This window comes from Arachis hypogaea, unplaced genomic scaffold (genome assembly GCF_003086295.3).
Source record: "Arachis hypogaea cultivar Tifrunner unplaced genomic scaffold, arahy.Tifrunner.gnm2.J5K5 arahy.Tifrunner.gnm2.scaffold_66, whole genome shotgun sequence".
Taxonomy (NCBI): domain Eukaryota; kingdom Viridiplantae; phylum Streptophyta; class Magnoliopsida; order Fabales; family Fabaceae; genus Arachis; species Arachis hypogaea.
In genome coordinates, this window is record NW_027255488.1 from 1 (window position 1) to 56,091 (window position 56,091).

Sequence of the window (56,091 nt, forward strand, 5' to 3'; positions counted from 1 at the left end):
TGCTGTAGAACCGGTTTGCTTCTGGTGGGAGCATCGTTTTTCTTACACGCCAAATGAGAGGTCGCAAGAAAAACAGTAACGAGTAGTAGAACGACGATCAGTGGGATCACAGCCCACCATCGAGAAGCCTGAAGAGACAAAGAGGAATGGGCAAAAAATAAAGGCCATAAAGAGAGTGCCTTTGATGAGCGAAGATGCGTAGAATTGCCGCATAGTGATAGTACGAGAGCTGACAAAACTGGCTAAGTTACCGAACGATGTCTGGTCTACGTCAAGTGACGAGAGCCAACTAATGTCGAGAGAGCGATATCAAAAGTGAATAGGGAAATGAAAAGCTAGAGGAGAGACTCATGCATATGTAATCCAGCGAGCAAGAAGATCTGAAGCATACTTAGCCTGAGAGAGATAGATGCCATCATCGTGGAGATGACCTCGAGACAAGAAAATAGCTTAGAGAATCAAGATCTTCATCTCAAAGGTATGGTGAAGTGAGGCCTTGAGATCAGAGATACCATCAACATCATCCCCAATAATTATCATGTCATCAACATACAAAAGTAGAAGAACAACTCCACGTTCGCTTTTACGAATGAAGAGCGCATTCTCATGAGGGCTAGAAGTAAACCAAGACTGCATATGGTAGTGCTGAACTTGTCAAACCATTCACGAGGAGCTTGCTTAAGTCATAAAGTGCCTTGCGAAGAAGATAAACCTTATTAGAAGGATAAGGATATCCCGGAGGTGGTTTCATATAGACTGTCTTTTCAAATCCCCATTAAGAAATGCATTCTTCACATCCATTGGACTGAGAGACCATTTTTTAACCGCGGCAATGGCAAGAAGAGCTCTAACAGACGTAAGACGAGCGACAGGGCAAAAGTATCTTCATAATCAATACCATACTCTTGCGTACAACCTTGAGCAACCAAGCGGGCCTTATAACGGTCAATAGAGCCATCAGAGCGAGTCTTGATCTTGTATACCCATCTACTGCCACAACTTCCTGATCAGAAGGAGGATCAACCAGATCCAAGTGTGTGCTTTTTCAAGTGCCTGTAATTCTTCTTACATTGCTTGTTGCCAATTTGGGTTTGAGGAGGCTTCTCTGAATGTCTTAGGTTCATGTTGATGAAGAATAGTAGAAAAGCAATGGTAATCAAGAAGATGAGGAGGTAGAATCCTTACCTAGAAGAACGAGCGGGAGGAGGAGGCATGACGGTAGGAGCAGGATCATCGTCCGGTCTAGAATCATCAGGAGATGGAGAAGCGGAGGAACAGGAGGCTGTGGAGGGTCACTGGAGATAGAACATGTAGAATCATCACTAGAAAAAGATCAACATTGGGGTTAGTAACAAAGGTGACTGAGTAGTAGGAATCGACTCAAAGGATGAGAATCGAGAAAACATGTGGTGCTCCCAGAAGACAACATGACGAGATATACGAATACGTTTAGAGAGAGGATCCCAACAACGATAACCCTTGTGTTCAGTGTCATAACCAAGAAAACAACACATACGAGCCCGATGTTCAAGTTTACTATGTTCATGAGGCTGAAGAACGACAAAACATACACAACCGAAAACTCGAAGAGAACTATAATCTGGAGAGGTATGATAAAGACGCTCAAAGGAAGTAACATTACCAAGAACAGAAGAAGGGAGTCTATTGAGAACATGAACAGCAGTAAGAACAGGTTCACCCCAAGTACGCTCAGGACACGAAGAAAGGAGCATTGCACGGACGGAGTCAAGAATGTGACAGTGTTTGCGTTCAGCTCTACCATTTTGTTGAGATATACTAGGACAAGAAACTCAGACAAAGTACCCTGTCTGCAAGAAAGGCTAAGAGTTTGGAATCACGGTATTCCATAGCATTATCACGTCGAAAAACCTTAATGACCTTGGAAACCGAGTTTTAATCATAGTAGCAAAGTTGATATAGATCTGAGGTAACTCATGGCGATTAGTCATCAATAAACCCAAGTAAAACAGGAATAATCATCAATGAAAACGACAAAGTATCGAGTTCCGCCCATAGAGGCAGTGGGAGCGGGGCCCAAACATCAGAGTGAATGAGATCAAAAGGAGAGCAAGCAAGAGATGAATTATTGTGAAAAGATAAAGCGGGTTGTTTGGCAGTTTGTCAAGAAATGCAATCAAAAGATTCATTTGGAACCTGACCTAAAACACCCTGAGAGACAAGAGGACGCAGTTTTCCTAGGGAGGTGTGGGCAAGACGCTGATGCCATAAGTGGAGGGTAGAGGAGAAGAAGCAGCACAGAGATTTGGTACAGGAGGAATATGAAGATTCTCGAGTTCAAACAACCTTCCGACTTACGTCCAGTCCCGATGATTTGTTCCGTCCGAGGATCCTGTACACGACAACCAGAAACAGAAAAAGTGACTTCAAAATTCAGATCAACAATTTGACCAACAGAAATAAGATTGAATTTTAATTTGGGAATATAATAAGTATCAGGAAGATTAAGAGTCGACTGGAATATAGAACCCTTGTGTGTTGCGTGCAAGAGGAGCCATTTGCAGTACTAACAGACGGTCCATTTGTAGTGGTAGACATGGACGAGAAAATATTACGCAACGAAGACATGTGATTAAAACAACCCGAGTCAAAGTACCATTTAGAATTACCTGGAGAGGTGGAAAAAGCAGCAGGAGTATTACCAGAAACAGAGAGAAGATGCTGAAGAAGAGATGCAATATCAGAAAGAGAGACATGAGACGAGTTGAGTGGACTAGGACGTGGTGGGCAAGTAGGACAGGCAGTAATTAAATGTCCGAGAGCTTGCAGTAACGGCAGAACAGCTGTGAACAATGGTAGCTAAGATGACCTTTCTGGTGGTATGTGCGACATTCAACAGAAGGACAGTCGGGGAAGAGATGCCCAGAACGGTTACAGTTTCGACAGAATTTACCCTTTCTGTCGGTGGCAGCAAAAACATCTGACTTTTTCATGGTAGCAGTCACAAAGATCAAAGAGAGGAGAGAAAACGGAAATTTCGGAGCAGAAAATGAGAAATCGGAGTGCAGAATCGGAAAGAGCTCACCAAAAACCTTAGGGAGGGACCCACTTGTCCGCCACGTCAGTGCCACGTTAGTAGTGACGTCAGCGCCACGTCAGAGAAGTGAAGACACGTGGCAGCACCGGAGAGGAGCAGGAGAGACACGCTGGCAGGAGCTGGACGCGGGTCAAAGTCAAGTCGGTCCGGGTCGCGCGGGTCAAACAAGAAGCTTCGGCCGACACGTGGCAGTGGGAGGAATGTCCGATCAGCGCTGAGATCTAACGGCTGCTGAAGCTTCTGGAGGAGGAACAATGGAGGTGGACAGCGAACTTCCAGCGGCGAGTGGCGGCGCGTCCGGGGGCTTCTGGCGGCGATCTTGGTGGCGTTGGAAAGTTGACGGAGAGAAGAACACGATGATGCCGGAGGTAACGAACCAAAGCATCGGAAACAAATCGAAATTTGCGAGCAAAGAGGCACGGGTGGAATCTGGAATGAAGATCAACCTGGTCGTAGCAGCGTCTTTCGGCGGCGCGTGGAGGCGCGTCTGGCGGCGGATGGCGGCGGTTCTCGTTGCGTTGGAATCACGGCGATAAGACGAACAAGATGGTTACGGGGTGACGAACCAAAGCGTCGAAAAGAGAACGAAAAAAGAGGCCAAAGAACACTGCCAAAAAGGAAAAACAAAGGGGCTATGAACTAATATTCATTAAAAAAAAAGACCTAAGCTCTTGATACCATGTTAGAAACAAGAGACTGAGAGAATAATATGAAAAGTGTATTATTGAGTTGTGTGCAAAGGTACAATATACAAGGGGTATTTATAGGTGCTAAATGAATCAAAGTAATAAAGACATAGAATCCTACAATTAATGTACATATATACTATGTAAATATAGACGATACTAATTGATCTAAATTGATTCTAATAATTCTCAAACAATCCTCTTCATCTTTCTCTGAATACAATTATTCAATTAAGCTAAGCAAACGAAGCACCCATCTTTATATAGAAGAGAGAGAACAAAAACAGCATAGAGATAGAAGACATGTCTGCCTTTGATACCTTCAGTGTCGACTCCAATCACCACCAAAACCAAACCGACGAAGACAACTTCTCCGGCTACGGCGGCTACTCCAGCTTCTCCGGTGGAGATGTACCTACCGTCGACCACACTCCTCCAGCTGCATCGCCGAACATCTTCGGGTTCCGATCCAGATCCAAGCTACTCCCAGTTTTCCTTCGAACCGGTGCATGTAGCAGAAAACGGTAACGGCAATGGCTACCACGACGATGGCATTTTTATCTCAGACAGACCAATGCTTCCAGCACCCGCAGAGATGGGACCAGAGGAAGGTTGGGGAATTTGAAAGATTCAAAAAACCCTAATAAGGATGGGGTTGTTGATGTTGACGATGATGAGGAGAGCGAGGCTGATGAGGAAGAGGCGGAAACATCGAGAAGGGAGAATGGTGGGTCGAATCGCTAGGCCAAGGGATGATGCTGAGGAATAGAGGGCAGTTGGGAATTTAGTAAAAATCTATCTTTTTATGGGTACAAAGCCACTTTCATTTTTTGTGAGTATATTTGTCAGCGTTCTAAATTCTAATGAATACAAATGGTAATTTATTTAATATTTAAAAACCCACTTTAGATGAATCCTGAGTCTAAATAGATGAGTTCTCTATATATGAATGTTAAGTTTACCGTTCCTTTTTCAATTTTATAAACAGCATGCCGGCAAAAAGAAAGAACTTACCACGCAACTATTAACAAGGGGTCCAGAACTCAGAAACCCAACCGAGAACAACAGCAACTAAGAGGCAGTCAGCACACTCAAGGGGTCCACAATTCACAACTGCTAAAACTATTCAATCGAAGGGCTGACAATAGAAAAAACCTTCCCGGTGCTTTTTCAATAAAGTCTTGTCATATCCAAGTGGATGACATCACTACAGCAGAATACTGATCTAAAGTTTCTGCATGAGTACCGACCTGCTATTCCCACAGCAGCAATCAAAGGGGTAGACAACCCCCTCATCAATAAAAAGGGCAACACCAAATATCACTGGTAACCCTAGCCCAGTTTTACAAGAGTTGACTCAGAAGTAGATTCCGAAAATAGTTCTCCTTTCCTCTTGTAAGAAGCCATTCTAATGAGATATATACATCCTTACCGTATTTTCTGATTACTAAAGAAAGTGAAAATGGTAAGACATAACACACCTAGAGACTTGCTACATCAACAGAAGAAATGAATTAATATTAATAGACTCTAATATTAATAGACTTGCCATGAAAGTATTTAACTTGATGGTCACTAGGGGCTATTTACCTGACATTGTAACTTACACTTAACTTATACATGGATAGTGTGTGATTAAAAACATAAATAAGGTTATGCATCTTTTGAATGAAATGGTCAATGCTGGATTCGTTCCTGATGTTGTCACTTGGACCACTCTTATCGGTGGGTTTTGTCGAGTTGGTCGACCATTGGCTGCAAAAGAACTCTTTTTTAGTACAAACATGGCCAGATGCCCAATCTCCAGACTTGTGCTGTTATATTGGATGGTCTATGTAAATGCCAGCTTCTTTTCGAGGCAACATCGTTGTTTGAATTAATGGAGAAGAGTGGTTTGGATCTTAACATTGTGATTTATAATATTATGCTTGATGGAATGTGGGCCACTGGAGAAGTAAATGGGGCGTGAAAACTTTTTTCTTCTTTGCGTGCTAAAGGTCTGTAAATTCATTTGTATACTTATAACATTATGGTTAAAGGTCTCTGTAAACAAGGTTTAATAGATGAAGCTGAAGACTTACTTACGAACATGGAAGAGAATGGCTGCCCGCCAAACTACTCCACTTACAATGTCTTTGTCCAAGGGTTACTAATTAAAAATGATTCTTTAAGGTCCATGAAATACCTTCAAATAATGATAGACAAAGGCTTTTCAGTAGATGCTACCATCATAGAATTGATTATCAATTACTTATCCACTAATCAAGGAGACAGTGCATTTCGAGAATTTTTGTTCCCAAAAAGATAACATCTTACAGGATTTTCATTAGAAGTACATTGAGTCTGGCCTCTTGATTCATCCATGTAAATAATACTAGAAAAAATTAATACCATTCAAGAGCTTCCAGCTGACAACTTGTGCAATTATGAAGTTGATCCTTGACTTAGATCCTCTTAAAATACTCAAGAATTTGGTTTTTTCCGCCACTTGTTGGGGATGTTTGTTAATATAATAATTCTTTAGCTACCCAACAGTTAAAGTAGGAGTTGGTCATTGACTCTTCTAATGGCAAGTATTTTGGCCCCCTACTTGCACTTTTTTGTACAATAGATCAACAGTAGCTTAGATCAGAATATATAGGAGTTGGGCATTTAGAAAAGTATTTTCATTGTATTCCTATATCTATGTTGTCTTACTTAAATATAAAGATTTATGATAAAGCAAGTTACATTGGTTTGTATATGCTTTCTTTTCATTGTACTTTTTACATGAATGTATTAAAAATGAAAGTGACAATATTCATTCCTTTATAAAAGATAAGCAAAGTTATATTGTTGTTAAGTAATCATTGACACTTTGACAGAGATTCTGCCTAGGTAAATGTTATGTATAGTTTAGTTGAATGGATTCCATTAATTTAGAAGAATTATATGATATAAGCAGGCCTTAGGACTTGCCCTTTCCCTTGCAATCAGTAATGAAGGAGATAAATTTTAAGTGAGTATTAACTCATGAAATTTAGCAAAAATTAACATGAATTTTAAAAAAGCAAGAGAACCAATAGCGCGCACAAAGAATAAATCCATTTTTACACATGAAATTATGTCTAGTAGATTTCCATCTCATATCATACTGTAATAGTCATCTTCATCACTCATCCCCATGAAACACAATATGGCTAATACAAACACGAAGAAAGATGAAAGCTCCATTGCAAAGGCTCCCCAACCAATAACACCAGAATGCTTTAGAATGCTTGGAATGGTAATGCTTTCAATAGTTGAGAATCTAGTCAAGAACTTGGCTAAATTCACCCGGCTGCTCCATCATTCATCAGACCACAAAACAAAAAGTTGAATGATTAATAACCTTGGCTCGGTATACAATCTTATCTTTTTTCTTATTAAATTATTTTTCAATTAATGCTTGAATAATAACAGTTTACCTGCTATGAGATTCAGAAAATATAGAAGAACCATTAGACCCCGCAAAGAACCGCAGAGGCATTGGGAGAAGCACATATGTTATAGTTGCAAGAAAACAAAACACCAAATGTAATAACAAACCAGGAATGTTCGGTCACATTAACATCTCATTCCCTTAAATCTTCAAGAAATAAATACAGAGATGCTTTATCTCACCACTTAGCATCGGCCACCAATTATTATACAAAGCACATGCCTGTCACATAACACAGATGCAACTAGGTAAGCAACAATTACTTCGTTACCAATAAGATGTGATGCATTTATTAACAATGAGAAGAACACAGACCAAAATTTGCAAGACAATTCCCCCAGAGACTAAGATTGCCAAAAAGGCAAGTTATCCCGTGCTCAGGCAAGAACGCAAATATCCTGGTAAGTCTGCCATCTCCAACTCACCTCATGTTACACGGAAAAAGGGCTGGAGCAAGAAATCTCATTACCATAATACTATATGGATATTAAATCAGAAGAAAATACTAAATCAAAACCAATTCTAATTTCTAACAAAGCTGTCATAGATAAGATGAAGGTGTAAACCAACCACACTGATATTCAAAAGTTTGGTTTTATTCTATCACAGTGCCTGCTGCATAAGCACAGGGAAAGAAAATCTAGTGATTTGAGATCAGCATCAGGTAAGTCTAATGCAATATTAAAACAACAAAAACAGCAGCAGCAGCTATGTAAATTAATGACATAACGAAGAAAACAAAGGCCATATTTTTTATGAGATAGCTAATATGCAATATAATTTCAAACCTAATTCACCTAATAGACATTACATTATTTCAATCACAATTTGCCATACAAGATATCACTTCTCTTTATTATTGAACAAGTGAATGACATTTCCACACCTTTTCACAAACAAGCCTTTGCATATCTGAAATGGTTTAAACATATAATAGTACCTAAAAATCAAAAACCCAATCCCACATATTTTTTACCCTAAAATCAACAAGATCAAAGTTGCACTAGCCAAATGATTGATTGATACCCAAAATCCATACAACAATCTGGTCTAGATGACAGTATGTTCAAATATAACTAAATTCACGGATACGAAAACCCAAAGCTAAAAGCGAAGGCCATGGAAACAAATCCTATGAACAAGCACAGGAGTAACGGCAATTTTGTTCTCTCAGATAAAAGAGAGCAAGAAACTAACAATCAGCAAAGTTTAATCAGAAAAGATGATACACTATAATCCCTAAAATTGAAAGGAGAGGGTTCAGCCTGCAAATAAGTGCATGCGATTGGGAACTACATAAGCAAAGCGGAATCCAATCTGGGAGAACAATAAACTCCGATAAAACCACAAATTGATAAGAGATGTGGAAAAAGGTTGCAGAATAACACAAATTGGGGGGGGGGATTAAGAAACTCGTACCTGAAGAGTGAAGTGCTTAGAACGAAGTAGAATTTTTTGTTGTAATTGAAAGGAGATATACGGATCGCTGAGGTTGATGTGTACCGAAGGTTGAATAGCATTCAGGGTTCAGCAGCAACGGCAATGACCTGCCACTCAGACTTAGCTACCAGCTAGCACATGGGTCCAAAATCCCAACAAACCCTTCCGTAGATTATAGAATCCGCCACGATACTCGAGAAACCTAGCAGATTAACGCGATAGCGAAGAACAAGAACACAGATCGAATTGAAAGTGTAGTGCGGCGGGAGGGTAGTAGCTGACATGAGGACATCAAAGGAAAGATTTTTTGGCAGAGCCAATTGTGATGATGCTTAGTGTAGGAGGAACCCTAGCAGAGATTCTCTTCTTCAAAAGAATGGTTAAAAGAGAAGGGAGAATTTTAAAAAACTAAAAATATGAAGGGGTAGTCAAAAATAAAAAAATGGGGTTCTATTTGTAAATATTTTTTTATAGTTAATGATATTTTTATAGTCCCATATAGAGGTGGGAGTAAAGAATTCGTTGCCTAAAAATTAATTTTTAAAAGTAACTTATAAAAATTAACTTTTAAAAGATAACTTTTTAAAAGGGTCACGGATTTGTTACTCCCACTGAATTATATAACTAAATTTATTTATCCGTTAGTGCTTTCTTATTTTGAATTCATTTATCTAGTGAATGAGCTAAATATTACTTTACTATATTGGACTTCATTTTATCCTCTTTGTTTGTTCTTTTTTTTGCAGTAAAGAAATTTTACATCTGATTATTGAACCAACAATAGATAATTTTAGATAATTATATTCTAAATATAAAGCTCTAGAATATTCAAGTAAACTGGTCTTGAAAAATAAGTTTATTCATAATTGTTTTATGAATTTGAAACTAACACAGGATGACTTTTACTATGTTGGTTGTCTAAAATTGAAAGTGATCAGAAAATACTCTAGGCATTGAAGTAGTAGGAGAAGGTGCATATTGGTTTTCAAAAATTGGAGTAATATCTTAGTGTAATAATTGTTTTACTTTATTTTATGATTGATGTGTACTTTGTAACTTTATATGATTACATGTATTTAACTTTGATCGAATTATCTTAAAAAAAAAAAAAGATTAACTATATTAAAATAGTTCATATTCTAGAGATGTAATATAAGACTTCTTTTTTTTAACTAACATCCATGAAGTTTATCCACAGGTATGAGAGTGATAATTTTGAGAAAATAAGAGTGCACTTGAGAACAACATGTTAGCAGTTTTCAATACATAATCAGTTACTTAAAAAAAAAAAGAGAAAATATATTTATATCCTTGATGGTTCATTTTAAATCAGTGTGCAACTAAATTTTAAATTTTTTTATCATAGGTGACAAATTTTCAATAAATCATGTTTGGGTCTAATTTATTAAGCCTTAAAATAACATAAGAATTAAGAGACAAAAGAATAATTATTAAAAAAATAAGATAAGCAAGAGGGAAGGATACTCTTAAGAAATTTATATCATTTACAGGTCAAAATTAGCAAGTATAAAATAGTGGCTACCATATCAACCTTAATGTTATCATTATTTATAGGTTTTCTCAATTCTGTTTGTTAAATTCTGAACAAAATTACCCTGGGCAGCCGACAATATGCAAGAGTTGTTGTCTTTAGTAAAGCACCTCTGCCAAATTACCGCCCTGATTTGGATGATAAGCGTCCACAAAGAGAGGTATCACATTGCATTGATGTTTTCTGTTCATTTCCTTTTGTTTCTGCACTAAGAGTTATTAACAAACACCAGCCTTATTAATTGTTTGAACACTTTAAAAATTGTGATGTTTGGTAAATCCTTTATCCTCTTGCATGTTCATGCTCTGATTGACTGATTTTTCTGTGCTCTTGCAGGTAATCTTACCTTTTGGTGTTCATAGAGAAGTAGATACTCATCTCCGCGCCCATCTTTCACAAAAGCCTACAAAAAGGCTAGGTTTTTTTTTTATGATTCTTTGCATAGATCAAGTGATTCTGGAAGTATTCGCACCAATGACGGGATTTATGAGAAGCCAGTGCCTAGGATCCATAATTCTGTTGTCAAGGAGAAAATCCTTCAGCGGAGAAGTTTGGAACTGCGTATTAAGCAAGAAGATTGGCAGGTTTATTAACCCTATCTAAATTGCATCTTATTTTCCATTATATTCTTAGTTGGCATTTAAAGAGTGTTGTGCATTCTTTTTTGAATATCAACCAGTATTTAATTTGTGGTTTTTGGGTTCCGGCAATAAAAACATTTTTATTGCTGGTTCAATTCAAGTCTCATTCGTATTGTGAGTGGAACTTTATGAAATCTAGGTACAATTAACGACCTTATTGGTCTAGCCCTGATCGTTATTGTAATAGTTATATCTGTTATGTTTGAATACACTTTTAATGAGTAATAGTTCGTATATTAACAAATTTAAAAAGTTGTTTGTTTCATTGTAGTTCTTTTGACTGGAGTGTCATGAGCAATAGTTGAATATTCTAGATGTTTGTGAGTTTTGATTCATGTTATGTGGTTTCTGAGCTTGTTGACTTATAATTTGAGATGTTTGTTGATCTTCTCTATCTGTGAAAATTTGTGTGTATAAATGTCCTTGTACAAATTTAGCTTTTAGAAATTTATAACAGATGCTGGTTTATCCGTAGGGGTCTCCTGAAGGGCAAAGGATGCTCGAATTTCGTAGAAGTCTTCCTGCATTCAAAGAGAAAGATGCATTTTTGAAAGTCATTTCAGATAATCAGGTGAAAAGGGAAAAATGTGTCCCATGTGTTATGTAATGCTGTCACTGTCATATTACAATTCTTTCTGAGATTCATGCTTTGTTAGCACTGGAACCACAGTTACAAATTTAGTTAAGGGATGTGAAGTGAGTAATGACTTGTAAGAATGCAGCTATCCGTGATCGATTGTATGACTGTGACACGTTTGGAGAGGCATAGACACTGGAACATACATTTCTGGACAACATACATAATAGAGACTAATTTAGTTGTATAAGGTGCTATCAATCAGATCATGAATGGATGATATTCAATCTGATCAGCAAAATTTACCACAATAAAATACTCTGAATAATGTTTTTTTTTTAAATGTTATAGAGGTTAGTTATCAAATTGGCACAAGTTATAATTTCTTAGCAAGCTATAATTCAGAATTCGTGACATATGTTGCAAATTTTTTTTCTTATGTAGGACCATTTATTGCTGAGACTATGAATCCTGATATGCTTTTATTGAATGATAGTTTATATTAATTGGTGTTATTAATGAAAATTTGCAGGTCATTGTTGTCTCAGGTGAAACTGGTTGTGGTAAGACCACACAACTTCCCCAGTACATACTAGAATCTGAGACTGAAGCTGGACGTGGTGCTGGATGTAACATAATTTGTACTCAGCCTAGAAGAATATCTGCTATGTCTGTTTCTGAAAGAGTTGCAGCAGAACGTGGGGAGAAATTGGGAGAATCTGTTAGTTTGTGAAACTTTTGGGCTTTCTGGTTCTTGAAGTATCTGTTATACTTATGACTACTTATTAGCTTATATTATCTAATTTGTCCTTCTGAAGGTTGGCTACAAAGTTCGGTTGGAGGGTATGAAAGGAAGGGATACTCCTCTTCTTTTTTGTACCACAGGTGTATTATTGAGGAGACTACTAGTGGATAGGACTTTAAATGGTGTAACTCATGTTGTTGTTGATGAAATTCATGAACGTGGAATGAATGAAGGTAGTCATATATAACGTGTATTCCAGTGTTGTTGATTGCGATACAAGTTTACTTACCACTGGTTTTCACTTTTGTCAGATTTTTTTTTGATTGTCCTGAAGGAGCTTCTTCCTCGCCGTCCTGATTTGAGATTAATTTTGATGAGTGCAACCTTAAATGCTGAGCTTTTCTCTTCCTACTTTGATGGTGCTCCAACTATGCACATTCCTGTAAGCTCTAGACACAAACAGCTTATACCATATTCACTTTCTCTAAAAAATTTCTTTTATAAAATAAAGACAGCTCTTTTTTCAGTCAGGTCTCAGTAGTAGTTGCTTGTTAAATATTTCACGAAGTGTCATGCATAGATTTCTCATTTTGCTTATAGTTGTCTTTAAAAATACCCTTCTCCTTTTGATCTTATGGCCTGTGAAATTATAGGGTTTTACATATCCAGTCCGAGCAAGTTTTCTGGAGGATATTCTGGAAGTGACTGGATATCGGTTGAATCGTTATAATCAAATTGATGACTATGGTCAAGAAAAAACATGGAAAATGCAGAAACAAGCTTTAGCTTTCCGGAAAAGAAAGAGCCAAATTGCTTCTGCTGTTGAGGTGCGTAACTTGCCGTAACATTGTTGCTTTTATAGCTATTCTTTTTGGGTCTAATTCTGTTCATTTCTCTATGAGTTTGTATAGGATGCGCTAGAAGTTGCAGACTTCCACAGATATAGTCTACGCACTCGGGAGTCATTGTCCTGCTGGTGCCCTGACTCACTTGGTTTTAACCTTATTGAACATGTGCTTTCTCACATTGTCAAGAATGAAAGGCCAGGTGCTGTTTTGGTTTTTATGACTGGGTGGGATGACATAAACTCCTTGAAGGATAAGCTCCAAACTCATCCTTTGTTAGGAGATCCCAGCCGTGTCTTGCTTCTTGCATGTCATGGATCCATGGCCAGCACTGAGCAGGTAATGTTCATAGTAATAGGCTGGAAAGAAGCCAGCAAAAACAGTTGCCACATTCTAGTTTGCGATTTAATTCAAGATATCAAAGTGCTATATAGTTCCCCTCTTAAGCTTATTGAGGGTAAATATGGTATTAAAAATGGGTTTTTTTTACTGGCTTCGGGGAACAATTTTTTTTTTCAAGATTATTTGATTGTAGAAGGGGAGATATTTTAAAATGCAACTTGGAATCAAGAGTCTTGTAGAGCATGAATTTAATCTCATCCATTTACTGCTGCAGTTGCGTATCTAAGGGACTTACTTTGTTACGCTTGCATTTATTTTGCTGCGGAAGATGGGGGAGTGTTGGATTTCTTGTCATATTGAAGCGATTAACTGAATAACATCTGTGTCTCACCTTATATTTCTAGTCATATTTACGCATAGCAATGTATTTTCTTATAAATTTTGTTTGCTTTCCTGTTTTTTCTTTTCTTCTGCAGAGGTTGATATTTGAAAACCCTGAAGGTGGGGTGAGGAAAATTGTTCTGGCAACTAACATGGCTGAGACTAGTATTACCATCGATGATGTTGTCTTTGTGGTTGATTGTGGTAAAGCTAAAGAGACATCATATGATGCACTAAACAACACTCCTTGTTTACTTCCATCTTGGATATCAAAAGCTGCTGCCCGGCAGGTATTTTTTTTTTATTGTTTATTTAATTTTGTGGATATTGATTATTTACCCCTTTGAGGTTGAACATTGTCAAATTAAACTGGTTAAGGATGACCTAGAAAAATTGAGAACAATGTTAGAAAAACCGTTGATCCGTAGTTTTTTCCTGAAATTTTGGTTTTTCATCAGGTAATGGGATCAGGATCAGCTGTATTTTCTTTACAACAAAAATCTAATAATTTTAGATTGTAAATAATGTGTCAATTGGAACAGATGGAATTGTTGCTGTCACATGCACAGACATTCTTGTATAGTTTAGCTAGTATACAGATGTATATAGATTCACAATGTTTGATACTTTCCAAACTACTACTTATTATGAAGTATATGGATTTGATTATTTTGGTTTCTTAAAAGGTTTCAATTTCTTTTCTTTAGAGGAGAGGAAGGGCTGGTCGTGTTCAACCTGGTGAATGCTACCATCTATATCCCAGATGTGTTTATGATGCTTTTGCTGATTATCAATTGCCAGAACTTTTGAGAACACCTTTGCAGTCCTTATGTTTGCAAATCAAAAGTTTACAACTTGGAAGCATATCTGAATTCTTAGCTAGAGCTCTCCAGCCACCAGAGCCGCTATCGGTAAAATTTCATTGTGCATATTTTTGGAACTTGTGCTGAAATACGATGGTTGTTAATTAACTTCGTTACCAGTGACTTGTATACACTAAATTTTAATACATGTTCAACTTATATAAGTTTTATTTTATTTAATTAATTGTATTATCAATTCATTTGATTCTGCAGGTTCAAAATGCTGTTTAGTATCTGAAGAACCAGGTAGAAGAACTAGTACTTTATTGTTTCTTGCTCTCAACTTCCCTTCCCATTTATTCTTCCAACAAAGTTTCTCCTGTCATGGGTTTATCCAAGCTCTTCTTCCAACTGCTGATATTGTCATATTGATTTGTTACTTTCCAGGGCGCTAGTTGTCAATTCTTCCTGTGGAGCCCAAACTCAGCAAAATGCTCATTCTGGGCGCTATCTTCAACTGTTTGGATCCCATAATGACTGTTGTTGCTGGTCTTAGTGTAAGGGATCCATTTCTGATGCCGGCTGACAAGAAGGATGTAAGTCACCATGACTATCGTTTTCCCTTGACATTGGATGTAAATCTTGCTAGAAAAATAGTGGATTTATCATTTTTTATGTTATCATGTGATGACATCACTTGTTTTTTGGAATATTAATATTGGAACTAAAGTTTAACAATATCATCTGATTAAGTATGTTGGACCTATCAAGTATCAAGCATGCTCTCTGGTAGAGCATATTAATGTTGAGAAAAATGGCTTCTATTGATTCCTTTTTAGCGCTCAAATATTATCACTAATTTATCAAGTAGGATTAAAATAATCAATATGCTATGTGTGAGGCAGAAAAGGCTTAACTTTGTATTTAGTTGTTTTATATGCATGTTTCATACAGCTTGCAGAGTCTGCTAAGGCCCAGTTTTCTGCTCGTGACTATAGTGATCATCTTGCACTTGTCCGAGCTTATGAGGGTTGGAAAGAGGCTGAAGCTCAGCAAGCTGGCTACGAGTACTGTTGGCAAAATTTTCTTTCTTCTCAAACACTTAGGGCCATTGACTCCCTTCGAAAGCAATTCTGTTACTTGCTTAAAGATATTGGGTTGGTTGATCACAATTCTGAGACCTACAGTAGATGGAGTCATGAGGAGCATCTTGTCCGAGCAGTCATTCATTCCGTTCTCACAACAAAAGGAAAGGGAAAAAGAGATCGAATGATCGATTCACCATTGCGAGCATTAACCCCAAAAGGACGAATATTGTGGTGTTAGCGGCAGATCAAACAATTGATGAGCGAAAACGTGACGAAAAAAAAAAGAAGTTTCGGGTTTGTTTCCTGGAGTATCATCTGTTGTGGTAATCTCTTGTTTATGCTAATTCTACTTCCGTTTCCAATTTTCACTCTTCTTTTTCCCCCTCTTTTCATGTGTGTCAGTGTTTACTTTGGTACATCCATATGCGTCAGTGTATGTATTGTACTGCTCCAACATCTGCAGAATCCATTTTCTAATTCTACTAATGGTATTTTCATTAAAAAAACATGCCTGAGTGACACACACATACACAAGCAGGAGGCGTATGTGCTTCCTTACAATTGTGCTCCCTTTAGTTTGTACTCAGTTTTCCTGTTGATATGGGCAATTTGTGGTGAGCATATGATTCTTTTGACAGGATGGTCACCTAAAAATGTTGGGAGGTTATTTGGAATTTTTCATGAAACCTGAATTAGCTAACACTTACTTGCGGTTGAAGGGGGAGCTGGAGGAACTGATACAGAAAAAAGTATGTTCAATCCATTTGATCATAGTTTTTATTTTATTCCCGTACATCTCAAATTCTTCCAGCCATTATTCATTTGTGTAAAGACTTATTCTTCATTCAATTTTCAGTCTCTCCAAGTCCATGACATACTTATAATTTACTTTATGCTTTGCATGTTTTGCCAGCTTCTGAATCGCATGACGAGCTTCTTTCAGCTGTTAGATTGGTGATATCTGAGGACCACTGTGATGGCAGATTCATATTTGGTCGCCGGGCCACACCTGCACCCAAAGTAAAAGAGGCAACAAACTCCAAAAGTAGTGCTGGAGTAGAGGCTGAGAATTTTAAAAACCAGCTTCAGACATTACTTAACAGGGCTGGACATGAAGTGCCAACTTACAAAACAAGGCAACTGAAGAACAACCAATTCCGTTCCACCATCAATTTTTAATGGCTTGGATTTTGTTGGCCAGCCTTGCAGCAACAAGAAACAATCAGAAAAATCTGCTGCCGCTGAGGCTCTTCTATGGCTGAAAGGTGATATGCATTCTTCACACGATGTTGCCAGCCATATGTCTGTGCTTTTGAAAAAGAGCAACAAGAAAGATAAGAAAACTTCATCAAAACGTGCTAAATGGAGCTGACTCGAATCTACAAGATCTCTATCTTGGATAGATCATTTTTACGTGGTTTTTCACCGAGGAAGAACATGTTCATTTTCAAGGCACTGGTTTCATCTTTCCAGTCACAATTTCGACAGTAAGTGTATGGAGCTACTAATGGTGAGGGAACTAGAATCTAAATGTTACAAATCTGAGCCCTTGTGCCCTTTTTTAAGATCTGGGAGTCCTTGTTCTTGTAAAGGGTGATTCCATCCAGAATCTACCGAGTTTCAAAGCAAAACGGAAAACAGCTCTAGATTGGGAGGCTGAGCAGTTACCGTTCAGACTAAGGACACTAATCTATGCTGATCATGCATTCTTCCAATTCATTGTTTTTGATGTGGAAGTTGGAAGGCATATGTATCCACTATTCTTTAAAGTATATTGTAGCTGCTTAGGAAACAGGTTTACATTAATCAAGTTAGCCGATCATCCATTTGAATGAAATGTAGTATATGTATTAAGGGACTTGGTACACCTACAAACGATCTTTTACTTATAATTCCTTTCGTCTTTATATTGAAAGTAGCAGTGAAGTGAGAAATGTAAAGGGAAAATGCAATTCTTATACCATATTATTAATATAATGACTAATGAGGTGGCATTGGTGTTTACTTTTGGATGAAGAACAAATAAAGAAAAAGGTAATCTCAGAGAGTATTATTATACATTAATTATTTTTAAACCATTCCATAAATAAAGAAAAATAGATTAATAAGCAATTAGTCTATAGTTTCTTAAACCAAAGCTTAGTATCATCGCAGAAGCAGACTAACATTACGTTGAACTAATATGAATTTTTAATCGTATATTATGAGCACTAATGTTAAAATAATTACGTCATTATGTCCACATTTTAGTTCAAAGCTGGTGTTGCTATCCTTGTGGTGCACAAAATAAATGTGTAAATAAATGTGCACAAACCTATTGAGATCTAGCATTGTTCCAAATACAGAGACTTGAATCTTTCCCATCCAAGTTTCCCAATAGATGGGGGGTGCTTTATGATCATGTGATCTTGTGGATATTGCTGAATAAGAGTGCTTTCTTCCACACTTATCTTGTAATCCAAGTACTTTAGTCCCATATCCTTTGAGGGCAATTCAAAGTCATATTTAGCAAGCCATTCGAAACCAAACTACTTGTATCAAAACTGCATTCTCAGGAAGGAAAACAATGTTAGTGAGGCCAGCTCCATGAACTCCCAATAGCACATCACAAGAATTCACCACATTTGCAAAGCTTGACATGCTTCCACCAGCTTCCATTACGATCGCCTCGAATCCCATGCTTCTAGCCATCTTTGCTATTTCAGCTGTGTTAGTGAATGATCTTGTTCTTCTTCTTGAAAGAATCAAAAGCCTTGGCTGCTGCTTCTTATTCTTATTATTCTCATCTTCACCCTCCTCTCTCAATTAGATTGCATTAACTCTCTTCACTGAACAAGAGTCTCTCAGAAAACTCCTGAAGTCTTTCATGGAATAGGAGTACTTTTGAGGGTCAATGCTTAGTTCTTTTGGATACCTTTTGAGACCAACATTCACACCTGTGAAGCAGTGAACTTGGTCAACTTTGTCAATGTTCAAGACCTCATAATTGGACAGCTTACTGAGAATTGCTTGGTACTTAGAAATCCACCAAGGACGCATTTCGGACACAACAAATTTAACTTGTCCATTGAATTGTCTAGAAGTCAGAAACAGTGGGATGATGATGTCTGTGAATTCATGGAAGTGTTTGCCAATATAGCCTGAAGTAGAGAATATCACAGCTGGAATGCTGTGATGTTGTGTGCACTATGGGAATTTCATGCCATCTTTCACTGCCTTTATTGACCATTCTCTTACACACTTACACACCTCGTTGCTTCTGCATCGTCCTTTCGCGCATAAGGCCTTATGGTCCATGAGGAGTTTTCTGTCAAGATTGTTGTTTCAGGTCTCACAATGTAAACAGAGGGAGGATTTTCTGCGGTTCAATTGCAAGAATGATTAGCAGAGTAACCCGGACCGATTTAGCTTCCGATTTACCAATTTTACGGTAGAACCGGCCAGACCGATCCAGATTTGATAACCATGCGTAAAAGTTGTTTCTCACCTTCCCTTTATTCATGCGTGAAAGTTGCTTCCCACCTTCCCTATAACTCATGCGTGTAACATGATTCTACCATCTCTTCTTTCTTTTTATTTTCTCTCTTCAACAATAAAACCCAAAACGAAAGGATATCTTTTTTAATTTCCCATAAATTTCTCACAAACTTCTTGTCTCTAAATCTAGTGTAAAAATTAATCCATGGAGGGAGAACAGGATAATAATACCGGTATCTCTGGTGAACCTCGCGTGTCCCATGAAAACAAGTTAAGAACAATACTTAAAGAAATAAAAAAACAACTATATTTGGCAGCACCTTTAATTATGGTGCATTTTCTTAATTTTGCCATCGAACTTATTTCAATAATGTTCGTTGGTCATGTAAGCGTGTTGACTCTCTCCGGCGTTTCCATGGCCATTTCCTTTACTTCTGTCACTGGCATTGGTTTAGTGGTTAGTTCTTTTTACTTTCATCTCTTAATACTCTTTTTACGATTTCAACAATCGAATTTTTCTCTTCTTTTTTCGTTTATAATTTGGATTTGATAAAGAATTTGTTAAAAAATATTTAACACCAATCAGATCTGGTTACACCCCTCCATGGCATGAAAACTAGAAGCAAATTAATTCATTGCCAACTGTTCCTATTAAATCAACTAACTTTGTGTTCAACTCCTTGTTGGTTTCATATAATGACAGATGGGAATTGCAAGTACGTTGGAAACTTTGTGTGGCCAATCATATGGAGCCGGACAGCATCAGATGTTAGGCATACACACTCAAAGAGCCATGCTTGTTCTTACCATTCTTTGCGTACCCATCTCTATTGTTTGGGCAAATACAAAATCCATTTTGATTTTATTTGGCCAGGATCACGAAATCTCCACAGAAGCAGGAAGATATGCTAAGTTAATCATTCCATACCTTTTTGCTTCTAGTGTTCTTCAGTGTCAGACTAGATTTCTACAGACACAGAACATTGGAGTTCCAATGATGCTCAGCTCTGGAGTAGCTACTACACTGCATGCTGCTTTGTGTTGGGCGTTAGTGTTCAAAGCTGGCTTAGGGAGTACTGGAGCTGCCTTATCAAATTGTATATCGTATTGGGTGAATGTGTTGATACTTGCCTTATACATAAAATTTTCTTCAAGATGTTCAGAAACTTGGACTGGATTTTCATTAGAGGCATTCCATAACATTCCTTCTTTTTTGAAACTTGCTATTCTTTCTTCTATTATGGTTTGGTAAGTTTCTACTAACTGTTGCTTTCCCCACCGTTACATTGTTCGAGATCCTCTACTAATGAGCTTTTGTTTGGTTCTCATTGTGCTGAACAGCTTGGAAATGTGGTCGTTTGAATTGATGGTTCTCCTAGGTGGTCGTCTTCCAAATCCAAAGTTGCAAACATCAGTGCTTTCTATTTGGTTAGTTCTCACAATTCTTAGCTACCAGCACTTTACATGTTATAGTGGATATTATTATTTGCACCGATCTAATAATAATTATTGTTGGAAATTTCAGTGTGAACACAGCATCAACTATTTGGATGATCCCGTTGGGATTAAGTGGAGCTATAAGGTAATTTAATTACTACTGTATGCTTATGAACATTTAGAATTTTGTGACAAATGTCGAAATCAAGTAAACGGTTGCAATTGCATAATTGTTTGTTTGTGTTGCAGCACTCGTGTATCAAACGAACTTGGGGCTGGTAATCCTTGGCCTGCACGTTTGGCAGTACGTGTAGTGTTAGTAGCAACCATTATTGAGGGTATCCTAGTTGCAACACTGATGATACTGTTACGCAATGTTTGGGGCCATGTTTATAGTAATGACGTACAAGTGGTTAGACACGTGGGACTCATGCTGCCAATTCTTGCAGCATCCAATTTCTTGGACGGACTGCAGGGTGTTCTTTCAGGAATTGTTAGAGGATGTAAAAAGCAGAAAATGGGTGCTTTTATTAACTTAGGTTCATATTACGTAGTTGGAGTTCCGTCCGCTATTGTATTGGCTTTCGTTTTGCATCTTGAAACAAAGGTATGTAAAATACCAAACTGAAATCTATTATTATTTGCGGAGTGTCTTAATTATTTAGGTACTGTGCAGGGACTCTGGTTTGGAATCATATGTGCCTTTGTTGTTCAAGTACTTAGTCTGATGATCATAACTCTTCGTATTGATTGGGAGAAAGAGGTGTCTACATTTTTTTTTCTTTTTGCTTTTTCTTTGAACTTTTAATTTTGCTTAGTTACTGATACGATTAAATTTGTTTTTTTTAGGCAAACATAACTACGGGAAGAGTTAATAATTCAGGACAGACAAGTACTGAAAGAGTTAATAATTTTTTTTTGGTGACTGAAAGAGTTAATAATTTAGTGACATCTAATGTATCCTAGCTGAATCAAAACTTAACTTAATTGATTCAATTTAAATAGAGTTATTTTAGGATATATATGTAAGATAATTTATTTTAGAATATTTATATAATATTAATTTTTATTTGATTTGCTTATATGATTTATCCTTTAATTTTTTATTATATAAAATATTAAAATTTAAAAATAATAAAAATATAAAAAAAACTTAAAATAATTGTAATTATTTTAAGTTTTAAAATTTAAAATTAATTTTTATAATCTTCATCTTATTGATAGCTATGCTATAGAAAGTTTAGTACCGTTTTTTTTTAATAACAATCTTTTCAGCAACTTTTATATTATTAGGTATTTTCTATGGTGGTCAAAATTTATTGGTGGCCAAGGTGGCTAATGTTGTTAGACCAATAAGGAATAGACATTTGATGGGGATAATATTTGTTAACTCTGGTTATAACATTCTTAATGAGTGGCAATTGAGTAAAGTCCGTTAGGAATACACGTAACGTAAGCATATGGAGAGGGTTTCTTACTTAGGATCTCATCTTTCCAGTTTACTTTCAGGGACGAAGTCGTTTTTTTTTTTAAATAAATAAAAAATAGGTATAAACCGCATTCGATCATTTCAATTTGGGATTTTTTATTTAAATAAATAAAATAATATAATATTTATATATATAGATATGTTTATAAGAATAATATTTTTTATTATTTATTTTGTTTGCGTAAAAAATGTGATATTTATTAATATATTTTAACCTATAAATTATAAAAATCTTTACATGTATTTCGTTTACTCACGATTATGCTTTCTATCAATTTAATTTTTTTTTCATTCTAATTATTCGGCTAAAATTATTATAATATGAATTAGATCGGTTTATATTATTCTAACATTTTTTAATTTAATTTTTTCGTGTACATAGGAATAAAAAAGAAAGAACAACGAAAAAACATGACACGTGGAGTAATTCACATTGAATAATTTACCTTTAATAGTTATTAATATAGATTACAAAACATTGAGTAGTTATTGATTACGCGAATAAATTCACATTTTTTAAATTTGAATGAGTTATTATTTAAATTCAAAAATTTAGATTTTATCTCGTTTATATTTTATCATTGATTAACATTTTGGAATACTATTTAAATACATGTATTAAAATTTGGGCGAGATATTTAAAATATTTTGAAATGTAAAATTTAAAATTGGATTAAATTTAAAAATAAAAATTAAATCAATATAATTTAAATAATAATAAATTATAAATTTAGCTAATACGCGTTTTTATGACATAAGTTAAGATTATTATTAGTATAATTTTTTAAATATTCTATTTTAATTGAAGCACATCAATTGTATTGAAAATCAAACTTAATTTAAATCAGTAAATTACACAACACAATTTTTGTCATCAGTCAATTATAGAACAAAGAATAAGTTCCATTTTAATTTTAGTATATAAAAAACATTTTTCAATTGAAGTCCTTCGTTAAGAACTACAGTTCTTTGTTTGCAAGCTACTAATGGTGAGGGAACTACTATATAAATGACAGTAAGTGTATGGAGCTACTAATGGTGAGGGAACTAGAATTTAAATGTTACAAATCTGAGCCCTTGTGCCCTTTTTTAAGATCTGGGAGTCCTTGTTCTTGTAAAGGGTGATTCCATCCAGAATCTACCGAGTTTCAAAGCAAAACGGAAAACAGCTCTAGATTGGGAGGCTGAGCAGTTACCGTTCAGACTAAGGACACTAATCTATGCTGATCATGCATTCTTCCAATTCATTGTTTTTGATGTGGAAGTTGGAAGGCATATCTATCCACTATTCTTTAAAGTATATTGTAGCTGCTTAGGAAACAGGTTTACATTAATCAAGTTAGCCGATCATCCATTTGAATGAAATGTAGTATATGTATTAAGGGACTTGGTACACCTACAAACGATCTTTTACTTATAATTCCTTTCGTCTTTATATTGAAAGATGTAGTAGTGAAGTGAGAAATGTAAAGGGAAAATACAATTCTTATATCATATAACTAGTGCATCGACCCGTGCCATGTACGGGGATGGTACAAAAATAATAAAAAAATATTAGATATATCATATATGTTAATTAAAATTGAAAGGCATAAAATTAGTATTTAATTATTTTAAATAATGAAAAACTATTAACTAATATATATATAATTAATTTTTACAATATATAAATTATTTTTTTATAATAATTTAATTAAAATAATTTTATAATGGTAAATAAACTATTAAAAATAAAAAAATACTAAAATCTTAAACGTATCTTATATTGTCCTCAGCTAATTTATTTTTGTTTTAAGTTCCAAGATTTAGTTTCAAAATTTGTATAACCTAAATTCTATTATTAAATACAAAAAGAATAAATTTTATAGTGATGTAAATTATTCCTTCATTTTTAAAATTTTTAACAATAGAATGATCAATCTGTATATAAAATATACATTAAAAAAATAAGTCTTCTAACTATTATTTAAGATATAGTATTCAAATCAACTAAAAAAAATTCAACATCATCACTCAACTTTTAGAACTGACCATTTTGTCTCTAAAATCGTTAATATTAAGCGCCCTGTTTTGCTCGACATTATGTCATTTTCCTTACTAAATCACGTTCTCGTAACATTCAACTCATTGATTTTCCTTTCAAAACTGGTTTAATCTCAATCTTTTTTAATTTGGCTCTGACTTTTCTATCACGTTTGACCACAACAAATAGATCCTGAAATATATGCCTAAGGCTAATTATTTTGTGCTTCAAAAACTGCAGTTTACATGTTTTTTGGCTTTTATCCATTCAATTATATTCTTATTATCTAACACCAACTTCAAATAGTCAATTCTGACATGTACAACATTTACCAATAAATTTGCAGTATATTTTTATTAATTTTTTTTGTACCATATTTTCCATCATGTACACTACTTTCAATTTTATTTTAGACTATTTATCTTTATTAACATGATCCTTTTAACACCTAATAGTGCAAAATATCCAAATCCAAACATGAAGCAACATACTATTTCATTGAAATCATCCATAATAATTATTGTTGGGAGGCAAAAATAAAAAGTGTAGTGAAAAAAAAAAGTAAAATAAAGAGGAAAATTTTATTTTATATGCCAAAAAAAATACTAAATAATGGAAAGAAAAAGAAATCAAAATTGAATAACAATAATTAATAATAATAAAGAAATTAAGTTTTTAAGCTTAAATCAGTTGTAAAATTTTAATGACCCTATTATCTTCTAAAACTCTCTTTCATCTATAGGAATCACTACATACTTTAAATCCACTGGTGCTCCCTTAATTGAACAAAGTATAAAATCAATCATTGCATTAACACAAAAAATTAAAATAAAACAAAATAATTATTATAAGATAAAGATACATTACTCGAAATTAATCCTATTTTTTATTTTCTGAGTACAATTCAAAATATACCTAATCCCAAATTAACAAAACTAAACTCAAACTCAACTACATCCATAGTTTAAATTCGAGGGCTAAACAATCTTAAATGTTTTAGCCAATAAATCAAATATTAATAAAAAAATCTGAAAATAGAAAAAATAAATAAAAATAAGGGGTGATGGCTTAAAAGATTCTACAATAGTTTTCTGAAAGGAGAAAAAGAAAAAGATTAGAACCAACAATGATATAAAGTACCATTCAAATTGCAATAAATCTAGACAAAGCAAAAGAAATCAAAATATCAAATTTAGAAAATGAATACATGAATGCCTGAATCATATGTATTTAGCTAATGGTTGTAGCAACCAAAAACATGTAACAAACATATAAGCCAAATTGAGGACAAATTAAGAAAAAAAAAATATATGCTATAGCAACGCAGATTCAGAATAGATAAAAAGTAACAAAGCGTATTCAAGAGAGAGTAACGAAAAATATACTATTAACAACAAAGAATTAATATTTTCGAAAAAAAAAGATACTTTCATAAAGTCAAATAGTTAGTCGGAATATAAAATGGAAAAGTACTAACATATAAGAAATGATACTTGGTGCAATAAAGCTATATAAATCAGCCAAATAACTTCAACTTGTGATAGAATCATCTGCACTTTTCAAAAATTTGGGAAAAACTGAATTAAAAGATAAGAGAAAAAAGGCTAAAAGCCTAAGACTAATGCTAAAACTGTATTTGGATGAAACACTTCTAATCTTCAAACTCAACAAAAATGAGTAACATACTAAAAAATATGTTTTAATTTTAGCAACGTTTTTAATTTTTTGCCAAAGTTGCATAAACATCATAGCATATACCAATTAATTTACTATATTATATATATATAACGTAACACACTTTCATGTGTGTGCAGAATGGAAATGCAGTATTGGACGATGAAACAGATCAAAAGGGAATGGTAGATTATGCATGGGACGTGAATAAATTGCTGTAACCAAGTTAAATACTGCATGTTGACATTCATTTTCATGTAGCTCACTGGTCTCAAATTCTCATAGTTTTCAAATTTTATTGACTAACATTAGTTTTGAATGTGGAATCACCAAAAGAAGCCATTTAGATAAAGAAAAAATTAGTAAAATTGTGTGTTGAGACAAAATGAGTTAGAGTCATTCTCCTATATCACATTACACAGAGAGCATTTTGAATAGGGCTGCACACGGATCGGATCGGATCGGATCGGATATAGCCTAAAATTCTATCCGATCCGCACTGCACTCATCGGATCGGATCGGATCGGATACGATATCCGCATTTTTTTTAGGCCGGATCCGATCTAATCATGTAGATCGGATCGGATCGGATATCGGGTATATCCGCATAAATTAAAAAAAAAAACTATTTTAAGATTTTATTTGGCTGTTTTTACAAAAAAAAAATCCAGAAAATTTATTTTTTATCTGTTTAAGCCTATTTACTCATAAAATATTATCAATAATAGTTCTCTTGAATAACAAAAACAAAATAATAACACAAGATTTAAGTTTAATTATTCTAAGTTGAAGTACAACATAAAAAAATTAAAAATAAAATATCATAAAATTCATAAAATAACACACTAAAATTCATATCACATTAGGGTTTACTTTCTTAAACTATGCTATTTATATGTGATATGCGGATATGCGGACTTGCGAATCGGATCCGCGGATATCACTGCCGAATCCGCAATCCGATCCGATCCGATGGTTCTGCGGATCGGATAATATCCGCAAAATTCGGATCAAATGCGGATAATTATCGCGGATATGCGGATATTATCCAATCCATGTGCAGCCCTAATTTTGAAAGTGAGCCATCCCAAAAATATTCATTTTTAAATGAAGTTTAACATGGTAAACCAAATAGGCATGCAAATGAAGTACCTCATAACAGCAATGGATATGAAGTTCCTTTAAATTCCTACAGCCAATAGGTATACCAAATATAGCACCATCCCCAAGGCTTGAGTAATCTTCCTGTTGAAGAGTTTATAGGAACTTGCATCCTTCTCCATCCTGAAGAAGACCAACATCAATAATTCTTTGATAGTAAAATAATGCCAACTCAATAAGACGTCTGCCGATAGAAAGCTGAGCTTAGCACCACAAACGATAAATAAACAGAGAAACACACATAGCAAGCAATGAAAAACTTGACCAAATGTAAATATAAAGAGGCCAAACATGTGTCCCATGCTTCCTTATGTTGCCTATTTATTGAATGGTTAATTCATTCCTTATTTTACATACATACTGGCAAGATCCTTCCATGGATTCTAGTCCCAAACCTCGAATGTTGTGGCATCCATTGACTTCAAGATGTGCAAGTTCCTTGCATCCGGTAGCAATTGCTTCCAAACCCTTGTGACTTAATATTAGATTTCTTAACTTCTTGCATCCATTACCAATAGCAAACAAACCCCTGAAATTAACCATTATTCAAAGAAAGGATATCACTAACTAAAGCAGAAAAAAATGATAGAATTCTTGACAGAATCCAAAATTTAACAATCGGAAATGTGAGGAACGATTGTGCAATTGCATGCAACACTTAAGGGTCATGCAAATGGAGCTAAATAAACAATACAACTAAGCTTATCTCACTAAATGTGCTTGAATAGTATCAAAGCAGTATCAACATTATAAATAACATGTTAAATCATATAATGATTGGTTGCATGATAATAGTTGAAAGACACAAAGCATCATATGGTACATGCAACATGGTTAATAATTTAATAAAAAATAGCAGCATTCGTTTACATATATGGTGCATTCTTTCTAATTTACAATCCTCGGGATCTGATCATTCTTGCTTATATTTTCATTCTTGACTATCTGGTTAAAAACAAAACCAGAAAACTTATTGTCTCCACTTCCTTTATATTTTCCATTAGAGTAATAACTAAGAATGCAAGTCAGAACATAGGGTAGAAAAGGAACATTCCAAAATTCTAAAGAGAAATGATATATTAGCAATACAAAATTTATGTCAAAGAGATACATCTTGTAATGATGATAGCAGTGACTGCATATTGGTTTTTTGTTTTCCTGCAGCTCATCTCTTTATCTGAACATCCATACAATCACTTAGGTTCTCTGCCAAATCAAAATCAAGTCTCACAAAAAAAATTATCATCAACTACAAACCCAATCAATTAGTGAGACTTTAAGTAATAAGCCAAACTGAAAGTGTGACCCATAAATCTTACAATGACAAAAATAAAATACCTATAAAATACATAATAAATCATCAATAGTTTACTTCATTAGCAAGCTTCAAATACGATATACCCTTGTAAAAATTTCAGATTCATCATTCATCTAATGCATTTGGTCCCTAAAATTTTAAACACATTATATAAAACTAAGAGACATGAATCATAAGATAGTACTTACAATAACAACAACAACAATAATAATAATATTAATTTCATTTTATTTACCCAAAAAAAGAAAGATTAAATATAACTAAGTGCTAGTATCCATGTAAAAAGTAGCTTCACGTGAGTAATTTTGTATTAACGATTGATGATTATCTTTGGCTCTTTTGGAGCTTATAAGAACAAAAGGAACTCCCATTTTGAAGCAGAAGTGAGGTAGGCGTTGTGCATACAAAAGCAATTATACACAAAAATGCATTACGAACCATAAAGCTATCACAAATACTAACTGATGAGTGACTTCAACATCCATTCACGCTTGAAAATGTAATGCAAACCAAAAGGTAGACCACCGGAGAAACCCTCAACTCTACCCTTCCAATCACTCAAAACCCGTGACTCATTGCCCTAACGTAGTGGAGGATGCCGCAAAGAGCAAGAAAACTAAGGAAACCTTAGCAGGGGCATTCCTTGCAACTTGCAAGGTCTAACTGCATCTTCTGCAATCGAAAGAGGAAAATTTGCAACGTTGAGGAACATATTGGAAAGAAAAAAACGAAGAAGAAATTAGAGTATTACCTAGTAAGGTAGAGCATCAGAGAACTGCTCGAGGCGAAGGTACATCTCACCAAGGGATTGGCAGGTAGGGAGCAAGTCATTTCCCAGCAAGTATTTTAGCAGAACTTCGTAATCGATTCGGATTCAGAGCCATTTGAAGGCTTCGACGTATCTCTTCTGTTCCTGTGAATGTCGCCAATGACGTTGACCCAACGCACCTCCTTGCGGCGATTATCTGAGCCCTAGCGCTCCGGTATGCACTTCCTTCAGCTCTGAGTCCTGGAACGGCATCACTAAATGACTCAGAAAGGTTGTCCGGTGATAAAGATATCTGAGACGATGAAGAATAAGAAAAGAACAGAAAAATAGAATCAGATAAAGAAGAAAAGAACCCTTCATTCTCTTGCTCATATGCTATTCCTTGATCTATTGACGACCCTGAAAAGATGCCAGCACACATTATTAAGCACAAAGCAAGATGTTAGATATGGCATGAAATTAAAGAGGGATCATTGAAATATAGATTCAAAAAAATAGAATACAAAAAATGAGGTGAAAATCGGTAACATACCGTCGCTGGTAGGAGAAGGAGCAGTGGGTGGCTTCTGGGTTTGAATAGAAGTTTGAGAAGGAAAAGGCGACAATGAGAGTGGCAAGCATGGGTTTGAATAGAAGTTTGAAAAGGAAAGGGCGACAATGAGAGTGGCAAGCATGATATCTGAAGAAGAAGAGAGAAACAGAAATAGATAATGGAAAAAAAACTGAAGAAGATGAAAAAGATAGAAGTGGTGAAATTGAAGAAGAAGAAAGAGGAGCCGAAGAGAAAAATAAAAACAAAAACAAAAATAATTGATGGAATATTATTCTTTTCTAATTTTTAACTTTGAATTCAAACTTTGAAATATGAAATTTAGGGCAATGTTAATGTTAAATAATGACATTATGTACATGAATGATAAATCTATGAGAGAGAATATGGCAAGAAGGGTATAAACGCCGGCACAAACGCCGTCGAACCTGTCTCTGCATCTGCCTCCTCCTTGGTTGCATACCTTGACCCATTCCACAATTTGCTTTAGCATGCATGACCATCATCACATCCTCCCCCTTATTCACCACCGTGATAAACTCCACGGTGACCAGTCAGACCCATGCTGCCTTATACTCCTCCACCATCATAGTCGACGTCGCCACCGCTTTTACCTTCGTAACCCTTATCACCACCGCTGCCGTCCCTTCCACCGCGACGACTTCCCTGAAGGTTGGAGCCGTCGGGTACAATGACAGCAACTGCCTTCAAACTCTATAATCTCCACCTTCAGGGGAGATTAGGAACAAAAAGAACTGAAGAAGAAGAAGAAGAAACCGAAAAATAATATCAGTGAACGGAGATACGAACTGAAGAGGAAGAGGAACCAAATATGATGATGAAAAAGAAGGAGAAAGAAAAATAGCAATTGAGACTAGAGGGAGAATGCAAATGATGGGTATGAATATCTTTTTCAATTTTGATTCTGAATTCAAAATTCAAAAATTGAATTTTTGTGCCCAATTGTTGTATTGTGGCAAGTGACAACAATGACACGGGATGGGAGAGATGAGGTTCATGTAAGAGGAAGGAATGATTGAAAATGAATCTGGAGCATGCCATGTTGGATTTTCACTACCGAAAAAACCTTGTTTTAAAGGATAGGATAGGATAGGATTATAGGATAGGATAGGATGAGGTGGCATTGGTGTTTACTTTTGGATGAAGAACAAATAAAGAAAAAGATAAATCTCAGAGAGTATTATTATACATCTAATACAATTCTTCTAATAGAGGGTTTCAAGTTAGTGGAATTTCACGCTGTCAATGCTCTCAGCTATGGAGGTACTATTTATGATATGTCCATTGTTAGAAATAAGAGACCAAACTAAAGAAAGTGTTTTGTGTATATTCAGTCTGATGAAAAGTACAATATACAAGGGGTATTTATAGGTGCTAAATGAATCAAAGTAATAAAGGCATAGAATCCTATAATTAATATACAGATATGCTATATAAATATAAACAATACTAATTGATCTAAATTGATTCTAATGATTCTCTAACATCCCCCCTCAAACTCAAGTGGGAGCTAAGGATACCCGCTTGAGTTTGGATAACAAAGTCTGAAAACGAGTCGGGTGATGAGCTTTCGTGAAGATATCAGTAGTCTGATCCAGTGTTCCAATAGTAATGAGACGAACAGCATAAATAAGGATACGTTGCCGAACAAAGTGACAATCAATTTCAATGTGTTTGGTGCGTTCATGAAACACATCATTATGTGCAATCTGAATAGCACTGCGATTATCACAAAAAATATCAGTAGGAGACGATTGAGGAGCACCCAGATCTTCGAGAAGCCAATGAACCGAGATAACCTTAGCAGTGGTGTCAGCGAGGGCACGGTATTCAGCTTCTGTGCTTGAGCGAACAGTGAACGTTTTCTTCTTAGCACGCCAAGAAATGAGAATGTCGCCAAGAAACAAACAGTAACCAGTAGTAGAATAACGATCAGTGGGATCACCAGCCCAATTAGCATTGGAGTAAGCCTAAAGAGACAAAGAGGAATGGGCAAAAAAATAAAGGCCATGAAATATAGTGCCTTTGATGTAGCGAAGAATGTGAAGAACTGCCGCATAGTGAGTAGTACGAGGAGCTGACAAGAACTGGCTAAGTACATGAACCGGATAGGCGATGTCTGGTCGGGTGACAGTCAAGTAGACGAGACCCCCAACTAACTGTCGATAGAGAGTCGGATTATCCAAAATAGTGCCATCCATAGGGGTAAATCGAACATTAGGCTCAAGAGGAGTAGACTCAGTGTGACTATCTGTAATCCTAACACGAGCAAGAAGATCTGAAGCATACTTAGCCTATGATAGATAGATGCCATCATCGGTGGAGATGACCTCGAGACCAAGAAAATAGCTGAGAGAACCAAGATCTTTCATCTCAAAGGTATGGTGAAGTGAGGCATTGAGATCAGAGATACCATCAACATCATCTCTAATAATGATCATGTCATCAACATACAAAAGTAGAAGAACAACTCCACGTTCTCTTTTACGAATGAAGAGGGCATTCTCATGAGGGCTAGAAGTAAAACCAAGACTACATATGGTAGTGCTAAACTTGTCAAACCATTCACGAGGAGCTTGCTTAAGTCCATAAAGTGCCTTGCGAAGGAGACAAAACTTACTAGCAGGACAAGGATATCCCGGAGGTGGTCTCATATAGACTCTCTTTTTCAAACCCCATTAAGAAATGCATTCTTCACATCCATCTTACTGAGAGACCATTTTTTAACCGCGGCAATGACAAGAAGAGCTCTAACAGACATAAGACGAGTGACAGGAGCAAAAGTCTCTTCATAATCAATACCATACTCTTGCGTACAACCTTGAGCAACCAGGCGGGACTTATAACGGTCAATAGATCCATCAGAGCGAGTCTTGATCTTGTATACCCATCTACTGCCCACAACTTCCTGATCAGAAGAAGGATCAACCAAATCCTAAGTGTGTGCTTTTTCAAGTGCCTGTATTTCTTCCTGCATTGCTTGTTGCCAATTTGGATTTGTGGAGGCTTCTCTGAATGACTTAGGTTCATGTTGATAAAGGATAGTAGAAAAACAATGATAATCAAGAAGATGAGGAGGAGGATTCCTTACCCTAGAAGAACGAGCGGGAGGAGGAGGCATCACGGTAGAAGCATGATCATCGTCCGGTTTGGAATCATCGGGAGATGGAGAAGGCGGAAGAATAGGAGGCTGTGGAGGGTCACTCGAGATAGAATCTGTAGAATCATCACTAGGAAAAAGATCAACATTGGGGTTAGTAAACAAAGGTGATTGAGTAGTAGGAATTGACTCAAAGGATGAGAACTGAGAAAACATGTGATGCTCCCAGAAGACAACATGACGAGATATACGAATGCATTTAGAGAGAGGATCCCAACAACGATAACCCTTGTGTTCAGTGCCATAACCAAGGAAACAACACATGTGAGCTCGAGGTTGAAGTTTACTATGTTCATGAGGATGAAGAAGAACAAAACATACACAACCGAAAACTCAAAGAGAACTATAATCTGGGGAGGTATGATAAAGATGCTCAAAGGGAGTAACATTACCAAGAACAGAAGAAGGGAGTCTGTTGATAACATGAACAACAGTAAGAACAGCTTCACCCCAAGTACGCTCAGGACACGAAGAAGAAAGGAGCATTGCACGGACGGAGTCAAGAATGTGACGGTGTTTGCGTTCAGCTCTACCATTTTGTTGAGACATACCAGGACAAGAAAACTCAAACAAAGTACCCTGTTTTGCAAGAAAGGTTAAGAGTTCAGAGTCATGGTATTCCATAGCATTATCACGTCGGAAAACCTTAATGACCTTGGAAAACTGAGTTTTAATCATAGTAGCAAAGTTGATATAGATCTGAGGTAACTCATGGCGATTAGTCATCAAAGAAACCCAAGTAAAACGAGAATAATCATCAATGGAAACGACAAAGTATCAAGCTCCTCCCATAAAGGCAGTGGGAGCCGGGCCCCAAACATCAGAGTGAATGAGATCAAAAGGAGAGCAAGCAAGAGATGAATTATTGTGAAAAAATAGAGCAGGTTGTTTGGCAGTTTGGCAAGAAATGCAATCAAAAGATTCATTTGGAACCTGACCTAAAACACCCTGAGACACAAGAGGATGCAGTTTTCCTAATGAGGTGTGGGCAAGACGTTGATGCCATAAGTGAAGGGTAGAGGGAGAAGAAGCAGCACAGAGATTTGGTATAGGAGGAATATGAAGATTCTCGGGTTCAAACAACCTTCCGATCTTACGTCCAGTTCCGATGATTTGTCCCGTCCGAGGATCCTGTACACAACAACCAGAAACGGAAAAAGTGACTTCAAAACCCAGATCAACAAGTTGACCAACAGAAATAAGATTAAAGTTTAATTTAGGAATATAATAAGTATCAGGAAGAATAAGAGTTGACTGAGATATAGAACCCTTGTGTGTTGCGTGCAAGAGGGAGCCATTTGCAGTATTGACAGAAGGTCCATTTGTAGTGGTAGACAGGGACGAGAAACTATTACACAACGGAGACGTGATTAAAGCAACCCGAGTCAAAGTACCATTTAGAATTACCTGGAAGGGTCGAAAAAGCAACAGGGGTATTACCAGAAATGGAGAGAAGACGCTGAAGAAGAGATGCAATATCAGATAGAGAGACAGGAGACATGTTGAGTGGATCAGGACGTGGTGGGCGAGTAGGGCATGCAGTAATTAAATGTCCCAAGAGCTTGCAGTAATAGCAGAATAGCTGTGAACAATGGTAGCTAATATGACCTTTCTGGTGGCATGTGCGACATTCAACAGAAGGACAGTCGGAGAAGAGGTGCCCAGAACGGTTACACTTTCGACAGAATTTATTCTTTCTGTCTCTGGCAGCAAAAACATCTGACTTTTCTATAATAGTAGTCACATAGATCAAGGAGAGGAGAGAAAACTGCAATTTTAGAGCAGAAAATGAGAAAACGGATGGCAAAATTGGAAAGAGCTCACCAAAAAACCTCAGGGAGGGTCCCACTGTCGAACACGTCAGCGGCCACGTCAGCTGCTTTGTCAGCTGAGCAAGACACGTGGCAACACGCGACAGGAGGAGGAGATGCGTCAGCGCTGACGTGAGCACGGAGCTGGCAGCGGGTCGGATAATGCGGGTCGGTCCGAGTCGGGCCGGACGCGAGCTGGGCGGATCTGCATGGGTGCTAGCGACGACACGTGGCGCTGTCTGGGACCGTTGATCCTGGGCGTGGATCCAATGGTTCTGGATGGCGTCTGAGGAGAGAGAACCTGAAGCGGTGACCGAACTTCTGGCGGCGCGTGAGGGCGCGTCCAGCGGCGAGGTTGGCAGCGTTCGAAAGCTTGCAACAAATAGAAGATGAAGGTGGCGGCGGTGACGAAGAAAGGCGTCGGGAAGAAGTCAAAAACGGAGAACAAAGTACTGCCGGTGAAACAAGATAACGGAGGTAGAAACTAATTGTTTCTGAAAAAAGAATAACCTAAGCTCTTGATACCATGTTAGAAACAAGAGACCAAACTAAAGAAAGTGTTTTGTGTATATTTAGTCTGATGAAAAGTACACTATACAAGGGGTATTTATAGATGCTAAATGAATCAAAGTAATAAAGGCATAGAATCCTATAATTAATATACAGATATGCTATATAAATATAAACGATACTAATTGATCTAAATTGATTCTAATGATTCTCTAACATCCATCATCATTCACATGGCATGCAATGATTCATACATACACAAACATTAGTTAATTGGTTCATTTCATATTTTTATGCCTTCTGTTTTTATGCTTAGTTATGCTTCATTTCATAGTTTTATGCCTTCTTTTTTTATGCTTGGTTATGCTTTAGAGTCTTTTTCTAGAAGATACTTCAATGTATTCTTCCTTTCTAACAATTTTTTCCCTTTATTTCTCCCGCTCTTAATTTTGACTGACCAGAAATCACAAAAAATCCTGAAATTTAAAATTTTTTGAAATTCAAATTAACCTATATGTCATATTCTCCAATTCTTCAACTCTCTAAATCTTCCTTTCTTCTATTACGAGCTTGATATTAAAGAAGGAAGAAGGTAGAGAACAGAATCCATGGACGCACAAGACTGTTGATGCCGCCGCACCTCATGGCTCCAACGTTCAGTGGAATCGTGGTGATTAAAGAGACAGCAACGGTGGTGGTAGGGGTTATGGCGGTGGATGAGGTGGGACCGCTATGGTGGTGGAGGAGGCTTGGTGGTGGTGGTTGCAATGGTCACGATAGAGTTCGTGGTGGTTGTTAATGTGGTGGTGGTTGGTACGGAGGAGGAAGAAGAGAGTAGATCAAAGAACGAATTGAGCGGCAGGCACAGAGAGCACATGCAGCGAGACTAAGAAAGCAGAGAGCACAGCAGCAGCGACAAGAACATAGCGGTGAGATCTAACCGGCAGCCAATCCAGGTTTGCATGTTCTTTTTTTATTCATTTCAAATTTTTCAAATATGATTCATAATACGGAGACATATCTCACATTCTTCTTCATGCCTTATTTCATCACTTTCCGACGATTCAGCTGCGGGTTCCGTAATTTTCAGCAGCTTTATGTGATCTTTTCTGTGAAGCATATTATGCTACTTCCGCAACGCAAAATCGCTCATCTCCCCTCAAAGATATCATACTATACAGTATCCAGGTGAATTTTTATCCAATTGCTACTTTTTCACACTTTTTTTTTTTACTTTTTTTTTATATTGATCTGAAGAAACTATTTTAGTGCCTCCATGAATAATGAGAACATGGGCTTCCACGCAAGTTAGTAATGTATTTCTTTTCAAATAATATTCTCTTAATTGTTTTACCTTTTTTTTTTTGCAATTTACCAAATCATTTGTAATTGTGGTTTCCATTATTCATAATCTACTTGAAGAATCTTTATGTCAACATTTTTTATTGGATGAAAATTTCCTTTGTCAACACATTGATATTATATCTGTGATTTGTTTTTTTTTTACTCATCACTAACATATCAGTATATTGCTATTTCTTCAATGATATTAATATGTAGTTGAATTCTCTCAAAGGAAACAACAAATTTTGTCAGAAGCTGTGTATTTTGTTCAATGGGTCATCCTTTTCAGTAAGTTGTGTTTTTCTATTTGTTTTATACTGCTAACTTTCAGTTATTTAAAATTTAAATTTTGAATTTAAAATTGAATTGAAAAGAAGAGATTCATTTTTACCCCTTATAAAATTATGAAAGATGATTTTTTTCTCTTTTGTTTTTTCAATTCTTCTCCTCACTCTTCCTCTTTTGAAATTCCCATTTTTTCATTTTCCATTTCATCCTTTTCCATCTCATAATGTTTCTTCTTCTTTTTGATTTCGCACAAAAATACAGAACCAAACCTTGAGTTTCAGTTCAATTTTAGTTCCACAAAAGGCTCAACCACAGAAGAAACAAACTGGTACATATATACTAACTCCTCTTCTTTGGATCTCTCTTTTAAGTTGGTGATAGTTAATGGAGTATACTTCGAGCTTTATTTATTATTTTTATTTTTTCGTTCGAATTAGTTTTGAGACAGATTCCCATACCAGAGAGTTTTGATTCCCTCACCTTTCTCTTTGAAATTTCCGCACACAGAAAGTTTATGTATAACAGGTGTGGATTTGGTTTAGTATAATTCGGTCTCAACGCAAAAATTCTCGAATAACGATTCTCTATTTTTCTGCTTCCTTTGCTTATTCAACTTTTTGATCGACTCATTCCTTGGTTCCATTTTCTGATTTCCGCTCTTCCCAAATAATGTTCAAGTTGTATTCTTTCACGTGTTTATTGTTAAAACAAGGTGAGATTTCATTTGGATTTTGTTTAGGATAATCAAGAATGCAGGGTCGAAGGACTAGAACACGATACCGTTGCTCTTTGTTCTGGATTCTTCATGCATTCATTAAATCCAATGAAATATATATATAATCAAGCTCTTCCTATTTTCGATACCATGTAATCGAGCTCTTTGAATTAAATTTTTTTGTTCTCTATTTATTTTTATTATCATTTTTCTTCTTTTCTCTGAGATTTCAAATTTTCAATGCTGTTTACTGTTCTGATCGGCTTATGTTTCCTTGAAATCCGAGGTTGGAAAAGCTGGTGGTGTCAGATAGAAGTCCATGTCCGATGCTATGAACAAAGCAAACATGTTCTCTGATTCTTTTATTATTCTTCTTTCTTCGGATAACAATTATTTCCAATTTTTTTGTTGTTGTTTTAGGATTTATTCTCTAATTCATTATATTATCATTTTTCAGGAAAAAAAGCTTCATACCAAGCAAATGCTGGAGAACTGACTAGCATATGAGGACGATATAAGGGCCTACAACAAAGAATTGGTAATTACTTTAACTCAATATTTTTATTCTCTCTTATATTGTGATTCATACTAATTTTATGGTTGAGCTCTTAATGTTTTAGAATGAGGGTGGAGATTCTAATAAGTCAAAATCTATGGTGAATGACGATTATAATGATGAAGAGGTGATGAAGCTTTGTAATTTATTTTCAATTGTGAAATAGATTCTGACAGTAGTTGTTATTGTTTGTTAACGGGTTTGAAATGTTCTTATTTATTTTAGAGGATGAGTGAAGTAGTTGCTATGGTGAAAGAAGAGGCCTTGAAGTGGGAGGAAATAATTTCATTCATCATCAATCTTCATATAGTTTTGGGAGTTGATTGACAATACAGTTTGATCATCTTAATTTTATTTTACCTCAACTTTATTTATTTTTAACTTTAAAAGAGATTTAGTCTATATGTCAAATAAGGTTTATAATTCATATTAATTGTTATACTTAGGAGTACTAAATTTTCTTAGGATACTATTGAAAGGAATTTTTGGCAAACTAATTTTACTAATTAATTCTTTTTTATTTAGTCCTCTTTTTTATGAAACTTTTTACTTGTACGTTTATTCTGTTTTTGGATTTGAAGAGTCAAAGAAAGGCTTTATATCAATACTTCATAATTATTTTATTTTTGGGACATGTGATTAACTGTCGAAACTTATATTTCATTATTAAAATGAAAAGAATAAGTTGATTGGTATTGGAGATTAAGAGAAGCAAATTTTTAAATTCAAAAGAATTATTTTAGGATGGATGTAAAAGAGGAAAAAAAAATATTTTAGTTGTTTCTCAAACATGAAAATGGCATATTCATAGAGCTTGTTTGGATGAGTTTCTAAGAAAAGATCTTATGGAAAAGTAAAAGTAATTTTATGGTTGGGTATCTCATGCAAAAAGATTTTTTTATCTATCAATTATGTTTGGGTATAACAATATAAAAGTATTTTTTTATTTATTTATTAGATGAAAAACATCTTTTTTTAAGAGAAAAAGATCTTTTAAAAAAGATGTAAATTACAGCTTCTCAAAAAAAGATCTTTTTTTAATTTTTCTAGTGCTTTTACTTTTACTACTAGAAATTTGCCAAACACGCTAAAAAATAAAAAAATAATCTTTTTTTATTAAAAAAAGATCTTTTTTTATCAAAATAATGGCGCCCAAACAAGCACATAATATTAATAATAGATGTGATGAAACTATGTGCAATTGATAGTTTTCAACTCTCTATCCAGATAATCAAATAAATTATCATAATGTGATGATAAATATTTGATGAGATGAATTGTTTATTTTGTGATAAATTTTTTAGCTTCTATTTTTTTACAATTTTTTTTATTATAGTAATTAATGATGAACATAACTTACATTATGTGTTTATGGTTGCATATATTTATTTATGAAAATATTATTCTTTCTATTACTGTAATATATATGATATATCATCTCTTTAATAAACTATTGTTGGTCTAGCAAATAACGCAAATACTATTTGTTGTTATATTTGTTTCGTCCAGAATCAAATTCAAAAGAAGACTGCTTAGGGAATAATATTATACTTTGTTATTTTCATGGAGGTTTTTAATAATGTTTTATGATTCTATGTTCTTTATATTTTGATGGTGAATGAAATTATTGCACTATGTCATTCAGTGATTGTTACGAGATCGAATACAATTTTTTTGTTTAAAGCTAGATCATTTATATTCATTAATTAGTTTTGCATAGAAAATAATTGTATGTAGTTATTTTGTTCATACCCGCACAGGTCCTACTCTAGTTAGTTATTTTTAAACCATTCCCTAAATAAAGAAAAATAGATTAATAGGCAATTAGTCTATAGTTGCTTAAACCAAAGCTTAGTATAATGGCAGAACTTACATGTTCTGCAATGTAACAGACTAACGTTACTTTGAACTAATATGAATTTTTAATAGTATATTATATTGTATGAGCACTAATGTTAAAATAATTATGTCATTATGTCTACATTTTAGTTCAAAACTAGTTTTGCTATCCTTGTGGTGCACAAAATAAATGTGCAAATAATTTACTATTCAAGAATAAAATATAAAATTTAAGAAGTATAAATGAAGTAATGCTCACTTTGGTGAGTCCATGACTTCTGAAAATAAAAAATTGGTCATTAAAAGAGTCCATGGAAATGGTTGCCATTTGCCATTTCCGATCGATTTAGAGTTTGATTTACTAATTTTTAGGTCAAATCAGTTAGACTGGTCTGAGTTTGATAACCATACATGAAAGTTGCTTCCTAATAAAACGAAAAGAGTACATAAAGAGTACACAAAGATAATAAAATTGTGAAAGAATAATAAAAGAAAAGAAATATTAAAGAAATTTTATTGTGAGGAGCTCTGATATCATAATAAAGCAGAAAGAATACATAAAGAATACGCAAAGATAAGATAAATTATGGTGAAACTTCTTAAATTTCGCTATTAAACATTTGAACTTATCTTCATAATATTTGCTAACTTGAAATAAGATACGCGGACCGACTCAGCAGATTTTGGCCCATTTATCATCCCGTAACTTGCATGATTTAATTACATATCTTTGTTCAAGTTACATAATTTAACTACATATCTTTATCCATGTATGTTACATGATACACACTATTCTACTTCTACTTTATATATAAATATAAACCTAACTTATTATGTTGCAACCATAATTCTGAAAACTTGACCAAACCAGTTAGTTAAATCGAAAATCGGTGATGAAAACAGTCCGATCTGCTGTTAATAACCGTCCATTCAAAAATCGACAAAAAACTGATCGGTTGGACCGGACCAATAAATGGCCGGTTCTTGATAAACGACGTCTTCTAAAAAACGCAAAGAGTACATAAAGAGTACGCAAAGATAAGATAAATTGTAACTGAATTTATGTATTTTGTTGGGCTGAATTTATGGACCACCAGACTTATTTATTGTTGGCATGGACTAAGGTGAAAGAATAGTTTAATACTTCCCATCTTTCCTTTGTTCATGTGTGTAACATGATATACCGGCCACTCACACAGACACTCATTGCCCACCACTCACCACGGCTTCTTCTACCATCTCTTCATTCATGTGTGTAACATGATATACCGGCCACTCATACTCACCAACGATATTTGACGCATTCTCAGGGTCAAGCTTATTAGTGTTCAACCTTCACGATTATCATTCACAAGTATAAAATAATGAAAATACTAAATAACGTGAACAAATAGATAATAAAACGGAAAGAGTACATAAAGAGTACGTAAAGATAATAAAATTGTGAAAGAATAATGAAAGAAAAAAAAAAGATGAAGAAATTTTATTGAATATTGATTGATAGATAAAAGCAAATAAAGATAAGCTAAACATAAAGATAAGATAAAATAAAGACTAAAATTATAATTAAATTTGTGTATCTGTTGGGTTGAATTTGTGGGCCATAAGACGTCTTTATTATGGATTAAGGTGGAAGAGTGGTTTAATAATAGATATGTGGATGTTCAATTCAATAGATATGTACATGATTATGTTTATTATTTTTAATTAGATGATTATTTGACTTATTTCTTTTGATTGGATTTATTCATGGACAGTTAACAATGATCGAATGTTCTAATATTAAGATTTAAGAGAGTCTATTATTCATATTGTTTAAAAAAATTATTCTCTACTTAATAAAATCAATTTGTGTAATACTCATGAACTCATACATTTTTATATATTATTTTATTTTTCGAACAATAAAAAACTGTAGTATAACTGGTAATAATGTCACATGCTAACATTATTTTATTTTTAAATCAACATTGCAAACTAAATGTCATTGTAGTATTAGCACTATATACATTAATGGATTTTCATATTTTATTTTATTAGAAAGTTAAAATTTTATTTTAGTGTAATATATTATTTGATTGTAATAGAAATAACAATAAAAATAACTAGTTTTGAGATTTTTTAAAAATAAATTAATTTTTTAAAATGTTCAAAATTAACTTATAAATTATAATTGATTTTGTATAATTAAAAAATAGTTTTATAAAATGAAAAAATCAGTTTTTAAATTAAAAAATGTTTTTTATGTGCAACTTTCTTTTTTATATAAAAAAACCTATTATTTAAAAAAAAAAGTATTTTGATAAAATTTGGGTCCCTCCAAAAATTTCTTTCAAACTCTTATGTGTTTGAGGCTGCACACCATCAAAGATTCTCAGCTCATGTCTGCTGGTGCTGCACCAACCCCAATGGACAAATACATTAACTTTTCCATGCTGCTAATGAATGATCCCTAAAGGTTATGATGCATATATATTTAAACTAAAGGTAGCGATAATGATAGGACCTTTGATATTTGTTTTCTACATCAAATTTTCTTCTTTATATTCATAAACTTGGTCCTCATGAAGGAAAAAACTTGATATAAAGAGCAAGTATTAACACATCCACCCAATAAAATACACTATTTGATATGGCTCAGCTCCTTTATTTTAAATTTGATGATAATAATAACGACCATGATAAAAACCAAGCAGCTATATCTGGCAGAACTTTTGATACTTATTCTCTACATTAAGTTTTTTCCGTGGTATCGAATATCTTATTGAGTGAATGTGTTGAATATTTTAAAAAACGCTTGATGTAAAGAATAAATATCAACACAATTATCCATCAAGATATACAATTTAATATACATCCCTTTTATTTTAAATTTAATGATGAAGAATATTCGACTCTTCAATTCATTGCAATGAATCATATCCAAAAATTTTCACTTTGAGCTTTTGCATTTAAAAGATTTAAAAGATGTTTATAGTTCCTATGATTTTTTAATAATTTGTTTTGTCTTGTATTTTGTTTATTTTTAAAAAAAGTCTAGGAGACTAACAATTTTATTGAATTTTGGCCAGCATGTAACCAGCATAGAAATGTGAAGTCATTAGATGAAATCTCATACAAATCTCACACCATTAAATCATCATTGATGGCTATTTGATGACTACCAATCACAAAAGTTACTGGTCCCTAACATTGTTCTATTTTTAAATAAGATATACATATACTGTTTTATTTTATTTGATTTTTTTTTTTTTTTTTTTGTACCTTTGTTCATGTCATTTTATGTGATGTCTGAGTGTCTCTCTAACAATTAAAAAGAAATAATTTGTGAAAAATAAATGTTAGGCATTGCAATAATACCACTTTTTATTGTTATTTGAGCTAACATTAGATAGAAAACTGATATTTAAGGTAGAGAGTAGTAATGTTAGGGTATTTATTTATCACATATTTAGAAAATAATAATATTTTTATATATTTTTTTCTGATATATGAATATCTTTTAAAAAAAGGTAATGAATACAAATTTTAATATTTTAACTTTTGATCATATTAAATATTAAAATTTAAAAATAAAAAAAAAAACTAAAAATCATTGTAATTATTTTAAGTCTTAAAATTTAAGATACTTTTTATAATCTATTAATCTTTATCTTGTTGATGGCTATGCTATAAGAAGTTTAGCACCGTTTTTTTTAATAATAATGTTAAAAAATTTTTAAAATTAATTAGAGTACTCATAATTAATCATATGATTACCAATAAATTTATTTTATTAGATTAAATTAAATTATTTAGAAAAATTAATATAGTAAAAGCAATAATTAGATAACTTATTATTTTGAAGGGTAAAGTATTAAATTGTTCTCCTATGTTTGGGTGTATTTTTGTTTTGGTTCTTAAGGTTTAAAGTGTTCTAATTGAATCCAAAAAAGTTTCTATAGGATATTTCATTAATTGTTTAACTTTGACGTCACTGTGGGACTAAATTGATGATAAATAAAAATTTTTTTAATTCAAATAAGATACTTTAAACTTTAAAGACCAAAACAAAAATACACCCAAACATAGGGGACCAATTTAATACTTTACCTTATTTTTAAAATATAAGATGCTTACCATCCATACAATATCTTTATTAGAATTCCTTTATTACTTACCATCTATTATTTGAATTCATTTTTAAAAAAAATTTAAAAATTAATTAGACGGTACTCATAATTAATCATACGAATACAAATACATTAATATTATTAGATTAAGACTTAGTTTGATAAAATTTTTATTTTTTAAAAGTAGTTTATAAAAGTTAAATTTTAAAAGATGGCTTTTTAAAAATTGTAGTATTAATATTTGGTAAATCAAATTAAAAATAACTTTTAATAAACACAAGTAACAATAATTATATTTGATAAAATAGCTTTTAAAATGTAAGAATACTATAATAGACATAAATGTAAGTATTAAATTTGAAAATTAGTTAACATATGAAGTTATATTAAACTTTTAAATTTTAAAAAACATAAGCGAACTTTAAAAAACTCTATCTTAGGTGCTTTCAGAAGTATCTCGTTCTTTTAAAAACTCCAAATACAAGTATATGATCTTTTTGATTAATAGATTATAAAAAAAAAAGAGCATTTTCAATAATAATTATATCGAACAAAAAAGAATATCGAACAAATTGGCAAGGACAACAGAGACGTTAAAAATTAATCATCATAAATATGGGTATTTTTTTATATAATTTACTTCTAGATGTAATCTAAAACAAAGGTTATACACATAATAATAATAACAATAATAATGATAACTTTTTTAATGATAACTTTTTACCTAATAACTAGTGTTTAGTTCAAGAAGTAATATCAGAATAAGTTCAAGTGGTTGAATCTATAGACTAACATCAAAGGAGACGTTATTGATTTAAGTTACACAACGAGTTTGAATTTTTAAAAAGTACAAGTATTTTTTTAAAAAAATTTATCAAATTAAATTTAAATTAAATTGTTAATTTAAATTAAAAATATTATAATTTTAAAAGTTTAAATTATTTAAAAAAATTAGAGAGAAAGAAAAATTTTAAATCAAACCACCGTTGTCTGAAACATTATACCGTGGTATAAAAGAAGTTTTGCATATATCATGGTTAGTTTTTTTAATTTAAAAAAATTAAATCATTATTTTTTGTTCAAATCGAATATTTAATTATGAGTATAATAATACGATTATCTAATATTGTAGTTAAATAGTTTTTTAATTTAAAAAAATTAAATCATTATTTTTTGTTCAAATCGAATATTTAATTATGAGTATAATAATAGAATTATCTAATATTGTAGTTAAATCGATACAATAATATACGTAAAATGCACGTATTTTTTAAATGATAAATTGTCTACATCTTAGATATTTTAAAAATAGTTTATTTATTTAATTTAAATATAAAAACCTGCATAATATATTACTTTTCTTAAATTACTAAATTAGTATTTAAAATCTAAAAATTACTTAAACCACCGTTCCTTTATTGATGTAACACGCATAATATACTACTTTTCATTGGGTAAAGTATACTTTTTATCCCTGAAGTTTGGTAAAAGTTTCAAAAATACCCTTAAGTTTTATTTTGTTTCAATTTTGTCCCAAAAGTTTTCGATTTGCATCAAATATACTCTCGACGGGTAAATTTTCAAAAAATTTAAGACCAATCTAACAATAATGCATGAAAATTATGCTTGATTTGCTTATGTTGAGGGTTCTTCTTATGAAATTGTTGTTGAATTGGTCTTAAATTTTTTGAAAAAATTAGCCGTCAATGGTATATTTGATGTAAATCGAAAACTTTTAGGACAAAATTGAAACAAAATAAAACTTAGGGGTATTTTTAAAATTTTTGTCAAACTTCAGAGACAAAAAATATACTTTACCCTTTCTTTTATTTATATAATATATAAGAGGATAAATTTTAAATGTAGATATATTGATGTTCTAATCATTTTAATTGTTGATATCAATTATAAATTATATATAATATATTAATTAAAATCAATGGTAAGTCACCCAAAAAAAATTAAAATCAATGGTAAAGATTAATGAAACATTAATATTCTGAAAACTTTCTATACAATATACATTATACCTATCCTCCTACTTCTACTCTATTTTTTGACCTATAACTTGTGCATGATTTAATTGCACATCTTTATTCATGTATGTTATATAATACATATATTTTTCTACTTCTATTCTATATATAAATATAAACCCAACTTATTGTGTTGCAACGGAACTCTTCATAAGGTCTATCATTTGAAACTGGCTTATTCTTTTTTATAAATTTTTCATAAACCTTTCGTAAACTTCTTGACTCCATAACTTATGTAAAAATTAAACTTAATTTGGTAAAATTTTTATTTTTTAAAAGTAATTTATAAAGATTAACTTTTAAAAGATAATTTTTTAAAAATTATAATATTTATATTTACTAAATTAAATTAAAAATAACTTTCAATAAATATAACTAACAACAATTACGTTTAATAAAATAGTTTTTAAAATTTAAAAATATTATAATAAATATAAATACAAGTAATAAATTTAAAAATTAGTTAACATGAAGTTATTTTAGGTACTTTCAAAAGTATTCGAATCTTTTAAAAGCTGCCAGTATAATCACATAATCTTTTTTATTTATCAAATATAAAATGAGGAGCTTGAGCTTTTAAAAAACACAAGCACTTCTTCAAAAAATTTTACCAAACCAAGCCTTAGTCCATGGAGGAAGAACACGAGAATAATACCCGTGTCCCTGTTGAATCTCAAGTGTCCGGTCAAAATAAGTTAAGGACAGTGATTAAAGAAGTAAAAAAGCAAATATATTTGGCAGGACCTTTAATTATAGTGCATTTTCTTAATTTTGCTATTGAACTTATTTCAATAATGTTCGTTGGTCACGTAAGCGTGTTGACTCTCTCCGGCGTTTCCATGGCCACTTCCTTTACTTCTGTCACTGGCATTGGTTTAGTGGTTAGTTCTTTTTACATTAATCTCTTTAACAATTTTTTTACAGTTTTACCAATCAATTTTTTTTTCGTTTATAATTTGGATTTGATAAATAATTTGTTAAAAAATATTTCAACACCAATCAAACCTGGTTACACCCCTTCATGGCATGGAAACCGAAGCGATTAATTTATTGCCAACGATTCCTATTGAATCGACTAACTTTGTGTTCAACTACTCTTTGTTGGTTTCATATAATGACAGATGGGAATTGCAAGTGCATTGGAAACTTTGTGTGGCCAATCATATGGAGCCGGACAACATCACATGTTAGGCATACACGCTCAGAGAGCCATGCTTGTTCTTACCATTATTTGTGTACCCATCTCTATTGTTTGGGCAAACACAAAATCCATATTGATTTTATTTGGCCAAGATCATGAAATCTCCACAGAAGCAGGAAGATATGCTCAATTAATCATTCCGTACCTTTTTGCTTCTAGTGTTCTTCAATGTCAAACTAGATTTCTACAGACACAGAACATTGGAGTTCCAATGATGCTCAGCTCTGGAGTAGCTACTGCACTGCATGCTGCTTTGTGTTGGGCGTTAGTGTTCAAAGCTGGCTTAGGGAGTACTGGAGCTGCCTTATCAAATTGTATATCGTATTGGGTGAATGTGTTGATACTTGCGTTGTACATAAAGTTTTCTCCAAGATGTTCGGAAACTTGGACCGGGTTTTCATTAGAGGCATTCCATAACATTCCTTCTTTTTTGAAACTTGCTATTCTTTCTTCTGTTATGGTTTGGTAAATTTCTACTAACCGTTGCTTTCCTCACAGTTACATTGTTCGAGATCTTCAACTAATGAGTCGAGATCCTCTACTAATGAGTTTTTGTATGGTTTTCGTTGTGCTGAACAGCTTGGAACTGTGGTCGTTTGAATTGATGGTTCTCCTATCTGGTCGTCTTCCAAATCCAAAGTTGCAAACATCAGTGCTTTCTATTTGGTTAGTTCTCACAATTCTTAACTATCAGCACTTTACATGTTACTGTGGATATTATTATTTGCAACGATCTAATAATAATTAATGTTGGAAATTTCAGTGTGAATACAGCATCAACTATTTGGATGATTCCGTTGGGATTAAGTGGAGCTATAAGGTAACTTAATTACTACTGCGTGCTTATGAACATTTAGAATTCTGTGACAACAAATGTTGAAATGAAGTAAACAATTGCAATTACATAATTGTTTGTTTGCGTTGCAGCACTCGTGTATCTAACGAGCTTGGAGCTGGTAATCCTTGGTCTGCACGTTTGGCCGTGCGTGTAGTGTTAGTAGCAACCATTATTGAGGGTATTTTGGTTGCTACACTGATGATAATGTTACGCAATGTTTGGGGCCATGTTTACAGTAATGACGTACAAGTGGTTAGACACGTGAGACTCATGCTGCCAATTCTTGCAGCATCCAATTTCTTGGACGGGCTGCAGGGTGTTTTCTCAGGAATTGTTAGAGGATGTCGACGGCAAAAAATGGGTGCTTTTATTAACTTAGGGTCATATTACGTAGTTGGAGTTCCGTCCGCTATTGTATTAGCTTTTGTTTTACATCTTGAAACAAAGGTATGGAAATACTAAACTGAAATCTATTATTATTTGTGGAGTGTCTTAATTATTTAGGTATTGTGCAGGGACTCTGGCTTGGAATCATATGTGCCATTATTGTTCAAGTACTTAGTCTCATGATCATAATTCTTAGCATTGATTGGGAGAAGGAGGTGTTAACTTTTTTTTTCTTTTTGCTTTTTTCTTTGAATTTTTAGTTTTGCTTATTAGTAACTGATATGGTTATATTTGTTTTTTTAGGCAAGCATAACTATGGAAAGAATTAATAATTCAGGAGAGATAAGTATGGAAAGAGTTAATAATTCAGTAACATCAAATGTAATCTAGCTGAATTAAATCTTAATTGATTCAATCTAAATAGAATTATTTTAGAATATATATGTAAGTCAATTTATTTTAGAATATTTGTATAATGTTAGTTTTTATTTAATTTATTTATGTGATTTGTTTTTTAATTTTAAAATTTAAAATTAATTTTATAATCTTCATCTTATTGATAGCTATGCTATAGAAAGTTTAGCACCGTTTTTTTAATAACAAATTTTTCAGCAACTTTTATATTATTAGGTGTTTTCTATGGTGGTCAAAATTTATCGGTGGCCAAGGTGGCTAATATTGTTAGATCAATAAGGAATAGACATTTGATGGGGATAATGTTTGTTGACTCTGGTTATATCGTTCTGAATGAGTGGCAATTGAGTAAAGTCCGTTAGGAATACAGGCAACGTAAGCATATGGAGAGGGTTTCTTACCTGGATTTGTCTTCTATATTTTGAATTTTATTTTAAAAAATAAAGTATAATTTTTTATTATTTATTTTATAAATAGAATTAAAAAAATATAAAAAAATATTCAATAATAAAAAATTACATTTTATTCTCTAAAATAAAAATTCAAAATTTTAAAAATTTAAATTTTTCTTACTTAAAATCTCATCTTTCTGTTTTATCTTTAGGGAAATCGTTTTTTTTTTAAATAAATAAAAAAATAAGTATAAATCGCATTCGATCATTTTAATTTAGAATTTTTTATTTAAATAAATAAAATAAATATAATATTTATATATATAGATATGTTTATAAAAATAATATTTTTATTATTTATTTTGTTTGCGTAAAAAATGAGATATTTATTAATATATTTTAACCTATAAATTATAAAAATCTTTACATGTATTTCATTTACTCACGATTATGCTTTCTATCAATTTAAATTTATTTTTCATTCTAATTATTCGGCTAAAATTATTAGAATATGAATTAGATCGTTTTATATTATTCTAACATTTTTTATTTAATTTTTTTCGTGTACATAGGAAAAAAAAGAAGGAAAAAGGAAAAAACATGGCACGTTGAGTAATTCACATTGAATAATTTACGTTGAATAGTTATTGATTACAAAACATTGAGTAGTAATTGATTACGCGAATAAATTCACATTTTTTAAATTTGAATGAGTTATTATTTAAATTCAAAATTTAGATTTTATCTCGTTTTTTTTTTTTTTTTGTGACTGAATCTCGTTTATATTTTATCATTGATTAACATTTTGGAATACTATTTAAATATATGTATTAAAATTTGGGCGAGATATTTAAAATATTTTGAAATGTAAAATTTAAAATTGGATTAAATTTAAAAATAAAAATTAAATCAATATAATTTAAATAATAATAAATTATAAATTTAACTAATACGTGTTTTTATGACATAAGTTAAGATTATTATTAGTAAAATTTTTTAAATATTCTATTTTAATTGAAGCACATCAATTGTATTGGAAATCAAACTTACACAATTTTCTATATATAATAATTTTTTTAACTATAACTTCAACATGTGTCCTATCAACTCATAAACTATATCCATTTTTATCTTTTAAATTGATCCAAATTTGAAAAGTATAGTCTTATGTGTCAAAGAGATATGCATTAAAAAAAAGATAAAATATATTTTTTGTGAAGTTTAATAAAAGTTTTAAAAATATTAAGTTTTATTTTGTTTTAATTTTGTTCCAAAAATTTTTTATTTGTATTAAATATACCTTCGACAGCTTAATTTTTAAAATATTTAAGATCAATCTAACAATAATATATGAAAATTATGCTTGATTTGCTTGTGTTGACGGTTGTTCTTATGAAATTGTTAAATTGACCTTAAATTTTTTTAAAAATGAATCGTTAGGGGTATATTTGATGCAAATCAAAAACTTTTAAGACAAAATTGAAATAAAATAAAATTTAAGAGTATTTTTAAAATTTTTGTCAAATTTTAAAACAAAAAATATACTTTACCCAAATAAAAATATCGTGAATAACCACAATACATGCTTAAAAATATGTGAGACACGGGTTATTCTCGTATTCTCCTTCCATGGACTAATTTATATGTTTTTCAGTCTCAAATAATAGAGTTTATGAAGAGTTCTTTGTTGCAACACAATAAGGTATGCAAAAGGTATGTAATTTATATTGATTCTTGTAGTTTTATGGCATTAGTATGTATTAATTTAGTCATGTGGATAAAAAGGCCACATTTTTAATTAAATCTTCTTTTTTTTTTTTCTTGTTACCCTGTATTTTATATCGGAGGGTTGAAAAAAATATGTCTGTTTCAGCATTATCTGTTTTTCAATTGTTTTATTAAAATTTATAACACATCAAAACGGTTAAGTTATAAAGAATCATTTTCACTTGAATGAAAGGAGGCAAAACAAGATAAATTTTGTAAAACAATTTTGTTGGACATGGTAAGGATTGTGCATAATAAGCATATTATACTTTCATTTATTTTAGACTATAGAAAACTCCATTGTTGCACTAAGTGCTTAAGCCACAATTTTGTTACTTGGTTGTCCTGGTAACTAGTTTTATTTACCTTAAAAGTTATATAAGAATTTTGAAATATAATGGCTACTATCAAGCTTTGAACATGTTTTTAACCTTGTCCCTATTCCAAATTTAATAGTATTGCCACGTTTTTATTTTGATTTACTCCCATGCAGGCACTTGAGGTCATTGAACTTGAACAAAAGCTCAGCTTGTTCGTGAGCTAGATGGACATGTCATGAGATATGCACGAGATCAAAATGGGAATCATGTTATACAGAAATGCATTAAATCTAGTCCAACTGATCCAATTGAATTTAGCAAAATCACGTAAAATCATCTCCTATAGATTCATAGAATTTAATTATTTTATGCAATATTAAGTTACTCTGAATACTCATATTGCTCAGCTAGAGAAGAACAAAAATATCAAATATCTCATAATTCACTTTAACACCCTAAAAAATATATACTAATCATCAATGCGAAACCTATGGCTCTCTTGTCTTTTTCATCAACCTCATGGATCTCATTTTTTGCTCTCGTCACTTGCAACTTCTCTTCAAGTTGCAATTGAATTTTGCTAGCTGTGCTAGGCACATGATTGAATTGAAATGTATAATAAATTCGGCTTTCAAGTCTTAAAGCATTTATAAAGTTAAGTGCACTTGACTAAAACTGATAAATTACACTAAAAGTCATCTAATTATATAAATTTAAACAATCTTCAAATAATATTATCACATAATTCAAATATATATACCAAATTTATTGTATGCATCACAACATTGTCCATTCAATTTATTCGTTCAGCCATGCTGAAATAGCACCTCAAATTCAATTGCATGGTGAACAGAATAAGGACAAAGTAACTAATCTTGTCGACTTTGCATCAGTAAGTTTCCTTAAAAATAAATGACTAAAATAATATATAGCTGGAATATTAGACTTTAAAAAATAACAGAAATATGAGTACTTTATAACTGTATTAACAACAAACAAAAACAGAAAACTGTGGTAAAAAAAAGACTGCTCCTAACCCATTGTCATAGCTTCAATATAATTAGTGTGTATGCACAATAGGACAAATAAACACGCTTTCGCCTCAATATACACAAACCAATTTACCCTCCATAAGAATTTCATAAAGATTACTATAACCAGAGCATTTTAAAAAAAAAAAGATAAAAAAAAACTTTCTTTTCTTTTCTCCTTTTTCTTCTTGTCCTTTTCTACACTCCAAACTTACCATTTTTTAATTACAATGGACCTGGGGTGCTATCACTACTACAAAAGCCAGGCTACTCAGAAGATTCATGAGAAATTGAGAATCTAGGTTTAAGTGCTGGACCACTATTTTGATGAGAAGGACTAAACTTTTGAATCCAATGAAGAAGCCCTTTCTTATGATCCTGGTACAAAGGGTTTTGCACCAGAGTCAAGGTTCCGTCCAATGCAAGTGATGATTCGAATTGTTCTAACACCTCAACAACCTGCCAGAACTCAGGCCTCTTGTCTGGATGCACGGACCAACATTGCTCGATTAAAGCGCCCATTGCAGGTGGGCAATCGGAAGGAATAACAGGCCTTGAATTCTGAATAAATACAAACATCACAGAAGTGTTAGAATTACTTGGGCAAATCCTATAGTTTGAAATGTCATAATAACAAAGTCTACGAACAAGAAGGCCGATCACCCTCAAATTTAACAAGCTCCATTCATGTAATCATATAAGCTAGAATGAAAAAGCCATTTATGTAAATTCATAATGCAAGTTATTTCATTTTCTAACTAGTGGACCTTCCCTGCCAACTTTGCCAAGTATAGATGAATATAATTTCTACCACTCCACCACTATTTTAAAAGTCATGCAGTCAAAGAGGTACCTCACCTAGAATTTTGCTATAAAATATAGTAGGGGTGTGCATGGCCCGGCCTGGCCCGAAGACCCGGCCCGGTCCCGAACACTTTAGGGGCTAATTTGATGTGATTTCATCGGGTCTAGGGTCGGGTATGGGTCTCAAAAGTAGACCCGGTCATTATTTCGGGTCGGGTCCGGGCCATAGCTCGGTCACCCGAAATCGGCCCGGTGGCCCGGTCATCATACACAATTAATATTTTTGTTATTAGTGATGGATGATGGCTATTATTATGTGAAATTTAAGTATTGTAAACCTTAATATTTTTGTTATTAGTCATTATATATAAGACTATAAGTTAATGTTTTATGTTTAAAATGCATAAGACTTTAGACTAATGCATAATCTTGTGTTATTTGTATTGATTTAAATATTTGGTGTTATTAGGCAATATTAGTATTGATTATGGTTATACTTTAATTTTAGAGAAGAGTTAGTTCTTATTATATTTTTCTAAGTGAATTTTACCATGTCAAATAATGGTTGGAGTCTTAGAAATTTGGATATTTTTACATGTTAACTTACAAGAAGGTATCAAGGTAATATAATGTTAACGGCCCGGTTTTCACCCGATTTTTACCCGGTATAATCGTGGCCCGAAAGTGTATAGGTTTCATCGGGTCTAGGGTCGGGTTCGGGTCTAACAAATAGGCCCGTATTATTTCGGGTCGGTCTGGGTCACATCAAACCCGGTTTCACCCGATCCATGCACACCCCTAAAATATGTGTGCTTTCAGGACATCAATGGAATGCAAACATAGACTAAAAAAGTGTAAACAATCGTTTTAAAGACTAGAAGAAGCTTAGAAAAATAAGAAAATGTTTTAACCAATGAATCATATGTATTAGCTAATGTTTGTAGCAACCAAAGATATGTAACAACAGCAAATCATCGGAAAAAAAATGAACAACCATACAAATCTCCTGCTCTAAGCATAACTAAGCATGATATTACACAGTAAATCTTCAAAAAAAAAAAGGAGAAATAATAATTTCTAGCAACGATCTCCCTTTAACATTCATTTTCATGTACTAAGTGATTATTCAGCAAGACAACAACAAATTCAAGGTTCAATCACTAATAAATTCAACTCACATTTCCAGCAACAAAACATTTAGCAAAGTAATTATTTGAGCAAAACAACAACAAATTCAAGCTTCATTGGAATAATCAGTACAAATTTGATGATTTTAAGCAACAAAGAAATTAGCTCAACAAATTATTCAAGGTTCGGTGGTGATAAATAGTAACAAATTCACGACATGATGATTTCAGCAAAAATAAGAACTAGTTCAGTGATATTTTCAGCAACAAATTAAAATCAAAGTGCAGTGATGAATAGGGCCAACAAAACTGGAAAAAAAAAAAGAACAAAGATTTATTGGAATCACAAATCGAGACCAGCCTCTGGTTGGCGAAAATCTGAGGGCAGGGAGAACTGACGGCGAGATTCAAAGTAACAAGACGACAACGAGTCCAACCGGACGCTACTTCGGCCGCTGCAACGACGAGCGGAGAAGGCGCACGACTAAGTGCGAGACGGTGAGGATAAATGGAGCGATGACGACGACTAGTCCCGGGACTAGCTGCTTCTGCGCCGGCGACAACGAGCTCAGGAAAGGCGTGCCGAGCGAGACTGAGTGCGAGATGGGTGACGAATGGCGACATGGAGAGCGACGAGAACCTTGAGTGCGAGACCAGCGACGAGAGAGGGAGAAAGCTTGAGATCGCGAGAGCTGATGAGCAGGGAGGTGAGAGAGCTCGAGTCAGTGGGAAGGGAGACGAAGGGGACGCTAAGGGCTAGGGCTCTTTTGGGACAGATTCAGCTATTGGTGAGACATGGAGATTGGGCTTGGCTTGCTTGGGTTTGGCTAGAACAAAAGTCTAGAATTTTTTGTAGAACTTAATTATAATGTAAATTTTATGAATTTAAATGTGTGTAAAATAAAAAATTAGAATATATTTATTATTTGATAAAAAAAAATTTAAATATAATTCAATTCTCATGATGTAAATCAATCGGATCAGATAATTATAATAAATTGGTTTTTTTTATTTATTAAAATTAATTTTGACTAATTTATAATTCGTTCAATAATAACATAACATACTACGTCTTTAGAAAAAAAGATATTTTTAATATCTTTATTGAAGCCGGTAGCCTATTCCATTTTACATGCAACTAAAATGTTAAAATACTATATACTATCGTACGATTTTCTTTGAAACCAAATAAAATATATTATCTTTTAAGAACAGAACAATTTCGTATTATTGTTATTAAATTGCATGCCAAATCCTACGGTAATTGAATTCATAGTAAATAAGAAATTACTAGACGATGATAGAAAATAATACAAATAATAATGTCACTAAAATTATACAAAGGAATGGTGGGAACATGGTCATGCAAACAGAGGGTTGCCATCTCTAACACTGGCTAAGTGATCACCTTCAATTTGTCTCCCTAAAATATTACTTAAAGTCAACAAGCACAAGAAATTATATATATAAGATTTTGTAGTCTAGAGATAACTTAGGATATATTTTAAACGCTTATATGCCTTTGTAATAATATCGGTAGCTGCCGATAATCACTTTATACAAAATGAACAATTTTGAATGTTCCTTCAGATTGTTCCCTCTCTATATAAGCACGTCTCTCTAAGTATTTCCTTTATCTCCATACCAAGTCTAAGTTGCTAGAACAAGAACACAGGATGGAAAGTGTTATGACAAAAAAAGTGAAGCTTCTTGTGGCATTAATGGCCCTTCAATTTTGTTTTACAGGATACCACATTGTCTCTAGACTTGCACTTAATATTGGTGTCAGTAAAGTTGTTTACCCTGTTTATCGAAATATAATTGCCCTTCTTTTGTTGAGTCTACTTGCTTATTTCTTAGAGAAGTAAGTTTCATGATTAAACA

The 56,091-nt window shown here is 33.4% G+C and overlaps 3 protein-coding genes, 1 long non-coding RNA gene and 2 pseudogenes across 7 annotated transcripts; 5 read left to right on the plus strand and 1 right to left on the minus strand.

The window, feature by feature from the left end:
• Positions 1-6,824: 6,824 nt before the first annotated feature.
• Positions 6,825-7,669, minus strand: LOC114927229 (vacuolar protein sorting-associated protein 55 homolog; annotated as a pseudogene).
• A 2,591-nt stretch (positions 7,670-10,260) lies between these two features.
• Positions 10,261-14,980, plus strand: LOC114927225 (DExH-box ATP-dependent RNA helicase DExH3-like; annotated as a pseudogene).
• Positions 14,981-14,995: 15 nt separating this feature from the next.
• LOC140173092 (DExH-box ATP-dependent RNA helicase DExH3-like) lies at positions 14,996-17,640 on the plus strand. The gene is made up of 4 exons (XM_072231856.1): positions 14,996-15,144; positions 15,503-15,959; positions 16,275-16,385; positions 16,550-17,640. Exons 1-2 carry the CDS (start codon positions 15,040-15,042, stop codon positions 15,872-15,874), a joined length of 477 nt encoding a protein of 158 aa, XP_072087957.1. The 5' UTR covers positions 14,996-15,039; the 3' UTR covers positions 15,875-15,959; positions 16,275-16,385; positions 16,550-17,640.
• Positions 17,641-18,819: 1,179 nt separating this feature from the next.
• Positions 18,820-21,649, plus strand: LOC114927227 (protein DETOXIFICATION 16-like). The gene is made up of 7 exons (XM_029296867.2): positions 18,820-19,570; positions 19,817-20,361; positions 20,455-20,541; positions 20,639-20,695; positions 20,800-21,157; positions 21,227-21,313; positions 21,400-21,649. Exons 1-7 carry the CDS (start codon positions 19,319-19,321, stop codon positions 21,514-21,516), a joined length of 1,503 nt encoding a protein of 500 aa, XP_029152700.1. The 5' UTR covers positions 18,820-19,318; the 3' UTR covers positions 21,517-21,649.
• Positions 21,650-35,340: 13,691 nt separating this feature from the next.
• LOC114927230 (uncharacterized) lies at positions 35,341-38,463 on the plus strand. 4 transcript variants are annotated; one of them, XR_011879416.1, is made up of 8 exons: positions 35,351-35,992; positions 36,105-36,224; positions 36,597-36,668; positions 36,930-36,996; positions 37,408-37,731; positions 37,841-37,921; positions 38,004-38,066; positions 38,165-38,463. It is a non-coding gene; the product is annotated as an uncharacterized lncRNA (long non-coding RNA). The 4 variants fall into 4 exon arrangements; XR_011879417.1 differs by having other exon boundaries at positions 37,670-37,731; XR_011879418.1 differs by having other exon boundaries at positions 37,680-37,731.
• An 8,092-nt stretch (positions 38,464-46,555) lies between these two features.
• On the plus strand, positions 46,556-48,742 carry LOC114927228 (protein DETOXIFICATION 16-like). The gene is made up of 7 exons (XM_029296868.1): positions 46,556-46,807; positions 47,048-47,592; positions 47,707-47,793; positions 47,891-47,947; positions 48,055-48,412; positions 48,481-48,567; positions 48,656-48,742. Exons 1-7 carry the CDS (start codon positions 46,556-46,558, stop codon positions 48,740-48,742), a joined length of 1,473 nt encoding a protein of 490 aa, XP_029152701.1.
• Positions 48,743-56,091: the final 7,349 nt, after the last annotated feature.

Excerpts from the sequence above, each read along its gene's own strand:
- LOC114927227 (XM_029296867.2), top strand. The coding sequence starts at position 19,319 with ATGGAGGGAGAACAGGATAATAATACCGGTATCTCTGGTGAACCTCGC. Across the intron at positions 19,571-19,816 it reads TCACTGGCATTGGTTTAGTG|ATGGGAATTGCAAGTACGTT; the intron begins GTTAGTTCTTTT and ends ATATAATGACAG. Across the intron at positions 20,696-20,799 it reads GGATTAAGTGGAGCTATAAG|CACTCGTGTATCAAACGAAC; the intron begins GTAATTTAATTA and ends TTTGTGTTGCAG.
- LOC140173092 (XM_072231856.1), top strand. The coding sequence starts at position 15,040 with ATGCTCATTCTGGGCGCTATCTTCAACTGTTTGGATCCCATAATGACT. Across the intron at positions 15,145-15,502 it reads TGCCGGCTGACAAGAAGGAT|CTTGCAGAGTCTGCTAAGGC; the intron begins GTAAGTCACCAT and ends TGTTTCATACAG.
- LOC114927228 (XM_029296868.1), top strand. The coding sequence starts at position 46,556 with ATGGAGGAAGAACACGAGAATAATACCCGTGTCCCTGTTGAATCTCAA. Across the intron at positions 47,593-47,706 it reads CTTTCTTCTGTTATGGTTTG|CTTGGAACTGTGGTCGTTTG; the intron begins GTAAATTTCTAC and ends TGTGCTGAACAG. Across the intron at positions 47,794-47,890 it reads ACATCAGTGCTTTCTATTTG|TGTGAATACAGCATCAACTA; the intron begins GTTAGTTCTCAC and ends TGGAAATTTCAG.